We start from the raw sequence: 60,948 nt of genomic DNA on the forward strand, positions 1-60,948 counted from the left end.
GTCTTTGACGTGTTGAATCGGCATCTAAACATCCGCTCTATAAACAACAAAAAGATTTCGTTAACTTTGCTACGTCAAGGACCTTTTTAAGAGAACATATCAACGTCTCTGTAAGAACATAACTGGGAAACTAACATCAGGGACAGACTACACTGATGAATTATGTACTATAGTCAGGATATGCTTAAAGGAGTGTTCAAGAGGGCATTACAAAAAAGTATTTTGATGTCATAACAAATCACTTACCAGTATCAAGAGATGATGGCATGGCAAGCTGGTTTCTCATGACAAAGTGGTCAGAAGGGTCAATTATGTCATAGATGCTGTCTCCTTGAGCAACCAAATCAACCTGAAAAGCATTAGAACAATATATTATGAAATTAAGCATTTTAATATGGATTGAAATGCATACACTGTATAGACACTATCCTTGCTGTTTCCATTTGTTTTAGAACTTAACAAGCAAGGGGCAAACTTTGGACTTTGGACCTACAATTGTGTTGCTATAAGCAGAGATATAATTATTGTTCTAAATCACCAATTCAAAATGGTTTGTTATACACAGCTACAAGCATCGTCAGAGTCTGACTCACCATTGAATGTCCTAAATGGTCAGTCACGTTTTCAGACACATAGATCAGTTTTCCTTCACTAGTATATGTCAGCAGGAATCCAGGGAGAGTGTGAATAAAATCCATTATTTCTTGGCTGGAAAGGAGACCTTCAAGCTCATTCAACTGTTGACCTGTTGATTAGACAAAAATATGAAATCTTGTTAAATATGTTTATTTAATTCTATCCCATTATCAGTATATATTTTGTAAATATTATGCATTCCTTTCTGTGACCGGCTACATCCAGAAAATCCAGATGTAGCCTTCTTGCGAAGCTGAAGACTTTTCAGAACCATGGAAAGCGATCACCACAATTCAATAAGCTTTAGCATTCAGTACCACGGACAGCAACAAGTTTTAGTCATCAAGAGATTTTTTGGCACAAAAAGAGAAATTATGTAGTGCCATCATTACAATATATTTTCAAATGACAATTCTCACTACTGGATGCTTTTATGCTTGTGAATGCATACCAGGTTACTCAGAAAACATTAAATCTAGCAAGAAATATATTGGTATTAGCATCAGGTGAGTCAAGTGCATCATTGGAAAATAGTGCAAGAAATATATAAAATGTACACATCTTTTTGTGAAGCGATGGCAAAGCATGCAGCACTCATCACTATGTACTGTAGATTTTATTACGCATACATTATAGCCATTTCCAAAATTTCCAAATTTTCTTACCTTTGGAGAAGAAAACAGATTTTCTGGTGTATATGCAAGCTAGGGACATGATGTGAAGGTAAGAGAGTCGGACTTTATCACTTTCAGAGATAGGAAGAAGATCTTTCAAATTTCGTATCTCAGCGTTGATCTGGTCTCTTCTGGCTTTGGAGGCACCCTTCGTAGACCTATACATTTTGAATGGGGTCTCTGGGATGCTGAGGAATAGTCAGTCCAGAGATCCCCTTTCTCCTGAATGTGTCTCGTCTTCGTCTTCTGTCTCACTATCTCTATTTTCTTCTTCACCAGTGGGATATCCTTTTTTTCTCTATCCCTGATGCCTGTCTCTCGAATTCTGGTTTAAAGAACCGTAGCTAGTGGTTCTCTTTATATAGTAACCAAGGAGTGTGTGGGCAGGTGAGACGCTAGGGGAGGGGGAAAAGAGTGGAGTTTAGCATCAATGGGTTGCATGGTAAGGGAACTGCCTTTCTCTGCTATTACAGGCAGGCGTCATCAACTCTTACGGATGACGCTGAGCCACGGGAGAGGAAAGGGATGAAAAGGAGGGGGTAATGGAGGGACTGGGGGGGGAGAGGGGGGGTGGGTGGTTGGATAGAGAGACTTGAGCAGAGCCAAATATCACATTCTGTACCCAATTTGGAGAGAATTACAGAGAAAAATCAAAATGATTCATTTTTACAAAAAGAGTATGTGTGCACTTTGAATTTTAACACACAATGTATATACACAAAGGAGCACATTAGAATTCCCAACAAATATACACCTTGTTATAGATGCAAGATCAAAAAACTCAACGTTCAGTCCCAAAGAAGGACTTTTCCTACACATAGATGAATATGTGGGTAACTGCAGAGCCTTGCAAGATTTGATAACGCATTATCTTGGTAGTATACCAACATGCAATAACATTATGGATATACAGACGGATCTTTGGTCACTGAAGCTTGGAGATCTGATGCAGGTCCTGGAAAGATTTCAATAATTGTATTTAAAATGAATGTACATTGCAATAGAATGGGTCTAGAATGCGAGGAAGCACTTGGATATAGAAACTGTTGGCTGAAATCACTGCAGAACAGGGGGAAAAAAACGAAAAAGCCAGGTGAAAATAAAATCTCATTTAAATAAAAATGCAGCTTATTTCCCTGTTATCTAACAGCCCACACAATCCAGATTTGGTTTCAGAAAAGACTATTTTAGTAGGATATGATTAATTTAGCAGCATTTTACCCACTCTCCACACCAGCTGTAAATAGGTATCTGATTCTCATTTTCCTGTCTTTCTATATATTTACGTCTCCATCTCTCTCCCTCTCTTTTTCCTTTTATTGTTGAAGGGAAAATTAGATGTAGGTTGGAGTGACGACACTCTTTTGTGAATGACGGCTGCTTATTTGCATACTCTCTGTGTTTTATCCATATTTGGTAAAGGGCTCGGTATATAGCAGTTAACTCTATGTAGCTCTTCAAATCTCGGTTAGCTGTATTCGGAAATGCTTTACAGCTGAGCTATTTTTATACTCCCCGGTTATGGTGTGCATCTTGTTGATAAACAGCTCACTGCAGCACAGTTCAGGCTTAACATAAAAGTCTGGGTAGGGTTTACTGTCATTGTGATTGATCAACCCCATTCTTTCTGGTATCTTAGAGGTATACATTTTGCAGGCAAAAAGAAACATATTGGTACTATGTGCAAAATCAAACCATACATTTCTTGTAACGGGACCCTCTACATGTCTGCCATGGCTTTCTTGTTAGCTCATCTCTGTATAATGTCTTCTTGCCTCCATTCTTCCCCTTCTTGTTTATCCATATTGCTGCTTTATGATAGAACTATATACAGTGTAGGGTGGATATTGAACACACACTCCCATGAAATGGAGTAGAAGCTAAGACAGTAATAGGAATGTAAACATGCATGGGATCAGCCTAAAGCTTTCCTGAATCTAAAATGAGACCCAAGAGTAGGATTAAGGTCTGAGCTTTACAGCAGCAAAATGAGCTGACTAGATGGGAAGAATGGTTCTTATATGTTGACAGATTCTATGTTTCTATATTTCGAAGAGGACTATTCTTCAACCAGGGGCAATGGCATCATTTAATGACACTTTGGGGTAGTTTTTGGGGGGTCCTAAACTCAATATCTGTTAAGGTGCTGGAACTTAAGGTACAATGTGTCAGTAGTAACATCAACAATGATCATACTGTAACTGCTGGTGTCAAAACTTGTTGCCACTAGAATGCTTACTAATATCACCAAGGTCAAAATCTTTTCTCTATGTTCTAAGCTCGGTAACATGGCTTGTTTCCATATAACTTTGCTGTGTTTTGTATATCACTATCCATGATCAGTTCCATAGTTTGTTAGTTCTTTCTGACATCCCCAGTGTTGTTCTTTATAGCTGCTGGCACATCTATAAGGCAATTATGCAACAAAACTTTCTAAGATAGATAACTTTTTGGACCAGGGCTAGAAATCATTATCAATATTGAAATAAAGGAGAGGTACAATAAAGTTGTTGTTTCCTAAACAATAATCTTCTCCATTGTACTCTTCAATTTCAATGTGAGTCCAGCCAGATGTCAGGGAAACCCCCTACAGAAGAAGAAGGTGTGAGATAACACCCTTCTTCTGACCACCTATGGTCTGAATAAGAATAAATCAGTATATGGTCAATGTGACATTATGTGTGGATTCTGGATTGCTGGTGCTGAAAGGAGCAGCAATACCCAGTGTCTAAACCTCAAAGTTTGGGTTTTGAAACCCAACAAAGTCTAGCTTCCACAGCTGATACTGATTCTATAGTTTCAGAAACAGCTTGAGCTGATAATTTGGCTGATGGTCAAATATAGCATGTACATTTGGGGGTCAGGAAGGGACTGCTACCTGCAGCTTGTGGGTTGAGCCCAAACTTTTTAAAGCAATCAGAAGAAAGTCTGAGTATCAATGTACAACAGAATGCAAAGTGAAACTTATCATGCAATATTAGGGTTGAGACAGACAGTGTTTCTGTTTAAAATAATAGGACAAGGTCAGAGCAATCAGAAGGTTGGATCAAGTAATCTAGATAACAAGCCAAAGTCACGACAAAAAGTTCTCCAGGATCAAGAACACTTAGTTTCAATAAATTGTGCTCTTGATCAAGCAAAGAATCAGTGATACTTTGCTCCTCAATGACCCCGTGCCAAGTCATTGTGCAACACACATTTCACCTTTGCATGTAAAGGAAAAGTACAGCGTTTTAATGTTATAGGATCCAATGTATTTAATTCTGCCACAAAATCTTCGTAAATGGCATAATAACATTTTTTCCAGGTGTAGGTCAGTGCCTTGGGACTTACCTGTGATCCACTCACCAGCAATGGGACAACCAGGGCTGTAATTAGGGATATTGGTGCTTGGGGGCAGCAATATGAAAAGCGCCCCTAAGCCAGCTCCATAAAGTGTGTGACATCAGAGTGGATCGTGTCAAGTCAAAGGTTGCACCCAAAGCTGATGCCATGGCATAAGGAACCATACATAGGAACAGGGCTATTGCCACCTTATGGCGCTCGGGCAGCCCACACTCTTGCCCCATGGAAGTAAGAGCCTTGGGGGTAAAAACTACCTTGTATGCTTATGATATTTTTTTTAAATTAATAAACAAACATTCTCCAGCTGTCATAGAAAATCTGCCAAAACAATTTTATCCGGGTTGACTAAGCTTTCCTGTACATATTGCAGTCAAGATAAAATGGTTTATCTTTTCCAGAGTAGGGGAGGGCAAGAAGGAGGAGAGCCATACATATAGGAACCTTACAGAACAAGATAACAAGAGTCCTTCATAGTTCCACCATCTGCTCTCAGATGAGCATAGAAGCAACTCTTAGTCAAACATTCCGCTATTATGAGTTTCTGAGAATTCTACATGTTCTGGGTTCATTCCCAGAGATGAGTATGTACTCCCACAGACCTTGAATGTTGGATATTTTTAGATAGACAATATGTTCATCTTTACATGGAATTTTTTGTATCTAACAAAGAGGCATCTCAATTAATGAGATGACACATCAAGAAATTTAGCGATGCATTGCTGGACAACATTATCCACAAAGAGGCTAAGAGACAATCCTGGATTTAGAAAAAAATATGCTGCTTTCTAGAGAATGTTTACAATAAGTATAGTAGTTGTATCTGCAGTCTCAGAATACAGTAGGTGTGGATTTACCTGCATTATTTAGGGTTCTCTTGTATAGCAAATTCTACATACAGTATAATGGCACTGGTAAAATGAAAACATTGGGACTCAAATGAGGGTCTGAGTTTAAGTCAGAAAGATGGGGGTAACAGGTAAATTATGGAATAATTATAGAAACAGAAATGAAGGAATATGTATTAATTGATAAAGTCCTACACGCTTAGTTATGGAGGTATCAGTGGCTATGGATCAGTAGCCAAATGGACAGTGTCATAGTGAAAGATATAGAATATAAACTATATTAAAATGATGACTAGTGGCAGCCTGCCATGGGCAACAAAATTTGAAAATATGTTTGAATAAAAGTAATATAATTATATTGACTCTTGAATAGCAAGTACAAATGTGTATACAAAATTGTGGCTTTTTGTGTGCTGAAGAAAAGCGACAATGTAATCATTGCTAGCCACATTGAGCTTGAAGCCAGTAATTGAAAACAAGTCCATTTAGAGACTTTGTGTAAATCACATGTACCTACAACATTCGCTCAATGTCTTAGAGTAGTCCTTCAGTTTGTATGGTTCTGATTGAGGTATGTGAATACATTTAGCATATGACAGGAAAAATAAGCTGTTATCAAGAGAAAAATAGACACCAAACATATTCAACTGCGCAAATCAATAAAGAGGTTTAAACAACACAAGTGTTTCAAGTATCTTATTTTAAACCAAACCAATACGCATTAAGTCATTAAGGATATATCTTCTACAGCTCAGGAAAGTAAATAGCAATCAAGAACAAGAACAAAATAAATAGTATAACAAGGAGATGGAAAAGAAGAGTTGGGGGAAATGTGAATCATATGATGCAAATGGTCCAAAATAAAAAGATAGAGGGTCAGATCTAGGCATCCGACCACAGGCTGTCAGCGGGTCAGCAATAGTCAATGATACTATTTGATGCGGTAGGATAGAATGTATGGTCATTTTTTTAATGTTAGGTAAATGGATGTCTAGACTCTAACCAGAAATAGTTGTTTTTTTCTAATGACCTCTTTCAACACTTGATATTAAGTTATCTTTTTGTCTCTATGTATTAGTGTGCTGTTTTTGTAAATTCCCAGTGTCCCATGATTTCTTCATTTACTAAAGGAGTTTATACACCAAAGTGGCAGTTAACAGGAGAGTGTGCTGGTTTCCCCATGCACAAAGAGCTGAATTGGACCTACATCATACATGGTGAACCTACATCATACATGATGAACCTACATCATACATGATTTAACTATACATTATACAGAGTATGCCAAGCTCTTCTACAGACAGAAGCTTATTGAGGTTTGTGGTTTTAAGTCTCCTGCCAACTCTAAATGTTCAGTTGAGTTTTACAGGAAAATACTTAACATGCAGATGTGTATCAAGTTTCTCTATGTGCTTTGGGACTACTAAGCCAAGTATGTGTGTCATTTTGTGTTACTGACACACTCTGGAGCCATGCAATCAGGTGTACAGTGATGCACAGGTTTTCATTGAATAGCGCTGTTATTCAAAGCCTTTGTAATTAGTATGATTTGAAAGCACAACTCCTGTTTAGGTTTGCTATGTTAGTCTCAGAGGATAGTTACTGCATTGAGGTCCATGAATATCACCCCCTATCACCCTCCTCTTTTCCTCTCCCACCTTTCCTCTGCTTCCCTCTGTCCTCCTGTCCCCAGCAGTGGACTACAATGCTGCCTAAATCGGTTGCTAAAAATACCGTAGGTGACTCAGACTGGCAGGCTGTGACTCAGAGGCATATGGAGACGAGAGAGAGTTGTAGATAAACAAAGAGCACTGGTATAGAATTGAAAATGAAATGCAATGAAAGCGTGAAAGGAGAGCGAGACGAATACAGATCATAACTCAAGATGGGAATACAATACACAGATAAAGATTATTACGATATATACACAATGGTAGATTTTTTTTTAAGTCCGGGTGTCATCCTATTTATCTTTTCCTGATTTATTTAGTCTCTTGCCATTTTATTATGCCATCCACATGTCTTCATTTCACAAACCACCTTGCCATTCAGTCCATCTCTTATCTACTATACTGTTTCGATCTATTTCCATGTATTTTTAAATTCAATGTTCTTTTCACACTATGAGCTCTCATCTTTTTAGAGCAAACTATTTTGTCATTGTACTGACAATTCTGTGTAACTGCCCATTATAATTAATAGACGTGGTTTTGCTCACCAAACTTAGAATTAGAGGGCAGAAAAGAACCATTCGGCCCATTTGGGGCCGAATGGTTCTTTTCTGATGTAGAGACCCAGACCTTAATCAGTACTTGGTCTCGTTTTAGATTCAGGATAACTTTATACCTATCCCATGCATGTTTAAATTCCCTCACTGCATTATCCTCTTCTTTTACTTTGCTGAGTTTAAGTGGACTGTCTTCTTCTGCAAACACACATGCTTTACATGTTTCCCTGTTTCTCTTTTCTTAATGAGGTCCCTTTACCTTGTATACTAATATCTACAAGACGATGTGATAGATTTCAGATCTCTCATCAAGACGACTATTAAAAAGGAATTTATTTTTGTGAAGGAGATTTTTGTGAATAATAAGTGCTGTCTATCGAAAATGGTATAATAAGTTTGTAAATTGTACTAGATATGACTTTTGAGTAACGAGGGCAATTAAAATGTTTTCCTGGAAACTTTCAGAACATGCTTAGAATGAGCCAGTCATCTAGTAAGCAAAGTGGCAAATTGGTTAGTTGAACTTTAGTTTGTTGCCAACCCATGATCATACTGCCTTGAGAGGTTGATCAGTATTTAGGAGCACCAGGGTTTCTGTGCTATGGAGAAATAGAGAATAACAAGCCTGGTTTAAGTATAGGTTGAATCAGTACCATGGACAGCGATTCATGATTTGGATTACAGAAGTAGGTTTGTATCAATCATATGGTAATTGCAAGAAAGGAAAAATGACTGTGAGTCGTAATAGAGATCTATTAGAGATGTGTGGATATAACAAAACGAACATGTTGCAGAGAGTATAAAACAGTATACAATGGTTAGTAAATATAGGCTCTAAAAAGGCACGATAGAATGCAGTACAGGAGATGAATGGCAAACAAGTGGCTGGGACAGACTGACATAGAAAGAGACAACAGGAGGACTAGCCAGAAAAAAAAACAGGGAGCGAAACAACAGAAAGCGAGTGAACTAGAGAGGGAGGGAGAATGAGTGAGCAAGAGAAAGAGGAAAGAGGGGAGAAGGGCGAAGGAGGAATGCAGGGGAGAAACAGAGGAGTTTAATCATCAGAGAAAGTTCTAAATTTAGCCAGTGATGCTATTTATATTACAGGACAAATGTATACAGGGATAAAAAACATGTACATAGTGTACAAGCTATATATAGACACAACAGAATTCCTTTGTACACAATACATTGTATTGTGTTTACAAATATATACACAACCATAACATAATCAGTGCACGTTATCCACGTCATGTACAAACACCAGCACCAATTTAACAGAGAATCTGTCTGTCAGCTCCCGCCCCTTAAACAAATATAATATATAATGCATTTTAATGAACGTTTCCATTCTTAAAAGCTGCTACACAATAGGATTACCAACCCTGGGGTCCAGACAGGCTGGTATTGAGTTGGGCTTTTGAGTGGATATAATGCAGATTTGTAGATGAATGCATACATTGCTTGTATCTCTCTTATGTAGAGAGGCTAATGTCTGCTAGTAGTAGGCTGGTGAGCATACCATGGTGTGGCTTCAAAAGAAGGGGAGACTGGCACCGCTATTGCTTTTGATGTTACTGGTCAGAGAGTTCCTGTCAATGGGTTTGAGATATAGTTTTATGGATAAGAGCATCCCTAGGTACCATTGTGAGAAACTGTCTTCTTTTCTGTGCTGTACCTGTGCATTTGATTTGCATGTATTGATCTACGCATTGTGCGAATTGTATGTAAAAGGGTTGCTGTTTACAGAACACATAAAGGAGCCAATGTAGTTAAAGGTTGGGTAGTATTGAATGCAAAAGTCTAAATGGCTTTCAGTGTTTTCGGGTACCAGTGTGAGAAGGAGGCTGGCACTGCTGTTGCTGCATAAACTGCATCACTATCAAGGAGTTATAAATAGAAGAGCTAAAATAAGGATTTCATTATAAGGAGGGGTGAAAAGAGAGGGAGAGCGTGGGAGAGAGTGCGTGGGCGAAAGGAAAGGAGGGAGAGCAAGGACAGAGAAATGTGTAAGGATCAAGCACCAGAAAGATAAAGGCACAAAGGATAGAAAGTGATGGATGGATAGATTGATGGATGCATGGATTGATAGATAAGTAGATACATAGATAGGTAGATAGATAGACCGATAATTCAACGGGATAATTGACAGACATACAAACTAAAAGCCAGTCAATAAGAATGGATCATATGGTAGATAAAATATATTACCTGCCAGATTACCTGATGGGCGATCAGATTTCCCAGTTTGCCATTGCTCAATAGCCTAATTGGGAGGCTTGTAAACTGTGTATTTACACTATGGCGGCATACCTGGGAACTCTCTGGGTTTCACCCAAAGACTCCTAGTGAAGTACCACTTCTCCCGGTCTCCAGGTAGGTACGGGGAAACTCCAGGTTGCAGGAGCAGAGTTGCAGCACGCTCACCCCCCCTCCCGATTGTCAGTGGGGCCACCCGCAACGTCAGCGAGGCCGCCCACCAACATCAGCAGGACCTTCTACCCGCATCCTGCAAGGGTAGCCTGAGCCAGAAAGTTCCCAGGTATGTATGTATGGCAGCGTTAAACCCCCATTGTATCTCTTCTCCCTGGTGTCCCTTTGAGTGCCTGGATATAACATATTGTCCCAGTGTTTAGTATAGAGGATGCACAGCAGAAGGACAAGACCCTAATCAAGGTGGTTCCATATGGGGTGATGCCCTGGGTCACCATAGATAAATCACTGGATGCATTCATCGATAGACATACTCATAAACAAATAAATCAATTTAATAAATTAAAAAATTATAAAAAGTTCCTTTCTATGCCCTCTTTTTCATGCCACCCACTCTTTCCTGCAATAAACTCCTTCCGTCACATTTCAGTGTAAAAAAATTTCCGCTTCCCACGCTGAAAAGAAAAAACATTGTGACATTGACAGAATAAACACCAGCACTTATCAGTGTAGTACTTTCTGCAATGTTGACATGTTCCTTGTCAGATAAATACTTTGTAGAGACTTTAAATGGGTCTAATGTTGGTTCCTAGGCCAAAGGACTTATTATTAACAGAGAGGTCACTTAGAAAAGGTCTCAAAGCCACCCAATAAAACCAAACTAACCTTAGTTTCTGAAGGCCTTCTCCAGGTATTATTGTGTGTTATTAAACAATGTCCTAAGTGCTGAGACATTGGATTGGATTTTCTAGCATCCAATGAGAAAATTTGACACTTGGTATATTCCTCCAATAAAATATTATCTTTTTTTTGTGACATTTGTGCACATGCACAGGCAGCACCCCCAGCTGTCTCGTCTATGGCTGACGTCCATACTTCTGAGGATATGATGTGTGATGACTGTGAACAGTGAGCTATGGAGTCTGTGCACCACAGTCTAAATGGGCCAGTTGGGGAAATCAAATATATCACTTGGAACTGGCCCATTGAGCAGCTGTGCACTGAGGAACCTGATGGACCAATAGGGCTATCTGCCCTTGTTTGGTGGCAGAGGTGCTGCTTCCCCCTCGTGGACCTGCTCTTCAAGGTCTAGGACAGAATACACAGCTGGACCCATGCATGGCATCCAAAGCCAAATGATATCCCCCTTTTATGTAAAAAAAAGTACTGAATGCAGAGCTGAAACTTAATTCATAGTTTAGTTTATCCATATGCTTTCTCTGTTTCAACTGTTTATTATAGTTTTTAGTATTATTTCTGCTTAATCCCAATATATTTTCTTTTAAACCTGAATTCCTTTAATAGTATACCTTGACTTTTTCTGAATTTTCCCCTCACCTCCTCTCCTTATCTGAAAATATCTTATTTCCGTCACATTTAGGATATTTTCTTCCCATTTTCCCACATTATTATACTGACGGCATAAGCACCGGCATTTAAACACTGAACAATTTCCATTCACATTTAAGTAAAAAAAAACCATATATTATGCCGTACATACATCATTGTACTTTTGTTTTGTACCACATGAATGGTAAGAGTAACCTAACAATTAAGCCGTCTTCTGATGTCGTCTTGTGATATTTGGGATATTTTTACCTACCTTGACCAGGAAATGGCATTTATATATTTAGTAAATATGCTCTGTTTCAAGTGATTATTTGAAAGTATTACAGTGTACTTTAAGAAAACAGAAAACAGAAGTGAAACAGAGGTGCTTCCATTTCAATGCCTTGGTCTGAACTATAATTCTATCTATCTATCTATCTATCTATCTATCTATCTATCTATCTATCTATCTATCTATCTATCTATCTATCACTCTGTGTTAATCAATCTAATCTATATCTATCTATCTATCTATCTATATCTATCCATCTATCTATCCTTCATCTACCTCTGTATCTTTTTTCTTTCTTTTTCTTTCTTTCTTTCTCTAAACTCTTTTAACATGGTTTTCCTCCCACGCAGCCTTAGCAACGGGAACCTGTCTCCCAGCAACAGCATCTTACGTGAAGGCAGCGTGGGGAGGGAGGGCTGAAGGGAGAAGGGAGGGAGGAGAGAGATGCGCCAGACGACAGCCTTATAAGGACATTTTCTCGCTCCAAAAATAAAACAATCAGGGCTTTTTTTTTTCTCCCTCACCTCACCAGGGAAGGAAAGTTTGGAAAGAGGGAAATCCCTATAAACTTTATTTTGATACTGCTAAGGAATAAGGTCAATAAAAGAGGCAATCTCTATCATAAGGGTGACAGTGAACGGGATTATAGGCATACATGTTTCAAAGGCAGTTGACATCAGTAGTGTTAACTACAGAAGGACAGTTTTAGGGCCTCGATGAATTAAATGATTAAATAGCCATACAATGAAGGTCCTTGCCACAGGACTAATCAATAGAACATCACTTGGAATAATTAAAGGAATGTGTGTGTTATCAGACTCAGCTAAAACTGTTAATAAACAATTCAGTTGTTTGGTGTCAGCCATGGACTGGGTTATAAGCTCTGCTATGTACATTTTTGGTAAATATCTGGCATAAGAGGGGTTAATCACATGATATCATAACCGGCTCTGATAGATGAGTAGTGCTTATACAAGAAAAGGATGTTTTGGATGCTACAAAATCCATAACTGGGTTTTTGGTCTTGGCCATAAAAATAATTAAGGGAAAATCAAGTATGTAATAGAAGGAAGGACGATTTTATTCTGGTATAGAATCACCAGATGGGGAAAAACAAAGCAATGCTCTCTCTTTATATCAGAGAATAAAGGTATGTGTTAGAATTATGAAAGGGGGTCATGGTCTTATTATACTTTATCTTTCTTTTCTCTATTTATAATGTCAGCGAAATAAAAAGGAAAGAAAGGGATACAAGAAAAAAAAGATAGAGACAGAGAGAAGACAAGAGAAAGACTGTGACTCTCCATGGTGGCAGCCAGCAGATGAAGTAAGGATTAACCAGGGACACCAGCTCTAGGCCACACTCTCCATAGGTAAATTCACTCTAGGAGTAGAGGTGAGCAGTAGATGCAGTCCTCACATTTTTGGGACACAGCTCCCCGCCATAGTATTGTCATCTATGTTGGCATTCAGTAGTTGCGTTTTGCTAATAACTTTTGCTGAAAGCCCACCAATATAAGCCTTTCTTGTAGTCTAAAGCTTTGAGTCTATTAGAGAAAGCCAGAGTCTCGGCAGTCATGGTATATGGGTGAATACTTGGATTTTGTCCAGAAAGTAAAGCAGTGCGCCAGAAACAACTCTGGGAGACAGGTTTGAAGAGTGCGTCAGAAGTCAAGCAGGTCAGCTGCACCCAACTAGGACCAGACAGGGTATAGCAGAACAGGCAGTGGCCAAATATCCAAGGTGAGAAGGTCGCGCCATGTTTACTGAAAAATCTATTTACATTTTTAAGAAAATAAAAAGCGTTCTTTCCAAAAGATCTCAAAGCATATCTCAAGGTTACGATGGACCTAACCTAGTTGTGCAGTTAAGTTAAAAAATGCTCTGAAGAACGTGCATTTGTTTCATTATGCACCATGATCTTCTGCAAGTCCGGATGTCCCTTCATAATGTATTATGAAGCTGCAGAGGAAAACATCAACTCCTGCAAATTCCCACTCTTGTTTTAACGGGTTTCTTCTGTTTCTGTGTGGTTCAATAAAAAAAACTGTGTTTTTAATTATCTCATATTTCTGAAACACGTTTTACCCCCAAGTATCCCTTAGAAGCAAGGATAGGCCTCAAAGGTCTTGAATATTTTTTGGAATCGACATCTTGCTGTACAAATAGGCAAACCTACTGAATGGTGTCAGACGCTACCAAGTATACTTTCCTTTCTGGCACCGGCATTTTCTGTTATCTGCAACGCAAAATAAAAACAAAGATCTTTGGTGCTACCTACTGGCCAGAATAATGATACAGCAGGTTTTATAGCACAGTGAAAAGCCGCTTTTCTAAAGGGATGGGTTGTTAATGGCATCTGGAATCATCCCAACTGACCACAGTTGTTAGAAATTACTGTATTATGTGATAAGACCTACTTTTGATTGTCACATAATTTTCTTCCAAAATAATAATGGGAACACGATCAGTGACCTGGTTTCCTCCTACTTATGTCACCTTGATTATTCTTTCATTCTTACCTCTTTAGAACCTCAAAAAGACTCCACCAAGCATTATATTTCTGTGTGTTAGTCAATTACATAAATAGATGTTATTTAGTAAAGAAGGGGTTTATAGACAGGAGAGTTGCAGTTGCTACACATTGCAGGTTTTGTCTCACAATAGCAACCAATAAAATACATTTGCTGATCCCTCCATGCCTTGGTTGCTATGGTAACAAATTTGCACCAGAATCACTTTTTATGACTGCATAATCCATGATGAAGAACCCATCCTGGTAAGGTTCCCCTGGAGGGAAAAAGTAAATAAATAATAATATTTAAAAATAATAATCACACATCATAAGGAGTACCATAACATTATGACCACCTGCCTAATATTGTGTATTTCCCCATTTTGCTGCCAAACCAGCCCTGACCCGTCGAGACATGGACTTCACTAGACCTCTGAAGGTGTGCTGTAAGTTGCGAGGTGGGACCTCCATGGATGCATCCTGGTGCCATGTGTTCTCCAGGTAAACACCCAGCCATCCATGTAATGTAAAAGAAAATGTGATTCATCTGACCAGGCCACCTTCTTTCGCTCTGTTGTCCAGTTCTTATGCTCATTGTAGGCGCTTTCGGCTGTGGACAGGGGTCAACATGGGCACCCTGACTAGTCTGAGGCTACGCAGCCTCATACGCAATAAACTGTGATGCACTGTGTGTTCTGACACCTTTCTACAAGAACCAGCATTAACTTTTCTATTGGATTTGACCACATGGCCCAGCCTTCGCCCCCCCCCCCACGTGTATCAATGAGCCTTGGCCACCCATTACCCTGTTGCCAGTTCACATCTTTTTCTTTCTTGGACCACTTTTGATAGGTACTGACCACTGCAGACTGGTAACACCCTACAAGAGCTGCAGTTTTGGAGATATTCTGACCCAGTAGTCTAGCCATTAAAATTTGGTCTTCGTCAAAGTAGCGCAGTTCCTTACGCTTGCCCATTTTCCTACTTCTCATGAACTTTGAGTTCGAAATGTTCACTTGCTGCCTAATATATCCAACCCACTGACTGAAGATTATGTGTTATTCATTTCACCTGTCAGTGCTCATAATGTTATGCAAAAGGGTCCCTTAAAAAAGTTTTTAAAAAACTAAACATGTGGGGCATTATTCTACTCGTTGAACATAAATTGCCGGGGGTTAGCAGTGGAAATCCTAAGTAAAATTGCAAAAATTTGTTTTTAAAAAAATGTTATTCATTATAAATGACAGACTATGAAAACTATGGCATTAGGAGAAACCCTAGCTGTCCTTAATGATATATTATTTGTGTGATTGGAAAATAGGAATCATGGTTAAAAATATGCAAAAAAAATTTGCAAAAAACTCACAATGGAATAAAACCCCTAGTCACAAAGCTGCTTGGTCATTCGCCTAGTCAGCCCGGTTCTGTAATACTCCATTGTGAGGTCTTCCTTAAATGAAACAAGTCCAGAGCTGCAGTTTAAGAGTGGACAAAGGGACAAGGATTTTTAGTTTCTCAAAGCATTGTCTGTTCAATCGTGTGAGCCTATAACAGAAAAAGTCAATTTTAATGTTTATAGCCACTTTTATGTTGAAGACAGGGTTTAATCCAAACATTCAGTTATTGCCAGTAGGCGGCAGCAACATGTTTTACCAGTAGGAAGGTCGACAATAGACATGTTCATAAGAGTCTAAAAGAAGAACTCACAAGCCATTGATTGACATTGCATCTGAAAAAGTAGAACTATTGTTTATAAGGCAACATAAACATGTCATAGATGTGTTTTAGATCTCCTGTCTCCTTATAGTTCAATGACTTAATGTGTAATCATTACATTACACACAATAAAAAAAGGAGTTTACAATCCAGTCAGTGGTTGAGAGGAAGTGAAACAGTAGGAGAGGACTTCTTGGATTAGATGATAGGGTCCAGATGATTAGGATGGTGACAGAGTGTTAGGAGGAAAGGTTATTTTGCTTGCCCAAAAAAGTGGGTTTTCATAGAGCTTTTGAAAGTCATGTACGAGGGAGAAAGTCTGATTGAGCACAGAAGGAAATTCCAGAGAAGGGGTACAGAAAAGGTGAAATCCTGAATATGAGAGGTAAGGACTCAACAGGTCAGGGTCAGAAGTTTGAATTTGACTGATGAGTATGGGGATCCAGTGGAGTGATTGGAACAGTGGAGCAGCAGATGAGAAACGGTGACAGAGAACGATTAATCCAGCTGCAGTGTTAAAGACTTATTGGAGTGGTGAAAGGCAGGAGAGGGGTAGAACAGTTAGTAGGGAGTTGCAATAGTCCAGACTTGGATATCACAAGAGAGTGGATGAATAGTTTTGCTGTTTTTTATTTTTAGACATACATCTTCCCTTAGTACCTGAGGCATAAATGGTAGGGATTCTATAACACTATATGACTATACATTGCTTAGCCCACTACTATATACACTAATTAGCCATAACATTATGACCACCTGCCTAATATTGTGTAGGTCCCCCTTTTGCCACAAAAACAGCCCTGACCCGTCGAGGCATAGACTCCACTAGACCTCTGAAGGGGTGGTATCTGCACCAGGATGTTAGCAAGGTGGGCCTCCGTGGATGCATCCCGGTGCCATGTGTTCTCCAGGTAAGCGTCTATCCACGTGATGTAAGAGAAAACGTCAGGCCACTGCTCTGTTGTCCATTTCTTATGCTCACGTGCCCATTGTAGGCACTTTTGGCTGTACACAGGGGTCAGCATGGGCCTCCTGGCCTCATACCCAAAAAACTGTGATGCACTGTGACACCTTTCAATCAGAACTAGCATTAACTTTTTCAGCAATTTTAGCTACAATACTTTGTCTGCCGGTTCACCTCTTTTCCTTCCTTGGACCACTTTTGATACTGACCACTGCAGACCGGGGACACCCCACAAGATGTCAGACTCATATGATGTCATATCTCAGCTTTACACACAGGAGGACCACTTATGGTAAACACAACCTGACAGTAAACATGGTGTTTTACCATTGATGCGTCACAGATTTTAAGCAGGAAATATGTGATACAAGAAAATAATTTAAGATAGATTTTGTTTATTCACTTCATTTGAAGAGTGGCACAGAATAAGTTATTAACCTGTCTGCTACAGTTTATATATGCAACAGCTACTCAAGGGAGGGAAATCGATGGAATGCATGTAATTACAAACATATGTTTGGAATGGGTTATGGTATATTATTTGGCAACAAGCCATAAAACCTAAATGGGGCCTTTCTGCAATTGCATGAATTATTTTAACATAGAACATGTTACAGACCACTAATATGCTTTATTCACTGTGTTCTCTGCACTGTATGGTGCACCATTATCTACCCCCCCCCCCCCCCCGGTACTTACCTTTCAGCAGTCCTGCGGCGAGTCTCCCTGTTCGGTCTCGGTGCTGGCTTGTAATGCTGAGCGCCGGAAATCTTCCGGCACTCAGCATTACAAGCCGGCACCGAGACCGAACAGGGAGACTCGCTTTAATAAAAAAAAAAAATAGGGCTTGGCGCGACGAAGTGCCGCCCGTTCAAAGGTGCCGCCTGGAGCGATTGCCCCACTCGGCTCCATTGTCGGGCCGGCCCTGCCCTTAGGATGTTTTAGTATGCCTAGTCTTTTTTCTTCTCTCAGTGGCGGTGAGATCTGGACTCTCCCTTCCAGCAGACACAAACTTATTAAAAATAGAAGCACTATAGTCTTATCCATCTTTCTAGTTTTATGACATTTTGTTGCCAAAACAGTGGCCAGCTAAACAACTGCTTAACTCTGTCTTTGAAAGGGTTTTATACTATTTGCATGTCCACAGTTGCCTTTGAATTTTTAATGAAATACGGGGTCAATGTTTACACAATAATTATTATTAATATATTTTTCAAGATGCATTTTCAATAAAGTAAAATATCTGGTGTGGAATTTTTAAAACATTTTGTGGGAGTATGTGGTATTAAGAGCACAATTAGGGGACCATCATGGGTCTATCCTTTATTTTCAGGGTCATCTACCAATATTACTTTATGGACAACTTTTTCATAAAAAAAATAGTTGCCTGGTCACTCATTTTGATCAGAGCTAAAGACAATTGTAATTAAAGACGAATAGTTTGAGTACACATGCAAAAATGTGAATGCAAGGTTAAAGTTCTTTGTGTGATTTTTGTGCCATAGCAATGAGCATGCATGCATGCATAGGGGGATTAATTACATAGCAACCTGTGCCTTGGGCCCCTTACAAAGAAAAATAGGCTCAGAAATCTTTATATTTTATAAAAATAGCACACAAAGGCCTCATGACAAAAAAAAAGACTTTTTCGAAGAAAAAGACACAGAAAGAAAATATCCAGAAGCAAATTTTTACCTAAAATGTTCTCTGCAAAACCCAAAGAACTAACATAAAAAAGTAACTAAGGACCAACTAAAGAAGCATTTGGTTAAGTTTATTCAAAGACAGAACATACATACCATACATGCCACAAAATAAAAGATATTTTGTGGCTGTTTTGTCGCTTACCCAATGGACTAGAGCACCGTCATTAATTCCATTTACCTTATATTTGATGTTTTCCGGTGAATTGTTTCATTTTTATTATGCATACCATGCATAACATGTGACTTAGTGCACAACACAAGCACTGACAGCCTAACCAAGCATATACAGGCATGACGTTTGTGTACAGTCAATAATTGAACGACAACACCTGAGAAAAACGATCAATCATGCATTGACATGAAACATAGAACAAAGAACAAAAAACATTAAACAGTTCCAGGGGCCTAAAAAGCGGTATTGCGGTAGAAATGGCACTCATGTATGTGGTGGTTGGCAGAGTCTTTGAGCAAGCTGAGCAATCTATGAATGATTTAATAAAAAAGGGGATTTATCTGCATTTGCCCAAGAGAACATTAAATCTTTAGTCAAAGTTAATAACTTTTATTGGGCAAACATACATCTTTTCTTATGTTGGCCCAATAACATCTGTTAACTTTAACTGGGGCTCTGTACAAACAAAATTTACATACCTCAAGTAGGGAGTGAACAAAGAATACATAGCAGCACAAAAACAAGCTATACAACTACATACTCAGTAACACAATAACAAGACTCCATCCTCAAAGCAGAAGATTGTCCAAGGGAGCTATCTAGTTCCTCTCTATTTAGGCCAGCCAAAGGGTCGTATTCCCACATAAGTTATGCAGTCTAGATTTCAATAGTCTTCTTCTGTTCCCTTATACTTAGGACTACGTGTATTATTGACTAGCAAATGCCATAACATCCACATCGCCGGTCCAGCGTGTGACCACATGATTGCGCAACATACATGCATGATGTCACCGAGCCCTGGGTGACCTTTTTTTATGACCTGGACTTGCTATTTTAACACGTTGTTCCGCTGATTTTTTTTGCCTCTCTTTAAAATAGGGGTTCCAACCTTCTCTGTCGTTACAGAAACATATAACACAAACACGCTAACAGCATATTTTCACATGCTAACACTATACACTCACACACTAAATCCATAGAGTGCCACACTAACACTGTAAGCTCACATATACACATGCACTCTCTTTCACTCATTTTCTCACTCTCATACGTCTCATCTTCAGTCCAGCTTGTATATCTTACCTCACGTGGAGTGTTCAGCTCACACTTTCTGTGCAAACTGCCATGCCACTACTACTGCGGGATCATTATGGGTTCCCAATGGGTGCCTAGGTTACCGGGACACCTGGTTGCTGGGCACCGACTGCATCTCCCTTGGGAGTCAAAGAACATTGCTGCCCAAAAGTTTTATTTTTTTGGGTGCCTTTTCAGTTGTAAGTAACATTTAAAAAAACAAAAGCATTTCTATATCTCAGCAGATTTTTATTTCTATATCAACCAAAGAACCCACTTTTTTTCCTTTCCCCTATGAACCCATCAAGATTGTTTCCTACATTCCTAAAATTATTCATTCTTTCATGTTTCATACTCTCTCTAGGGAGTACAAATATATTACAGCTTAATAACTGCCAGATGAGGGATATCAGGTAGTTTAAAATGTGGTATGAAGGCAAGCATGTTTTTTCTTCTTAGTTCATCTCTGAAGTCATAACATTGCAAATATCCATACTTTTTAAACTTTTAATAAAACACTTATCTCTATTGCGCACGGACACTTTCATATTTCATGTGTGCCTGTGATTGGCATCTGGAGATTACCTAACTAGATGGAAACTAAAGATGAATAAAGAGCTTTACTGGAACCAACACCATCCTAACCCTAAAGAAGCGCAGTTAATACAATCTCTTGTTTGTGTTGCAGGTCTATGGACCTTCACAAGCCTTGCCACGGACACCGGGGTCCTTGTAAGGACATTTTGCCTATCCCTGGACAAGACAAGGCCTTATACATTTATAAAATAAATCTCTTTACTAGAATGGTGAATATGCATACTTGGGAAAGTCTCAGGGTTGGCTATGCAGAGACCTCCCTCTTATGAGTGTGGGGCTTTAATTATCTGTGGGGCTAGCTCAGGTTAGAATTAAGTAGGTGTTGAGTGGGCAAGAAATGGGTGGGAGGTGGGCAGGGAGTATGTGTGATTGTGATAAAACACTCCCCTGTCCAGAGACTGAATAGACTTTGGGTCAAACACTGCAAGTTCTCACGTATGTGTATATCATAGTTGCCAACATTTGGAAAAACAATTCCACATACATTTTGAAGCACAGCTATCAATTTTTTTTACTTGAAAATTGACCACACCCACTGTCCAAAAGCTCCACCCACTCTGCCCAACCCACATAATCAGCATAATTAGCCATCTGATTATTATGGGAATGTTACAGTCTTACACTTTTGTAGTGTGTGGCCCAGTGAACACAAAGGAGGAAGATCTACTGCACGAGTGGCAATGAAGGCACATTTATGAATACATGCATACCTATATGTAAATTATGAGGCTGCTCCATTGACAAATCAAGTCCTGCAATGTAATTGTGCCAGTGGGATAAGCAGGGCCATAAACTGTTAAGAGTATGAAAAATGTAACATGCTGCAAGGTTGCCAACTTTTACCAAGCCATTTCTTGGAAATCTTTGGATGGTCGCTCTCATGGGTGCGACCAGGGTATGGTCGGGGCATGGTTGGGATGTTATCAAGAGCATCACAGATCTCTGTCACAGCTCCCTTATAGTGCAGCACAGAGTGTGTCCATCCCTAAGAATGGGTCAAAGATTTGAGCTAACATGAGAAGCACGTTACAGTTGTCACCATTGAGTATAATTCTAATTTTATTTTATTATAAAATAACCATATTGCCCACTTAAACAGGAGTGTGTCTGTAGAATATGTCATACAGGACTGTAAGTACTAGGTAGCATCTGCCTTGCAAACCATGTGCATATTTGGAGGACACATCAAATGCGTAGGCATCAATAATAATTCAATAATTTATTACTACCATCTGCTTAAGATCAGACTACACATCATATGCAGAAGATACTTCATGGCGCCTAAATAAATTGCCTGAAAAAATGATAATGCAGTGTGTGTTAAAGGGAAATCAATCATAGTACAAAAATAGAATGGTCATAAGCAACCATATGTATTTATGCTAGGAAACATTTTTATATATATCTTCTGCTAGGATGCTAGCTCAGATTCATGCAAGTTGTAGGTCCAGTACAGCTTTGCAGCTACCAATTTTATGCCCCTGGCTCAAGTAGAACTTGCCCAAACCCCATGTATGATCCAAATTGCCTGCAACCAAAGGAAGCTCTTTGGGTGTTCATAAAGGACTTTGAGGTGACTTGGCTCAGACACATGTTCCGCTTCGGGATCCAGATCCGAGCCAAAGGTTGGACTGGAGCCCAACTTAAGACAAAGGGAAATGCAGGCTCACTGATACACCATACAAAAAAGTGAAACTGGTACCTAATAACACAAAAGGTTTTACCCGTAAAGAAACTATTTCCTAAAACCTTGCCTTCGCCTACATGGGCTAAAGGCGAGGATGTAAGTGGGATATAAAAATATTTTATTTTATTTTTTTTATTAATAAGGAAGAATTTGGTCCCAGTCGCTTTTATTTCAGCATAGGAAATTATATATATAACTACTTGATTTTAGGAACGTGGATTTTCCAAAAATGGAAAAAACTGGTTGGTGAGATTTTGAGGGTCTGGACATCTTTAGATGGAGTCCAGGAGAGATGGAGCTATGTAAGAGATATCCTGCAGCAGGACATTGATAAAGGCAGCAGAACATTGCATTAAACGTATTAGCAAGAATAAAAGAAAAAGGAAGTTACTTTGGTACTCCGCAGATGTGGCAAATATATTGAATGAGAAGAAGTGAGCTTTTAAGAAATATAAAGAGACTAAAAATGAGGAAGATGGGGCTAAATTTGCTCTTTGAACAGACACCACTATGCAGAATAGCTTGGCTTCCCTTCAACAAGTCATATTTTTAATGTTTATGCAAGCATAAGTTACCATATTTCTTGTTTTGCCAAATCTAATCATTAATCTAATCTAACAAACGTCCAATATGTAAGAATATGACATTCTCTTCAGTGTGTCCAAATGGTACTATACGGATATACATTAGCTGCAATCCTTTCCATTTTTTAAAATGCTCCATGCCATGTTAAAACCTTAACTGCCTAGGCTTACAGCCTAATGTACTACCTTTTAATTACTCAAAACTAAAAATTTTACACATTACTGTGAGTAGGGTGTTAGCCGCACTTTGATTTATTTGCTAGCCAGCTTTAACAACAACACATAAGTAAGCAGCGTCCTTCGCACTATTAAGCCATGAGTCCTAGTCCAGAGGGTTCAATGAGCCATGTCGCTTCAAGTTTGAATGTAGATAATATTATAGTAGACCTAGCATACACTTTATTGATTTAGGAAACATATATAAATAAATATAACGAAAATCTACAGAGTTATGTCATGTCAAGAACACAGTAAAATCCAATTACTTAAATAGACCCTATACATCAGGGGCGTCCAACGTGCGGCCCTCCAGCTGCTGCAGGACTACATCTCCCATAATGCTCTTTCAGCTAAGGGGCTGGTTGAGGAGTATGGGAGATGTAGTCCTGCAGCAGCTGGAGGGCCGCACGTTGGACGCCCCTGCTATACATGATTGTAACTATTTAGTCAAGGTCCATCAGGACAGTATGTAGATGGAGTTAAATTGTGGGTCACGTTCTGTGTTGGCAACCAAGTGTGTTAATTTGTAAATTGTTTTAGGGTCATGTTTGCCAAAAATGTTAATTTATATGGTATTTCTACAGTGACTGATTTCTAAGAATGCCTAAAACATTTAGTGACTTTCCATCACAGTGTAGATTTTCACTCTTCAAGGCCAGTGAAGATCATATATCAATCTTTTTAAAGCATGAGTTATAGTAACTCTAAAGAGCCAAAGTCACAGCCAGGCATCTCTGAAGTCCAATGCAAAAAAGTTTGGACTTAAAAGACTCCTTTAGTCTAATTCTGTTCATGGGCTCATGCCCGTTGGAGCATTTTACAATGCGGTGCATGAATCAGGGAACACTCATACATTGTATACAAGCACTGGTTCACGAAACCAGCACCGGGGCTAACATAACTGTTTCTCTGTGTACCAAAAATCAATAAGGACCTTGTCATAAAATTTAGAAAAAGAAGGTTAATGGAAAGTCTCCTGGTAATTCACCACCGGTAACTATCTCCTCTTAACTAAATATATCCTTTATTCTTTTGTCAAGGTTTCTACAGAGAGGGTTAAAAAATAATGTGGTTGACCTGCACTTGGGTCATAGTTCTGAAATATGGTCTGACTGATCTGAGATCTGAGATATGCACAAAATGCATTGTTTATTATGTGAGGCAAATAGTTGTTTTCTTTACATTACCACAGGTGAGTGGACTATGTTCTTGTGTCTTCCTATACTGGACAGTTACAGCTCTGAACACATAATTATGGCTGTTTAGTCTGCCAGCCAGAAAAGTAGAAAAGTGAAAAGGTGAAAAAAGGCTTCCCCACATAACATAAAACCTAGGCTAGCGGCGTAAATATTTGCTATATTTGTCTTTTCTTTTTTGTACATTTCTAAATTAAGTTTTTGTATTACTGTGAATATGTGAAGATTAGTGTTACCATTCCAAGCAGCCTTATAGTGGTAGCCGTTTGAAATAAGTCAATCCTAAATGGACTACTTGATCTGAAAAATCTAAGATTTACAAGTGCTTTACTGTTTGGCTGTGTATACTAACCCTAACTCATCAAGAGCTAGTAGCAACAGAGGCCGTCTTCAACTCGGGCAAAAGAGGCAGCTGTCGTGGGATCAGGCTTTTATAAGGGGCTTACAGCAGCTGTCTCTTGAGCCTCCTTGAAAGCTGGCACAGACCTCCATTAACCCCTTAATGACAAAGCCCACCAAGAGGCAGCAACTGACTGTAGAGAAGGCCAGGTCAGATTAGCATTCTAGGGAACTCTCCGGGTTTCTCCTGCTTCTCTGGTTCTCCGGGTTGACACTTCAATCCTCCTGGTCGCAAGAGTGGGATCCTGACACATCCCACTACCCACCATTTCTCCCTTAAATGTGAGTGTGCCACCGTCAGCAGGTAGCCCTCTGGGCTCTGGGCATTTTCAATGAATTAGAATGGGTATGTGCCTATAATGTTCTTTTTTGGCCCACTTGAGCGGCCCCCTGGCAATGTCCCTGTGTCCCCTCTCGCTTTCAGAACGGGATGGGATTTGAGCACAGGCCCCTAGCTAAGGCGCCACAAATCAGCATCTTCTCTGAAGAATAATGTGATATTCCAATTAGGCAAAACACTAATTTAAATTCTTAGCATGTTATGCAAATAAGCCTTTGCAGATCTGTTATTTTATTCTTTGCTCTACAGGTTTAGTCACATATAAATAGCATAGGTTTCTATGACAATATCCTATCACTCCCTGGTTTTGTGTCACATGACGTATGATTAAATAAATTACGGTACTTCTAGGAAGGGTTTGGGCTTTCAACATTCCTATGACAGATGTTTACTTATAGAATCAGCAGTGCAAATGGAACAATATCCTTTTACAGTGAGAAAATCTCTCTTTTGGCTATTTTTGCCTAAGGAAATTAAGTAAACCGATTTATTTTCGGATATAGACTCTATGGCCCGTTATCACTCCCATCACTCCTGTGTTCCAATGACACGTTGTGTTTGCTAATCCAGATTTAAGTTTAAAAGGCTAATTGATGGAAAACCGTTTGCAGTTATGTTACAGCTAGAAATATTATTGTTTTCCTTGAAAACAGCTAAGTGACCCCAAACTTTAATTTATCTTAGCTAGGTATGGAAGCTCTCCAACTTCCCACGACCATATGCAACTCTCCATGTATTTTATTTCTTTGTTGTTACTGATATAATCAGGGAGTCATTGTACACAGGTCCGTCTTTAATGCAGGGCAAAAGTGGCAGCTGTTTTAGGCCCCCCCTAGGAATGACTGGACCCGGGCCAGCTGCCACTTTTTCCCTGCGTTAAAGACAGCGCTTGAGATGCATCAATACCTGAAAGGATCCCAACTCGCATGTCTGTTTCTGGTCACTCGCCAGACCCACACCATTCATTTATTCTGAGCATTGTATGCTGTCCTGCGAGTGTGGCGTGGAGATGTCTCCCATAGAGTCACGTTGAGGTCAGAAGGAGGGAAGACCACATTGACTCTGACAGTTTCCTCTTAACCTTCAGTCAGTGGGGCAAGTACATGTGACCTCTAGATTGAGCTCCCCCCAGCCACATATACAGTGCCCCCGGCCACATGTTTTTTATATTATATAAATAAATACTTGGGGGTTGGACACGTGGCACACACTTAGCTGACCGGTCACCCACCAGCAAGCAAGCCTGGTCCATCCTATTGTGTTGATTTGCACTTAAAGTACGGTAATTAAGATATTAACATGCTTGTTCTGCAAACAACATATAACTTAATAAAAACACAGTATATGGTGGCAAGTAGGTACTGTTTAAGGTCAAGCTAAGGACTTATTTGTGAACCAGTTCTTAATGATTGCATAATTGATTGCATGCCGATAGGGTGCGCGGGGGGTTTGGGGGGTCACACACAAATAGCCAGAGTCCAAACAATATTTAAGATAGCCCTGATTGTACAGCAGGACTTATTGCTGCTGCATTCCGTAGACCTTACATTCAACGCTCATTTATATTAAAATGCAAACCAACCAGCACAAATAACTGAAACTATTCACATAATTGCTTTTTTTTGTACAGTAGACGGCCAAAGGCAAAATAATTATTTAAGCCATCAAGGTCAAGGTAGTTTTAATAAAAAAGTTAAGTACATAAACAAGCCAAGGTCAGCGACAGGAAAAAGCCATGACACTTGGTTTACCCTGGGCAGTGGTTGGGTGGGCAATTTGCAAAGGATCGAGGTATGTGTTACGTAATCTTCACAATTAACCAAGATCACAGTATATATAAAATGTTATCACAACGGCAGCTCATTTGTTTGTTTTTTAAAACAACAAACAAATAAAGGGTCCTGATTAGATACCCGATGGCGGGTATGGGAAAGCAGTGTCGGTACAAGGACACCGGTGTCCATGTCAAGGCCTTTGGAATCCTATGGTGGATATGGGACATCTAATGAAATGCCCATCACAGCCTATTCTTGCCTATCCCTGGTTGTAACCTTCACTGCTGTCTAACGTGACAACCCATAATGTTCATTTATAGACAGCCTCAGACAATTATATCTAAGATGTCAGATTTCTGCTCAGGGAAACAATAAATATGAGGCTCTCATGTCGAAAGTTGCTAGTAAGCCTTGGGGCAAGCATTTTTGTGTTATGGAAAGAGCTCCTGAGAATGTTGCTTTGCTGAAAGCTCGTAGTTGGCTGCGCGCGGTCTGCAGTGTTTAGCATTTCTGCAGGCAGCAGCGGCCATAGATCACACTTTGAAATGTCTAAAAGTAGAATTTCCTCTCAGATGATCTGGTGAAGGTTACATATGTAGCATTCAGTTCCTACAACATATTCCCAGAATATATTTTTAAAATAAAAAACGATACTAATTGTATTGTACAATAAAATCACAACATGGGAGAGGGCAGGTTATACCGCTGTGGGACACACAAAAAAACACTTGTGTGTCAAATTTCTTTTGATAAAGTGTTTTTCTTTGTCTTAAGGTAAAAAGAATTTTATGAACAATTATATCTTATCTTAGAAAGAGGCTAATATTTATTATCCATACTATGAATGCCATTTTACTTATTACTCTTTGCTTTTCTCTAATGTAGTCATTTACAAGTAACAACAGAACGATGAAAAATACATCATAGTTCCATTGATTGGTACAGAGGGGCAGAACAGAGGAATTGTATGTCCTGCTTCTCCAGGATTGTGTACAATCATTATAAGAGTTGAACACACATAGAACAAGTTAATCATCAACATCCAAAGTGGTATATCTGGGAGATTATAGACTGTGAAGGAATGTATCGTTATCAACACTTTAGCAGGGATTACTATTGTCAGTCCTCAATATATCCCCCCTCATTCCCTCCCTGGTCTAAACCTAGGGAGGCCCAGATCTTCTAGCCCCCACACCAACACTCACAGACCCACTCAAATTACGCATGTTACTCTTTAAGTGCCCAGGCAAGTGATGTGAAGAAGTTCTCCTGCATAGTCACTATACGTGCTAAGCGCCCTGGAGGACCAAAATAGAGGGACTCCAAAGTGTATCTCAGGCTTCATAAAGCCTGCTTGGCCTTAAGGCCAGAGGACCAAGCTTTCCTTCTCTTACAGATACTCACTTGATCTTAGCTAAAAGGGTGTGCATACCAGGGAACTCTCATGGTTTTATCTCAGAGTCTCAGAGTTTTTGCCCCTATGACAGGGTGAAGGGGTAGATTTTCAGGACACACAGGCTGAAGCTGACTCATTCCTATTCTACACTGCTACGATCATATCTAAGGATCAAATTTAATGCTATTTGCTGCCAGTATGTTATGGTTGATATCCCTACTTGAATGCTGGTGACCAGGGGAGGACTGGCACCTTCAGGCTTGAAGAGCAGAGAAAGATAAGTGGTCCCATTGGCCTTGTGCCCCCTTGCCAGGAACTCATGTATGCAGTGGCATACATATGTACACACAGTCTCACGCTAACACATATACACACTCATGCATACACATGCACTAACACACTTACACATTCATGCGCACACACACATGTGCATACACTCATACATACATACTGTACATACTTTATCCCTTACCCTTTCACTCACCCCCTTTCCTCACACACAGCTTTCTTTCCAGCGCTCGCTCACTGTGTGTGAAGCCTCGTTTGGAGTCATTTAACATCACCTTACATGACCCTGCTGTGTTCCTGCCTCTCCGTGCTAGTCCAAAATTGTTCACAAAGGAACAGGGTTACATTTTGGGGGTTAGCTTGGAGATTTGGGGATGTTTAGCTGGCTTAATGATAGACTAAAACAATTGAAACAAGTTATAGTCCTATGCAAAGTAGGTGCCCCGGGGGGGATTGTCTTCATACAAAATGTCACATGTGCAAATTGTTTATGCTTTAATCCATACTAAAATTATTAAATATGTATATGGATATAGCCTGAAAAGGAAGCCTCATTGGGAAAACTAGGGATGAACAAAACAATGCTAAAATAGCCCCTTTCTTTGAGGTTCAGAATATTCTTGGTTATGAAGGGTTAATACCACGCATAACGGGGATGTCATTTCTTTTTAGGTCATAGTATAAACCTTGAGGGTCACTGAAAGGATAGTATGTATGCGGTACAGCTCCCCAGCAGAAGTGGTAGAGTTTAATGCGGTGAGGGAATTTAAACATGCATGGGATAGCCATAAAGCTTTCCTGAATCTAAGACGAGACCAAGGCTTTAGTGTTTATGGTAGGCAAAATGGGCACACTAAATGGGCACCCAGTGAGTTCACGCAACGCGTGTTACATGGCCCAGCGGTAGTCAGAGAGCACTAGAGTGAAAGCTGCAGTGAGGACAGGGCTCTGTGCAGGGAAGGAGGGAGGGGAGGAAGAATACGTACAAGTGTATGTAAAGAGCGCATGCTGTTAGCGTGTGTGAGCGTACATGTTAGCATTGGTGTGTGTGTATGCTGTTAGCTGTGTGGGGTGAGCCCATGGTTACTGGCGCGTACCTATGTACGGGTGCACGAGGGAGAGTTAGGGCGAGTGTGCATGTTAGGATGGGCGTACTGCATATAGGTGCCTCTAATCCAAGTTCTGCATTTCCATTTTAATCTTGGGTGACCCGCTCCTTTAATGGCTGTCATTATACCTCAGAGGTATTACATGTTTACACTGTGACTTGTGTGGGGTGTTTCTTCCTATGCAAATCCTACGCCATGCCTAGCTGTGTGCATGCGGTGTGACTCAGGCTGCTGAGTGTATTTCACGAAACTCTCCTCCCTCTGACGCGGAAACCCGGAGCGCGAGAAGACCGAATACACACGTGCGAGCCGGTAAAGTGAGAGCTTTTCTTTATTTATTAATACGGAGCTCGCTTTTAATTCATTTCGTGCGACTAGGATACAGCTGGGTGCTTTTTCCTGACGTTTTATTCACTAATCCTTTTTTCCCGGTAAAACATAACTCGTCTTACGTCGCCTCGTCTACCCGTTCAGTAAAGAGGGCATCACCAAACCCGTCTTTGCGTTAACCCCCTGCTAACCAAAAAATAATAGCCACGGCTCAGACCTGCTCTACGGTACCCGTAGTGTTAATAGTTTAACCCCCTCGTTATCCTCCGTTCACTTCTTGTATGGGATGCGAGGAGGCGATAGAGACGCGTTTTCTCTCTAATGAAATGTTCTTTAGTGTTTATCGTTCCTACGGCGCTCTCCTTTGTTTATTATCTGCGAGGAACGTGACCTGCTCATTCTCCCGCCTCCTTATATCACCAGTTAACGCAATTGACCGTGAATGGGCTGGTCTGAGTTATGAAGGACGGTTGCTGTCCATGGTCAGGCTGAAAACAGTAATTTCGCACCAGAATATGGGCACCAAGCAGAGTTCGGTGTTCCCGCTCTTTTGACATCACGAAGCGCGCCGATTTTGCTGCTGAGGGAAATGAAGTGAGATGCGGCCACGGGCCAGGAAATCCTGGGCCCTGAGCCCTGGCTGCTAGAAATAACTTTTACAAATGTTTCATAGAGTTATTAAAACGTCTCCTAGCAGTACATGTGGGGGCTTCATACGGGAAGGATACTAAGTGATTAAAACAATCACAAAATGTGTGGAACCCCAAACCAAAGGAGACAATCAGTGACAGGAAAGCCCCCACAAATTAATAGGAGCGCTCTCTGTGCATAGGGGTCTGAATAGACTGCCGGGGGGCAGCCTTCGTCGGGCTGGAGCGGCCTGGCGGCAGGTATATCGCGTGTGCGATCTCTCCACTCTCATGTGTTAAAGTGCATATGATGGCAGGAGTGTCCCTTTCAACCCTTAAATATCTCTTCTGGGCATCAGCCTCTGAATAAGTGCGTTATTACACTGTTATTACACTCTAACATTGGTCTTAGGCTTTTAGGGTCTAGAATAGCGTAACGGGTTCACCAAGAGAGCTGTAGTAACAGAGATCACCCACATGTATCCTCCTGTTGTCCCCAGAATCACTTCCAGCACCAGCCAGCATGCGCACCTTGGAGCCCTGCTATGTGTTCCCAATAAGTAGACACAACTACCTTGAGCTGAGTACAGCAGGAATGAACAGTTTATTGTAGTAAAACATAGACTCATATAGCCACAGAACCTCATTAACATAAATTAACAGATACATGTATTCAACCCAACCTTTAATCCCCAGTCAGCAATCCTAGTGATGGGATTAATTAAACAATGGAGTTCCTGCCTGTTTGGCAGCCATGCTGGAGCCATCTCTGAGTACCTTGGGGCCCTGTATGACAGCTCATTCTGTCACAAATAGTATGCAGTATACATTGCCAAGGTTGAGCTTTGATGATGACCCTGCTCATGATGACACCGAAGTACTTGTGACTAAGGTGGAGGCTGCTTTCTTGTCTAGCACTTGGGTGAGATATATACGGGCACTCGGGCCCCCCCCCCCCCCCAAAAAGCCTGCAAACACATAATGCAAGCGACTGATAACCGTTAAGAGCCATGGCTCGAATCCCCTGGTAGAAAAAGGATTAAAGAGTTTAGATGTCGGGGTTCAGCGATTGTCATGGGCTGTTCCAGAAATCCCTGTGAACGGAGGATCGAGACGGAGTATGTTCCCAGAATAGGCAGAGAACACAGTCTGAGACATGACGCTATGCCTGGAAGGACAATTCTGAGGTTCCTCAGTCCTGACATGGATGTGATCAGCTTCCCTTTGTCATATCAGGGATTGCACTCATCCTGAGTAATGTCTGTTGACCTCTGGCTCTTCCTTGCACTAATTGTGATTACTTCAGTTATGACCTTTGAACTACGATATCCCAGACAAATATCGGCCAAGTGGATTTGAAGGCCATAAAATGTGTGCACAGGTTTCGTGCAGCCCAGTGACGACTTGTGTATGTGTCCTTGTGTAGGACGTTTTTATCTTCAGGAGACATGCAGATGTTGTCCGTCACTTTATTCTCTTCCATTTCCTCCTTATGGATGATTTTGGCTTTTGTCAGGTCCAGTTGGCCTCTGTCACCTCTGACTGTAATAAGCGATGCTGCATCCCTGTGGGCACTCGACCAAGGTGGTTTCATTCCCCCTGCAGACATGTCTTGTGCAGCTGACTGGACCTACATGCCAGCTATAATATATATTTTCATTTAATTTATGAATGGATGACATTGCTTACCCACAGTGTTAAGTTCTACATGATCTGTGTACCTCTGCTAACCATCTTTTCTGCATCATGTCCGTCACCTCGGACTGCACGTGGTGATCATCCTATTTTGTGCTGGTGGTTTATGGATGCTTGGGTAGAATGAAGTTTGGCGCAGGTCGTGTTGCACCGAGGTGTTTACGGATAAGGAGGTGTTATGTGTGTCCCAATAGGTACAGGTGCTCTTTAAGAGTTGGGACATGTCATTATGGTTTGAGAAGGGTGATGTAAGGGTAACTAAGATAATAGACTAGAGAGGAGCTGATCTAGATTTTAGCGAGGTGTTCCAACAATGTCCTTCATAGAAGACAAACTGCAGTCTTTGGGGTTGAATGCCAGAAGAGTTGAATGGATAAGGCAGTGGTTGAGTGATAGGAAGCGGAAGGTTGTAGTAAATGTTGTATATTCTGAGGAAGAACTTGTCACTAGTACGGTACCTCAGGGATCAGTATTGGGACCTGTACTTTTTAATATTTTTTTAGTAATATATAGAAGGTCTTAACAGTATGGTATGTCTTTTTGCAGATGATACAAAAGTCTGGAACAGGGTAGACATTCCAGCTGGAACAAGTCAAATAGCGAATGAATTAAGTAAATTAGAAGAATGGTTGAGAGAGTGGCAGCTGCAGTTTAATATTGATAAATGTAAAATAATGCACTTGGGATGTAAAAATCCCAAGAAAGAATTTAGCATTGGTGACTGTTCTGTCAGTAACAACGGAAGAGAGAGACTTCTCTCTGATTTCTGATGACTTAAAAGCAAGCAGATAATGCAATAAAGCATCTCATAAAGCAAGCAGGGTGCTGGGTTGTATAGGGAGAGGCATTACTAGCAGGAAAGAGGTAGTTCTGCCACTTTACAGATCCCTAGTCAGCTCTCACCTAGAGAATTGCATAACGTTCTGGAGACCCCAGAAGGATATTGACCATTGGAGAGAGGACTGAAATTATCGGGAAAGGTTAAAGGCTCTTAATATGTACAGCTTGGAGGGGGATGCAATAGAAACATTTAAATGATTTAGCAGAGTACAGTAAGCAAGCTTATTTGAAAGGAGGAGCAATGTTAGAACAAGAGGTCATGGTCTAAAACTCAGAGGGTAGTAGATAAATAGAACAGTCTCCCAGCTGTAGTGGTGGAGGTTTACAATGAGGGGGTTTAAACAGGCATAGGATAGACATAAAGCTTTTGTCATCATCGTGTATTTGAATGGCAAAAGCCGAAGACTGTTTCAGGTGTCAGGCGGTCCCCTGTACAGGGAACAGTCGGGTAGCGGTGTGCCATGGCATCATGTTAGGTTTATTGGGCACTTGTTTTCACAATGTCACGGAACCTCATGAAAGCTGTAAGAGGAGTTAAGAATACTAAATTTTAAAAAAAGCGTCATAGTAAAATTGGGATAGACCCACAATTATTTTTATTTTGTTTTATTATTCGTCATAAATCATTACAAAAACGTAACTTTTCTTGATACATCTCTAAATATCTCCAGCTGGGGAAAATGTGAGTGTAGAAATGTCACTGTAACTTATCACCCAGAGAAATGGCGACTAATTCTCAGCTGCTGTCAGGCGGAGGCACGAGGGGCCGGATTTCCCATTGCTGAGCTGGCGTTTGCAGATCAGCTCAGTAGTTCTAGCCGTGGCCGTTCTAAAAACACAGTGCGTTAAAGCGTTTCAGCTGTTTGTAAGCATACCACAGTGACGGAAACGGATGGATTATTGATCTTGCGTTCCATCTGGTCCCATTTAAATACACATTTCTTTCCTTCCCAGAGGGTTCTGAATCTATTCCGTGTTGCTGCCACATGGAGGTAGCCCGCACCGCGTGTGCCTTTTTCGCTGTGACTGGGCTCATTCATTTCTTCACTACGTTTGTCGCTGTGAATAACACAAAGAGCAGGAAACGTGTTAATTTACTGTGTATAATTTATAACAGCGGGTCCTTTGTGTGCTGATTAATCTGTTTACACAACAAGGCAAGCTTTATTTGTCCGATTCCTTTAAGTGTTTCTATCTATAACCTCATTCCACTCGTGTTTATTTTTATGGGTTGTGAATTGGGTCAGGAATTCCCTTTTAGAAATAGGGATTTCTGGGGACTTTCATCTTTCCCAGCATCACTGGTTCAAGGGGACATTTTTGCAAGATAAGTGTTTCTATTGTTTTTTGATTATTCCTGTATCAACAAGCTGTAATACATCACTCAGGAATACCTTGTACGTTTTTAACAATAACAACAGGGATAAAAGTAGCGAGGGAAGGGCTGCAAGAAAGAGAAATGGTTGAGATGGGGGAGGCGGTTGGTTACTGAACATTTGAGAAAGGGGGGGGGGGCAGGATAAGGAGTAGCGAAGATAAAAGGGCTCTGGATGAGTTTGATAGGAAGGTTGCTGTAAGATGGGTGAGTGCCAGAGTTTGTGTAAAGGGTTAAAAGGGAGTTTGGAGGGGAAGAGCTTGAGGACTCATTGGGCAGCTCAGAGAGGAACTGCACATAGGGAGGAGCTGGGTTACGCTCAGCCTATTTCTGAGTTACTCTGGATTTTGGAGATATCCACGTGACACTCTCTCCTCATCTCCTGACAGTCTCCGCAGGATTTTAGTTCGGGATCCAGAGCTCCCTCGGACAGTTTGCAGGATGTCTCGTAAAGATGAGCCTAATGACAAGTGAGTAATCCACTGTTTTATATTTCCTCCTCCATCTCGCTGCCTTCTCTGCTCCGGTACCACCTTCTCCAGATCCTTCGGTAATCCTTATTCCCTTGTGCTTTCCTCACTCACCTCGCATTTTTCTGTTTCCTTCTCACTGCTTGTCCCCGGTGTTATCTCTGCCTATGTAATCCTCTTCTCTGTGCTGCTTTCCTTTTTAGCACCCTCCTCCCCTCTCCTGTTTCATTAGTCTTTCTCTCTCCCTCTGTAGCCAAGGGCGTTTATTACTAAAGGACAGGTTACTGCTTCCGGAGAAACAAGTTCTTTATGTTGCTCTGAAATAGAAGACCTTTCCTGATCTCCTCACTCTTCTGTAAAAAGTGACAATCAGCCATATTTAATGTCAGCTTGTATTACCCAGGTTTCCTATTTTGTTCAATGTGTTGATGTACAAATAATGCAGTTCCCTTATAACCACACATCTGTGTTGGCATTTAACGTTCCCATGGCCACACTGTGTTAGTGCTTGTGATGTTATTTTGGGGAATCTCTCTCTTAAGTGTCTGAACCTATATTATGCTCCATCCATAGGTGCAACAGCTAGTTTCAACCGGTTATTAAATCTTTATGAACTTGTTGTCTACTTTGTGTTATAGGTACTGTATGGTCGCAGTGATATTCTTCATCTTGGGCCTGGGAACTCTTTTGCCCTGGAATTTCTTCATCACTGCTATTCCTGTAAGTGGCACGCTTATAGACATGTTTAATATGGGTAATTGTATGTGCAGGTGTATGGGGAATATGTAACCTTAGCTCTTTTCCTATGCTCTGCACTACCACATTTCTTGTACAATGTTTGCTTAATATGGTAAATCCTGGTTCAGCTGGCCTGTGACAGGAGCTTAGTGGAATTCTGGCAACAAGTTGCAAGGCTACCATTTGAATAAACACATCCTTTTCTTATCCTGAAGGGAACTTAAGTAAGATAGTTTAACCCCTTCAGTTCCATATAGACGTACCTGTGCGTCCTAAAAATGCATCTAGTAAAGGTCTTTAGGACTTACAGGTACTTCCTGACTTTCTTGCAGGGACGCATCCCTGTCGCTACACAGGGGATCAGGCTGTTGTTGGCTTTCTGCTGCCCGATCTCCTGTAACAGCTGCTGACGCACGCGCCAGAAAACCATTACAGTTAAAAAGCCCAATTGCGCGATCAGGCATTCCCTTCAGGGCACGTCACTGCTGATGTCACCCGGAAGGTCTTTGGTGGACAGGATATCCCTTGCAAGGTCCATCTAGACGCACTGATCATGGACACTGTGATCCCCAATGCAAGTCTATGGAGATCACAGTGTGATCGGTGCACGGAGGAGAGTGAGAAGCTCTCTAGAAAAAGGAGAAAAAAAAACGAAGGATGTGGGATATTTCCGTAAACAGGAGATGCAGCTAAACAATTTTGGTCGGGTTTCTCTGCCGTAACACATACCCTGTGCAAAAAAAAAGTGTTGGTGAAAAAAAGTGCAGGAAATAATTTCTATGGCCACCTGTGACTGATTGGTGGCCAAATAGCTGCATGAAAAATGCCCAAATACCACTGATAAGATAGTCTTAGCTGCAATCCCATCATACCTAATGGAAATTCTATATAAATGAGGTATTTCTGAAATCTAGTCACCTGAATTGATACATTTGGAGAGGATTTTAGGGTTGTTTTTTTCTAATTTTTGCTAGTTCTTACTATATTTCTCATCTTAAATTTTCTGCTAATTATCTAACTATGGTATAAAAAAGACCCCTCTCTCCTTGAAAAAACAAACAATCTATAGTTTACATGGATACACTATTTGCAGAAAAGGGGAACCGATATACCGCAAAAATAGCAAAATTGCTCTGGGGCTTGAGCTACCAAAAACTCCTGGGACTGAAGGGGTTAAGTATGGTTATACAGTTTATTGGCTTTCAATGGACAGTTAAATCAAACCCATCAAAACACAACTACTGCAGAATAAATGCCATATTTACTTTTTACCTGCACTGTAATTCGTACATTTTTTGTGTTTTCATGTTTCAGTATTTCCAGTACCGCCTGCAGCCAGAGAATACGTTTGTGAACTCCTCTGATTTGTCTGAGAATGGTACTTCGTCCGAGGGAGCGCGTTCTTCAGGGGACGAATTTAACTTCAGTAATTGGATGACACTTCTGGCCCAGCTTCCTTTGCTGCTCTGTACGCTCCTTAACTCTTTCCTTTATCCATGGTAAGGCACATGCATTATTCGGGAAGCCCCGCAGTCACTTTTCCCCCTAGTAAGCTAGTATGGGTCCATGCCCTTTTCAGAGGGCTTTAGTCATTTAATAGGAGAGTTGCAGGTTGTACACATTTATGTGATTATGCAGTACGGGGACACACTCTGCTATGTTTAACCTGCAAGAGCATTTAAGTAGACATATACTAGCCTAGATCACAGGTCCCGAGGTGGGGGTTCGACAGCAGCCCTTCTGCTGCAAAACTCTGGCAGATTACCCTTTTCGTTCCTGATGTGCCTCTACTCAATTAATACTTTACAATGGTAATCTCTGATTTCTCCCACCTACCTGAGTATATTACTGTGAGCAGGGCCTGCTGAAAAATCACTCATTTATGCATTATACAGGGCTGACCAAGCTCTTCTTGCAAAAACTCACTTCAACCCCCCCCCCCCATAATTGATGTTGGTGAATTGTAAGTGCCGTTCACCACCAAAAAATCTAATGCTGTTTAACTTTATTTTAGTATACAACTATGATCTCATTATATTGTAATTAATGCTTCCATCCTGCTAAGAAGAGCTGATACAGTCCTGTCTGGCTATATTTCTGTACACGATTAGCAAGTGTTTATAATCAGCGAGGTGTGTACACAAATCCACTATAGACTTAATGACATATTTATAAAAAGCTTTGCTGATATTAAGCCATAATATGAGATCATTTTGGATTATTTTACCAGAAGGGAGCTAGACAGTTCTTGTGTTGCGCATCAGGAGTCACGTTTTTTGTAATACGTTCGTCTTATACCCTCCCTGTCTTTTTCAGTATACCAGAACGGGTCCGAATTGCAGGCAGCATGCTGGCCATCCTTTTTCTCTTCATTGTTACTGCTGTCCTTGTTACGGTTCAGATGAGCCCTCAGAGCTTCTTTGACGTCACAATGGCCACCATTTGGTTTATCAATGGTAAATATTCCTGTCCTAATTCGGTTTGCTGTATGTTTTTGTGTCCATTCTCCACAATAAGTTTGCAACTTAAGAGAGGAGTAGAAAACAACGTTTTCTTTCTTTGTTTGTTTTTCTTTATTTGGTTACAATGTAATTTTCAATTATGCAGCTGGGTACACACAGTGGCCAGAAACCTAAGTGAACCTTTTGGAATTAGCTGCAGTAATGCATAAATTTGTCTTAAATATGATACGATCTTCATCTAAGTTACAATAATGAACAAACACAATCTGTTTTAACTAATAGCACACAAATTATTCATGGCCATACATCATTCAAACATCCACAGTGTGGGTTGGGAAAACTGTGAACCCCCTAGGCTAATCACTTCAACAAAAGCTAACTAAGTCGGGAGTCCAATCAGCAAAACAGGATTGAAGGTCTGCTTTAGAGCTACCTTAACATTAAAACACAAAATAAAGCGTGGTGTTACTCTCCATCGAGTCAGGACTTACAGATATCATACAGGATGGTGTCAGAAGTGGCTGTGCCCGGCAGGACAATGACCCTAAACATCAAAGTAAATCTACAGAATGGTTTTAAAAAAAACAGAAAATCCACCTTTTGGAGTCCAGACCTTAACCTATTCGACATGCTGTGGAATGACCTCAAGAGAGCCGTTCACACCTGACGTCCTAGGAATATGGCTGAGCTTAAGCATTTCTGTAACGGAAAATGATCCAAAGTTCCCCCCTAATGTTGTGCTGGTCTCATCCGCGGCTACCGAAAGCACTTGTTTGAGGTTATTGCTGCCAAAGAGGTTTGACTAGTTATTAAATTCAGGGGTTCACTTACCCCCCCCCCCAGCACTGGGAAGGTTTAAGGGTTCGTTTATTTTTTCTGATCGCTGTAGATACTAAGCACTGTTTTGACATTTTGTATTTAGTATTTCTAGTGTTGTAAAAATCAGCAACTAGCTTTTCACAGTAATTGCCAGATGGGCTCTCTGGCTGCCTGAACAAACACCCCTTAGCTGAGCAATGCCACTACAGATGACTACTCAGAAGCCCCTGTGTTGGAATCCTTGTCTATGGTGCCAATGAATATCGAAGATCCTGAAGTAGCGTTGTAATATGAAGTACATACAATGCAGTATTGCTGAACTTACCGTCTAATTATTACTTTTGTCTCCTCCCCTCCCTCCATTTCTCTAAATGTTGTTCTCCCCCCTTTGTTCACCCCTTGCTCCGTCTGTCCGTTCCCAGCGTTCTGTGCGATCTTGCAGGGCAGCCTGTTTGGTCTGCTGGCCCTTTTCCCCCAGAAGTACAGCAGTATGTTACTAAGTGGTCAGGGAATGGCTGGGACATTGGCTCCTTTGGCTATGCTGCTGTCCATGTCAAGTAAGTATACCATTCAGAATCTCTATACTCCATAATTATCTAAAGGTCTCTTTACTGTTGACCTACTTTTTACTTCTATGCAGCCTTTCCGGTTCGTTATCTAAATTCCAGATACGCTGAACATTAACATACTGGTATCTTCCATCTTATAATGACTCTCTCTGGCTTCTATGTTTTGTCCAACCATGCATGTGTCAATTGTTTTATGACTTTCTCTGCCCGTCTTGGCACCTCGTTTCTGATCCCGTTTGTATACCTCATTATTAGCAAGCCTCTGTGAGTCACTTAGTAGCACAAACTTGGCACGTTGGTCGGTAAGCTGTCTGCATGCAAAAATGTTGGCTTATTTTCCCTGCGCCTCCCTCTGTCTATATATAGATAAGCTGGCTTGTTTCTTTTGCCTTCTGCAGTTCTCTTCTCATTCCCTATTTATATTTATAACCTAACCGCTCAGTGGCTGCCTAGCCATTTTCTCCTTTGTAATAACTTTGTGTGAATTGTTGAAGAAAGGAGCAGATAGCAGGCATTGTGTTGCCGCTCATTTATTTAGCACAGCAGTTCTTCCAATCATTCCGTAGAGGAATGAGGAGGATGAGGTATCCGAATGAACAAAAATAACTACTTTGCAGCTCTTAAAAAAAATGGATATTGCGGCACGACAAATCCCTCTGCATAGAATACAGATAATTACGATTATTTAAGGTAATACAAGCATTAGTTACTTTAAACTGAAAGATTTCTACTGCCCTGGATTGTTCAAGCCTGCTTTAATAAATGATACTTTCTACCGCTGAAGTATGATGAAAATGTTTATTATAAGGGAGCTAGAAATGGCAAATCATTAGATGCTGTTATCGTGAGTCATTTGCTATATTTGGCTGTAATTATGTGCTTTGGTACACGCTGGGCAGGCATTGAAACTGTCCGTAATGCCATCCTGGTGCCCAAATGAAAGCTTTGTATGAAATACGTCATCCTACCTCCTTTTATTTTAAAATACCAAAATGTATAGAGCAAAGGGGGCTCTCTGTTTTAGCTGCAATTAATGAAATGTGTTTACATGAGACTTTGTTGCTACTTGATTGTCCTACTTGCAAAAAAAACCCATATTGGAGTAAAATTACACAAAACGTATTCTACAGTTAGGAAAAAAAATCAGAAACCATAATGATCAGTCTAGCGCTAGAGATATATATTCAAATGATCTTGCATAAAGGAGAATTGCCTTTCCAAACATAATAATGCACTTTCCGGGATATAAGGGATTTCTTTTTTCAATTTCCCTCCCTTCCTTTTTTACTCCAATGCCCTATTTTTGCATCAGTTGGGAGATTTGTTTCAGGAAACGTCGGTATAACCAGGGTCTGCTTGAAACTGATTTTAATATTATATTTGCCACCGTGTCCCGCAGTCAAACATTCATTCTAACGTATTAAGTAACGAACATCGGATCATTAAAAATAAACGCAAAAACCTTTAAAAATAATAGCACGGCAATATTACTGTTGGCTACACTCAAGAAAAATAAGAATAGAAACAGGTCAAAGTATGTTCTATTTAGCCGTATTATTTCTTGGCACAGTCTGGCCGTTGAAACTTCTGCTCTAAGTTGGCAGGATAGTGGCAGGACGACGCTGCTCCTCACCGGCTGTGCCATCAATCAACAGGCACTGCGGCGTCCACATATCCTCAATAAATTGGTATTTTATCGATATACAATAATAAGAATGTGTATTCACGTTATTTCTTGCCTATTTTGTTTTTTTTTCTCGCGCGATAACATTTCATTCCCTGCACTCTCGAGTAATTGTTTCTCTTATTTCTCTGTCTTGCGGTTCGTTTGCTCCGTTTCCCGCGGCACGCTTTCTTCCTCGATCTTCACAGCTCTCTCTTTCACCCCCTCAGGTGGGACAGATGTGCAGACCACGGCCCTCGGGTACTTTATCGCTCCATGTTTTGGCACTTTCGTTTCTATCGCGTGTTACCTCCTGCTGTCTCGTTTGGTAAATATGTTTGTATATATATCATATTTTGCTATGTCATGTTCTCAAGTCTTGAAAAATAAACAAACATGTTGCCAGTGCTGTGTACACAAAGCATACTAGTTCTTCTGTTTTAATAAACTGGCAATTTTATATTTTTGTTGATTATAACAAAGTATTATTTACATTAATTATACATTTTTCCAGATATTTTTTAATTCTCCCAAGTGGGTAAATGTGTAAAATAAATAATAATAATAAAAATGCTAAATAGTCTTTGCAAGAAATATTCTCATGCTAGGTTGTTTTCATCTCTGTAAGCTTCTTAAATATTGATTTCTTTAGTTTGAAATTATTTGAGAAAGCGGTTTTCATCTTATTTGAGTGATTTGGATTGAAGCCTATAGTGAGCCCCAGAGTTCAGTGACTGGCAATCCTTATCTATAAATAATAATTATAAATATAATTTCATCTCTGTGCTTCTTAGCAATTTAGGTAACAGCATGAGGCACAAGCAGTGTAATGCAGGCAGTCTATTGTTTGCCACTGGGCAGCAAGATATGGCCATGTTTAGTCTTTTCAGTCGGACTGAGAGAAGATAAATACAGCTAAATAAAAGAAGGTAGAAACTAGTAACTAAAAATATGCAACAGTGTTACATATGAAAGTAAGATTGTGCCCCCCCCCCTTGTTAAAGCGACAGTTTACTGTCCCTGACAGACACACTATAATATGTATAATAAGAACGCCTATTAAGGTACTCGGCATTATTTCCACACGAGGGACCCCGACCATTACCATGTGCCGAGCCACGGTTAGCGCTGACTGTTGGTAAAGTATATCTCGTGTAAATAGATTTCCTCGAACACATCTCATTCGCAGAAGATAGCTGGAGGGCCGGCGAATGCATATGTGAGGATTCAGGAGACTCCCCCCATGCATTTGCAAGGTGGGCGCCATGAAATATATACAGTAAACCCTGCGGCTGTCGTATGCATTGAAGTGTGTATGAGGGCTGGAGGGTCATTTGGGTAACACATGGTTGTATGGGCCTTGCATCATCACTTTCTGTAACTAACCTGAAATCAAACGTTTTGCACATGGCAAGAAATATGCCGTATTGTGTCCTGAAACCTTTACTTCTGCAGCCTTCAAAGGTTTAGATAAGCCTGATGTGCGCACTATTCCATTTTTGAGTGTTTGTTTGACTTATATGTTATCATTGAGTATCCACGCGGTATGATTGTACCGTTCAGCATGCTTATCATCAATGCGGAGATGTGTAGCAAAGGCATGTGTTACAGTGGATAGATAAGGTCCCTGTCAGCGTGTAGATTACATGGAATGTCCTTAAAATGTTTAATGCGCTGATAATCTTAGCCGTATAGGAATCTAATTACTTATAAGGCTAGGAGGGCATGCACATGTACCATCTGCCTTACACTGACCGCTCGCTCACATCGGACTTCAGCCGCGTGATCACGGGTAACGCTGCAGACGCTGCCCTCTTTTAGTTATCTCAGAATGGAAGGATTAGTGGAAAAGTGATGCTTTGCGAATATTAAGAAAGTTCATTGCTGACCCCTGGCACATGCAAAGATATATACAATATATATATTTATATACAATGGTCCCGTCCAGCTACCTTTTAGGATTCAATAATGACCAAAACAAACACCAGGGCACACGCCAGCCCAAGCCTTCATCTATGTCACGGTCCTGGGCATCTCTGTACCCCCATGCCTTGACACTTTTACGTTTGAACGAAGGTGATCTTGCGTTTCGTCTTACTTGATGTTTATTGATGCAGGAATTTGCTCAGTATCACATCTCTAAATCCAACGCGAAGAGTTCCCAGAATTACGAGGTGGACACAGACGCTGAACTGTTACAGAAAGGTACAGAGAAAGGTAACTAATACATTCTAGGGTTACTGTGTAATATGTGGGACTGTGGACAGTATTTCAGCTTAACCTTGTTTATTCATAGAGGTAAATGGAGATGCTGAAGGTCAGAAGAAAGCAGTACTGTTGCTGAAGGAGGCTGAATCTGGTGTGGCCGGGGAGGAAAAACCGAAAGTTTCCATCTGTGTTGTTTTGAAGAAGGTACGGATTTCCCTTTCTGCAAATAAATAATATAAACTCAGAAACAGATTTATAGTTCCTGCTTCTGTTTCCCCATGAAAAAGCCCCTGTCCCCTTAGCTATCTATCCTTAATGTATATGGGATTTTTAGAATTGTCAGTTGTCCGTACCATGTATGCGGCTCTAGCGATTGCCTCCTTGTTCTTTTACTTTATTGTTTCTTTTATCATCTCTCTCCAGATCTGGGTAATGGCTTTGACGCTGGTGATTGGGTTTACTGTAACGCTCTCGGTGTACCCTGCGATTACAGCAAATGTTGAGAGTAACACAGAAAACAAGACCTGGCGTAAGTGTGTCTCTTGCTTTTTTTTCTCTCAACCTCAACAGATAAACCAGAGAGAAAAAAAAAAGTCCTTAAAATACATAAAAACAGCCTCCTCTTGCCTGTGTGCACCGGGACAAGCAGCCGATATACCGAGTGCCGTGTCCGTAACTCCCTGGGCTTTAGTGAATAGGCTTGTATGTATCATCAGACTCCTTCCTCTGTGACTTTTTTTTTTTTTTTTCTCCAGGCAAGTTTTTTAACCCCGTCTGCTGCTTTCTTATATTTAACATTATGGATTGGATCGGTCGCAGCATTACCTCTTACACGCTGTGGGTTAGTATGATTATCATCCGCTGCTGGTTCTTAATATTTTGTGTCATGTGCCGTTAATTAACCTGATGGCTGTATTACTTGCTGAGTCCTAAATCAAAACAAAAAGCCTTGCTCTCGTGAGCACTAACTAATACAGGGTTCTCCAACCTAACTGCAGTTGGGCGGCTTATCCGTTCCAACAAACAAAATAAATTGTATGCAATAATAGCAGTACTCAGTATTTTGGCAGCTCTCGCTCTCTCCCTCTCCCTCTCCCTCTCCCTCTCCCTCTCCCTCTCCCTCTCCCTCTCTCAGCCAAATGATCTCTCTTGCACTGAGATCAGGAGGCTATATAACTGCCTCTCCCATTAATTAGTGGAACCAGGTGAGTTCTAGGAGAGTAACCGTGAATCTTCGGACTGGATTCTCACCTGCTGGTCTTCGGCTGCTCACAAAACGTGGAGTGGAGCACCGGCCCGCCCTACTCTCCAAGTGCTCCACCCCAGGGACCCAAAATACACAAATAATAGACATCCAACAATTCCATTATTAACAACTCATCTCCCTGGGGCTGGTAAAAACTATTGAGGGTAACCACCCTGCAAAATATAAGGGGATAAGTACACTCCCTCCATTATCATCCCCTGCTTTCTGTCACAATACATGCATTCATTCATTCATTTACTCCCCCACCTTACCTGAACTGCAGATCTTCTGCTGCCGCTCGCCGACTTCTGTGGGGGGCCACTGTTTCCTCTCTGCCTTGCTTGAGCAGGAACAGGAACTGAGCGGAGTCATGTGATGCGATGTGCATTCACATGACTCCACCGGGTTCCTGTGCAGCCGTTAGTGAAGATGCTGTTGTGTAGCTGAGGATGGTGGGAGTCGTGCCCCCAGCAGCCTCTCCTCTCACACTGGTTACGAATACATTAGCGAAATGGAAAGCTTAAAGGCCGGGCTCTTCTGGAGCAGCGATAAGTTGCCCTTATGTACAGAGATTCATACTCAGAGTAGGCAAGTGAGTTTTCACCTCAACTAGTGATATTAGTGATAACTAGGGATATATATATATATATAGATAAATACGGCTTATGTGTATACCACTTTTATTACATTCTCCAACCGCGTGTGAGGCAACGAGCCCATGTTAATCTAGGCTGCGCACTTCAGGCCAGTTTGACCCAATGATTTGTCAAAGCGTCCTGTCTTACCGCCTTGGTTTCCAAAGTAAATATGCAGTGTTCACTTGGGTGTTCTTAACCATATTCTGTTCTTCTCCCACAGCCTGGCCCTGACTGTAAATACCTCCCTCTGCTGGCGTGCTGCCGTGTTATATTCATTCCTCTCTTCATGCTGTGTAACATTACCGACCGTAACTACCTCACTACCATCTTCTCACACGACGCCTGGTTTGTCATCTTCATGATCTTGTTTTCGGTCAGCAATGGATACTGCATTTCTCTGCCGATGTGCCTGGCCCCCAAGTAAGTACCGGCAATATCTGCCTACAAGTAAAGTAGAGGCTCCGCTGCTACATTTTCTTATGAGTTACTAGAAGAATGCGAAAAATGTCTTCGCTTGAAATATTTACACATGAAAAAGGGAGTCCTTGTCATATTTGGCCAAATTGTAGGCCGTGCATTTTTTCTGTTTTCACAAAGATGTTTCCTAAGATAAGAATTAATTTTTTTTCTAAACATAGAGGCACAATGAATATTTCTTCTCTCAGGTTACTTTGATCATGTTATATATGAATGACATTTAGGAGTGTGTATGTGTATGTATATATGTGTGTGTATATATATAATATGTGATTTTCTGTTGGCTGCGGTGGAGTTAAGCCCACGTCTCAAACTTTGCTCCTGAATATTTTTTTTTCTTCTACATAACCCTTGGAAAAATTACAAAATTGGGGAGGGGGGGTTAAAAGGTACCATGAACTTGGATATTAATGGACTGATTTTAGAGTTTTAACCATCTGCCTATTTTGAGACTTTTCCCCATTCTCCATCAAGGAGAGGTGTATTTCTGAATGTGTGTCCTCTGTCTCTTCACGCTCTTTATTATTTCCCCAGGAAAGTGGAGCAGCATGAGGGTGAGATAACAGGTGCCATCATGACCTTCTTCCTGGCTTTGGGTCTCTCTCTTGGAGCAGCGCTATCTTTCGTCTTCAAAGCTCTGTTATAAGCAGGAAGACTGGTGGAGCGAGTTCAATGTCACCGACCAACAATCACGCAGTCTTCCGGGATCCCGATCTGCTTCCCTTCCTTCAACAACAAAATGTACCGGGAAGCATCGCCACCCCCTGAGATCTGTTGCCATTACCATCCCGCTCACTCGCTCGTTTACCGCTCCACTAGTTGTGGAAATGATAGACATCGGAAGGATTTTGTTTTATTTTAATATCTCACAAAACTAATAACCTCGGCAGTGGGGTGGGTTGCTATAGGATTACTTAGAAATGTATTTTCTAATTACACGTTTTATTTATCCAACAAATCACCAAACTGATTTATTTGTAAAGACGCTTAAAAAGAAAACCATGAAAACTAGGGATGTTTTACCTAAACCATCCCCATAAATACCCTAGTCATTCAGTGCTGCACAACCATGTTTATCTTAGTTTTTATAAACGGTAGGAATTACTATTATAGGACTTTTAAGGGATTTTTTTTTTTTTTTGCATGCAATTTGTAAACTATTGTGTTCCGGGACAAGTAGGAATGTTTTTGTAAGGAAGACATGCCATATTGTCAAATGTTTTAGGAACATACTCCAGACTTTTTATTGTTTTTTTTAAAATGTGTTATTTTAAACTTATTTTGCTAGTTTTAAAAGAATTATATTTTGTATTTGACTTAAGCCATAAAATCTCCTTCCGTGGATAAAGGAAAGGCAGATCCAGGTAGCCATTTTTCATCCCGTAATGACGTAGAGCGTCTACGCCTTCGGGTAGATTGGGGACGTCACTACTGTTTTAGTTTTAACCCCCCTAGTCCTTATAAAGGCCGTCTGAACCAATCACCTGCTGCTAAACAGAAGTAGGAACCTGACGGAAAGAGAAGGAAAAAAACTTACTGCAAAGGAATCATTGTAAAAATATCAAAAAAAGAATAAAATGATAATATACCTTATACACACAAAGTGGGTTTCTAACACATATGTATTTTTATTGTGTAAAAAAAACTACCTAGATTTATTTAGTGAATTAAAGTGTAAAATAAAGGATTTGGGAAAGAACAAGAGACCCTCTTTAGAAGCTATTAGTGAGCGCAGTAATATGAAGTAATTGGAAGTGTAAACGTGACATCAACGTGTAATCATTTTGATAAATCGCATTGGAAAGTATTACTATAGGAACGGCAATGTTATTTTCATTTCATGAGGAGTTATATACAAATATTGAATATTTATTTAGTCATTTCTGTACCTTTTGTGTTTCCAATGACTGGGAAAAACTGGAACTGTTCTGTATTTTTCTTTTATTGACTTATTTTTATATGAATAAAACATTTTTTTTAAAAGAACGTCCTGTGAATTAATAATCATGACTTCTCATTATTTACACAATGATACATACAACACTTACATTATTTATCAAACATACAGGTCCCCTACACACTATTATTATTCTCTTTAATGTATACACACAATAAAATCATTGCATACTTGTAAGTTTTCTTAAGATAAAGGTCCGTGGTGAGTGATGGTGAACATTTCCTACACTTTCTCAAACCACTGGGTTTATTTCCCGAAGAGGGAATTTTCAGAACCGGGATGTCGCAATTTCATCTCCATGTCTTCACTTTATATAATGAAGGGTAACAAGATAGCTTGGCCTCGTAGTAACGCCTGCTTTATAACAAGCACTGACTTACTCAGCTATGTATCAAAGAGGGTCGACTCAACTTTTCTTTAAGAAATGTGCCCTTTATAATGCATGAAGAAATGTGTTGTGGTTGGCAGCGGTAGAGGCAACGAAACCCCTGCCAACGCTGGCTCGAGGACTATATTAGCAGGCCGGTCATGGCGCTTATTCTAGACTTTTGGCTCTTTACCGTCTCTCTGTTGCTCAGTCAGGGGGAAATCACCCTATTGGGTACACTGCTGAGAAATGGCTCAGTTTCTAAGCAAGATCTCCCTTACCAGCCCATTTACACCATGGAGGACTGGGCCGAAGCTGTACCCCGGCACCATGAAGGTATGTCTAGGTGGGTGGCAGGAGTGCTCCTCTAAGGCTACCCTGGGGATAAAGACATTGATGCTTGGACGTGTCTGTTAAATAATTCCAGGTTGCCTAAGACACACCAAGGAGGGTCACACCAGGCCAGACACAGGATTCAGGAACCGCTGGTGGGCTCAAGGACTGCATTCACCATGTGGTACCTGGGCCACCTGCCAAACTCATTACGCTTAAAAAGGTTTAGAGGGATATGGGTACTCTCTACCTAACATTTAGGAGTTATGATGTGTATCTAGATATTCAGATATAATCTGTCAATTTTAAAACGTGTGTTTAGGTTTCTATATTGGATGTGTTAAGATAAAAATGAAGCACGGAAATAATGTACAGCAGGATCTGCGCGATTGGTGCTCGAAATAAATCAAATACACAAAAACACACGATCTCCGACGAGGATGGGATTCGAACCCACGCGTGCAGAGCACAATGGATTAGCAGTCCATCGCCTTAACCACTCGGCCACCTCGTCAGATACGTAAGCCCTGGATTGACTCATTCTATATACATTAAACGGACATCGGCGAATCGTTACTCTTTGATGTATATAAAATAAATCGCCCATCTATACATTAATACTTTTCCCCAGCGTACGAGTGCTGTGAGACGGCCATAAACCGAAGTTCCATAACCCGACTTGTAATTCCCCCTCCAAACCGCTGGATGGCGCTGGAGATATGAAGGGACGATCAGCAGGGTATTTGCAGTAAACCCGTGCGCACTGGTACGCATCGAATGAATGCTGGGTAACGGAGCTGCTTCAATCGGGTGCTTAGTGTTGTTGGTGGGTTTGTATTCGCGGGCTCTTGGTTCGTGAATGGTGTTCAGGCTGTTAGGATGGAAGATCAGTTGATTGGGTTGCGTATATAACACATCGGGCAGGTTCGGGTTCGTGATTAGTAATGAATGGTGCGCACTTTACTGCTGCATTACATGTATTATAAGTATATTTTCAGCTATGAAAACAAATCCGGAGGCTTAATAGATCTGTTCGGTTTTTAGTGGATCTCTGGTTTTGGGAATATAATTTAATGTGAGAAACACCTTTTTTGTGTCTGGTGGTCGGTAAATAAATATTTTGGGGATATGTGAATCCATTTAGGAAATGTTACAGCCTCTGATTTTCTTGTAATCAGAGAAATTAAAATAATGGGCATTGAAATGTGCCCCCCGTGCTCTGGGATATAGGCGTACTGTTTAGAGTCGGAGCTGCAGACTGGGAAATGCCCCCTACTGTACGCTGCTCGTTTTTCCGGGTGGCCCTTGTGGCCCTTCTGCTGGTTGCCCTTCTCCAGCTTCTTTACCTATCCCTCCTGTCCAATCTACATGGACAGCAGCAGCAAAGATTTGCTCACCCGGCCCATGGGGTCACGGTTCACACGGAGTCACGATGGCAAAAGGAGCACAAAGAGCACCTCAAGTCAGTCTTGGCTGGTGGCGGAGTGCTTGATGCCAGCGGGCAGTACCGGATCTACCGAAATCTGGTCACGCACGAAGAAGGCCGTTGGGGAAACGTAGATGTTGCCCTGGCATCCCATGCAAGCCTTAGCAACTTAGGGCATTTGGAAGAGCTGGTACAGCGGTGGGATGGTAGGATTTCACTGGCTGTCTTTGCTTCTAGTTCTGCCCAAGCAAAGCTGGCCACAGTCCTAGCGTATGCCTTGGCTCAACTGTGTCCCCCTGTGAGGCAAAGGGTATCCTTCCACCTGGTCTGCCAGTCTGGAGACATGGCAGCCATTCCAGAGTTGGAAGACCAGGCAGAGTTTGCCCGTCTTCGTACATGTCAGTCGGTGTTTGCCAAGGCGTCAGGCTTGGGCACTAATGTGATAAACTATTCTGGAAATGCCTCATACCCCAACAACTTATTGAGAAATGTTGCTAGGGCTGGTGTTAAAAGTGCTCCGTTCACCCTTGTGGTAGACATTGATATGGTGCCCAGTGAAGGACTGAGGGCAGGATTTTTGGCTCTCATAGCTGGGGGGGTAGATCCCCGTACGGTGTTCGTGGTGCCTGCCTTTGAGATCCGTCATACTCGGCGTCTTCCTGGTACCAAAGAGGAACTCCTGCGACTCTACCAAGTAGGCGAAGTGCGGGCATTCTATGAAGAGCTGTGTGCCAAGTGCCAGGCACCTACAAATTATTCTCACTGGCTAAACCTGCCGGATAAGGAAAGCACTTCCAAGCTGAGTGTTGCGTACCTTGTGGACTGGAAGGACCCATGGGAGCCATTTTACATTGGAGGTGCTGAAGTGCCACCCTACGATGAGAGGTTCAAGCAGTATGGCTTTAACAGAATTAGCCAGGTAAGGACATGAGATTAGAGAAGGGCTTGTGGCCGATGAATGACAAAAAGATATCTGTACATATACTAATGGGGTGCAATAACCTGCATATGGTATATGCTTTAGAGTATACTTTCAGTTGATACTGTGACCTTTCTCTTTTTGCCTTAGGCTTGTGAATTGAACATGGCTGGCTTCTCTTTTGCTGTGCTGGACTCTGCCTTCTTGCTTCACAAAGGCCACAAGTCACCTGGGGACTTTCACAGCCAGAAAGAGGCAGAGAACCGGAGGAACCGTCAGCTGTATAGAGGCTTTAAGGAAGAACTAAAGAATAAATACCCCGACTCAAGCCGACGTTGCTAATATGATTTAATCCCGTAGGACTGGCTGGACTTGGTGTTTGTGCTTTATATTTTTCCTTATCGTGTCCTGAGTGTAAAAGGGAAAAAAAAATTTATATTTTCTATTTAGGAATCTGAACTTCACGCCTGACCCCGAGACCTGAGCATCCCTTCTGTAACTATTTATTGATTGTATCTCCTCGGTATCTTTGTATAGAATGTGACCTTTCCCTTTTAAACAAGTACGGACTCTAATCAATGTATTAAGCTGTTGCTATACTGTTAAGTATTACACTGGATCTATAGTATTATATTATGAATATATTTGGAATAAGAATGTAAGAAATAATCCTTTGTTAGCCAGTTCATGGGGAAAAAATGCAAATGTCCCTCAGGAAGTAATAGTTGTTTTATTTGACTTCATTGTTTCACACTCCATAAGTGAAGTGTTTTATTTGTCATTTGCTAATATTAGTTTAATAAAATGTGAAATATTTTGTACAAAGCATCTCTTCGGTCCAGTAATAAACTTAAAGGGACACCGCCTGTAAAAATGAAGTACTTTAATAATCATTATTCCAAAACACAGAAGACTCCCTCCTACTCCTCCTCCACTGTCTGAATGTTCTTGCCACCCGTTGGCTGCTTGAAGCAGTCAGTTAGTGGCAGGAAAGCGCTCCCATTGAAATTAGCGGCAGCACTTTTTACAGGTGTGTGGTGGTCTGAACAGACCCGCGTTCCCCGAGCAAAGAGGGGAGATGGAGATGTTTGCCCATCCCAACTAAATGCTGTGCAGGAGTTCTGTTCGGCCGAAGAGCGGATATATGATGGTTGAAATGTCCCTTTAGTTATCTCTAAGGAAGGGGATTGTATTCTCCGGTTAAACGTAGAGTTCGACGTTTCATCTCCTTGACTTCACTATGCATTATACATTATACAGGGTCAAGAAATGCACTGCTGGGTCAAAAGTATCCTGAGTGTCACAGTCAAGACAAAAAGTAGGTCTGTGAATGAAAAGAGATTATTCTGCTTCCTCGCTATAATCTCTCAGGGCAAAATGTCCACACTATGTGATCTGTTGAACTGTCCCTCGTTTACCGTGTCCTGTCCTAATACTCCTTAACTCCATATAGTTCTGTGGTAGGTGTGTGGGGTTAGTGGACGTCTCCGTTTGGTCGCGTGTAATCTCTTGTTTTGTATGTGAAAAGCCAATAGTTATTGGAAGAATGTGGCTCACAAGCCATAAAAGTTGTGTATTCACTAAGCGGAGAGTTCTGGTTTTAAATCCTTCACTTCTTTATGAATGGCCAACAACTAGCAAGTTTCTCAAGGAAGACCTCTGCTGGCCCTGCGTAATGCATAATTGAAAAGGTGAGGAAACGTTAAAGAAAGCTCATTGATTTAACTATACGTTATTTACATTATTCTTGCAGCCGAAGTCTATTGAGACTAATCCTGTTTCTATGTATTGTTCAGCACTGTTGTTATCATGCACTTATACGCATACATGGGAACCTCTGGGCTCCGGCTACCCTTGCGAGATGCAGCCAGGACTGCACACTGACAGTGACATCAGGGGGTGTTCCATTTGGAAACACCCCCATTTAAAGGGGAAATGGGCGGGCAGTGGGGAGCGTCAGGACCCCACTCCCGCCACCCAGAGGATTCAGGGAGCTGGAGCTTTCCGGGCCAAATGTTAGGAGTTCCCAGGGAACTCTCTGGGTTTTGCCCGGAGACTCCATGAGCAGCGCTGCTTCTCGGGGTCTCCAATGGAAAACTCTGGGTTGTGGGGTTATGACAAGCCCCCCACTCCCCACCCTTTTCCGTGACATCAGGGGGACTTCCTGTTCGCATCCCCCAAGCGGAGGGGACTCCAGGTATCCGGAGCCATAAAGTTCCCAGGAATGTTTATATGCATCACCCCCATTGTGACAGTAATAGAATCATTTAGTCTAGGGCAAGGTACAGCGCTTCAAATGTGTGTAAAAAAAACTTGATTCATTTATGTTAAAATATACAATTTTATAAAGAAATCACTGGCAAATATACACAGTATATATACGGTATAAGAAGTACACAGCTATTGTAAACTTGCGAGCAGAGCCCCCTATCGGTTATATCACATTTAATCCCGGTGCACTCAAATAGTTAAATGTCGAGCCCACATTTTACTTTAAACGTCCCACAATGCCTTGCAGCAGGCGACTTTGCGTGTACTTTCCTGCCGCTACCTCACACTCTATTGTCAGCTGCGCTATAATTGGCCAATAGGTTGTCTTAACGACAAAGCTGCAGCCGGGCGTTGTCTCCGCCTTGGTGAAGTATGATTGGCCACTTTCCCTGGTCCTTTGCATCTGATTTGCTCAATGACTGTCTGTCTTAGAAAATTCATGCGACACGTTAATCGTGACGTCACTAGAAATAGAGGAAGACGGGAGACGCAAAGAAAAGTAAATGAAAGGGGATACAAGAGGGGAGGCGGGTCTGATACCTAATTAAAGGTATTTGTATATATGTTTATATCTCGTGCCGATAGGTTAACGTGGGGTGGGGGGGGTAGAGTGCTGTGTTAATGCTGAGTGCCTGCAATGATGTAATGGGAAATAATTGTGCACGTCACGATCCAGAACGGATAACTTACTCTCGTGTGACATAAAAGTATTAAGTTCAAGAAACTACTCCATCGAAACATGTGCTATAAGTTCTGTGTGTAATAAAGCGTTACATAGTATTTGTCGTAGGGGGCCGGGTGAAGTGACTTGGGATGACAGGGAACTGGAAATATACTGACAATGAACATAACGTCATGACTTCCTCATTCTCTCACAACCCTAAATAATGACTTTCATAGGATCCTGGAGCTTGTTGTATGAACAGCAGGTAAAACCATCAGGGACACACACTGAGTGTATACTATGGAGAAGTACCTAACTAGGACTGTATATGGCTATGTGTATATATATATATATATATATATATATATATATATATACACACATACCTGTATATATATAAAACAGTATATGATATATATAACTGCACCATTATGTATTATATATATATATATATATATATATATATATATATACACACACACACACACACACACACCAGTATGTATATAAAACAGTATATGACACATCAAAGCATGCAGAAGTGTGTTTTCTGGGGGGGGGGGTAAGTTTCCTTTTTTTCTAAAAACAAACAAAATTGTGTGCAGTAATATATACAAGAATCCATGCAAAATGCACTCCTGTATGTGTAGTGCTTGCTAAGGTTTCCCTGTTCATTTATTGTGTCTGATGGGGTTTAACTTTTGAAAACATTCAGAAAATGACACAAATTAATACAAAAATCATGTAAGTTATCAAACTGGATTAACCATATCTGCCAATGTACATTTTGTGCCCAGGAGGGTCATCATCAGAGTAGTAAAAAAAAGTTTTTAGTGCGTGGAACTGCCGACAATCCCATCTGGGGATGGAAACGTAAATTGGCATATCTGATTATTACATATTGATCATTTATAACAGCGTGCAAGGATTATTGCATTCTTTCCTGTTATTTTCTAAAGGTTTTAATGGGTAACCCCTGTCTTTTGGGCACCCCTTTATATGGTATACCTGGGTACTATAATTCACACTCCGAGCAGGCGAGTTTTCATTTCTGTGATGTCCGAGTCTTATAACCTCATGTCTCCCCAACAGAATCTCTGCTTCCAGAATGGAGGCCGAGGCAGACTCTGCAGAAGAGATGAATGGGCAAGAAGAGGCTGACAGTGATGGGGAGGACAGTGCGAGTCAGTCCGACTCCGAGGAGGAGAGTTCTGGTGCGTATTTCAGTCGGGTCTTCTTATTAGCTGATTATAATCAGCTATTGCCCTATATGCAGAAATATGGATGCATTGCTCCCCGAGAAGATAGTCTAAAGAATTTAGTGATACATTATAAAGGCCCACTATTTTTAGCTTTCAGGGCTTCAATGACCCTTCTTCGGATGTAACCTCTAGACCGGTGCTTGACAAGCTCGGTCCTCGTGCAGGATCTGACAGACAGCTTCAGATGACCCCACTGAACGTCTCTTGCCAGCAGTGCATAAGAAAAAGCTGGCTCTGTGTATCGCTGGTTGCTGATCACATGAATCAGTTGTGTATGGAGCTGGGTCATGTGTCCAGAAGGTGAAACCCGCAGGCACCGCTATATATCATGGTGGCCTCCATTCTGGGTTTTTGGACAAGCCCTGCTCTGGACTTAACATATACAGAGCCAATATTCAACATGATCCAAAAGAAGGCAAAAAAACCCCTAATTAAGCTACTTCCAATTCTGCCATTTGGAGGAAAAATTCCTTCTTGACTCCAAAAGGCAATTGGATCTCTCCTTGGATCAAGAAGCACTAAAATATTAATGTTATTCTATTTATAGCCCTGTATGTCAGTAGTAGTAGGAAGCAGCTTTAATAGGGTTTTTTTTTTTTTTTTCTAGAAAACAATATCCAGACCCCTTTTGAAGGCATCTAATATATTTGATAACACCACCTCCCTTGGCAGTGAATTCCATACCTTTACTGCCCTTACTGTAAAGAATCCCTTCCTTTGCCATCTATGAAATCTCCGCTCTTCCAGTCTCAGAGGGGGACCTCCTGTTGTACTTAACTGGAAAGCGAAGCCCCACTTATTGATGACATCACATATTTTGTTTTCCAGGGAGCGAAATCCCATTACACTGATCTGTGAATGTGCTTTCTGAGTTAAAAATTCTAACTTCCTGCATTATAAAGGAGCTACCACACTGAGCTTCTCAGAAAAGGGCTGAGTCAGCATTATGCTGTTCCACTTAGTCCGCTGAATAAAACACAGTACTCAATGCAGCATCAGCAACGCCATTCCTAGTGATGCTAAATGTCCCAATCCCAGAAATAAGTCTTTACACAAGTACAAAACCTCCTTATTCTTCATTTTTTTTTGTGGGAACACTTAATTGTAATGTGTCACAAATGCAGGCACAAAGATTGTTACCATGGAAACGTAAAAAAGCTTTTTTAATGTTATTCTTAGTCGATAAGAGGAAACTGTTATATCACCGATCCGCGAAGTGCTGTGTGATTAAGGATATCGCCTTTAAAATGAGGAGGTTGCCGGAGTCATCTCACCGGTCCAGCTATAATGATTCAGGGGTTCCAAAGTCCGACTTGAAGGAGAAGCGCATTGGGTTAGCCCTTCAAATAGATGAGGCAAGATGAGATGTTTATACCATCGTAACCTGGTCACAACTGTCTCTCTCTTTAGACAATGTCTTACTTCTTATCTCTCAGAAGAGCTAAAAGGTGGCAGCTCTCAGTTGAGATGTCATCAAGTTGCAGCTAATGAGACTTCCCCTATAACTTCTAAATTCCTTATGCTGCAAGGTGGTCTGTGTATACGTGGTCATTACGGAAGATCTATACTTCTGCTGTAGTAGACGTAGCGGTGTTGGCTGGGCTTTAACTCGGTAGTAACTTGGGTCTGGTTCAATACAACCTGTGCGACATCTATCATTGCCTCTTGCTGTTTTCCGACAGATATGGATGATCTTGATTGCGAGCGTCGCAGAAATGAATGTCTGGATGAGATGTGCCACTTGGAAAAACAGTTCTCTGAACTGAAAGAGAAGTGAGTTGCTGTGCGCTAGGGAGGGGGACTGCTTAGCCTTTTAGATCTATTTCTTGGCACGATCCTGCATCCTTATTGTTTATAATTCACAGACTTTGTTCTTTGTCGCTCCTTCGCATTTTATCTATCCTAAAGGTTATTTAAGGAAAGACTGAACCAATTGAAAGCCAAGTTAGAGGAGGTTACCTCTGGGAGAGCTATGGAGTATATTAACCCTTTAGCAGACCTGCAGAAGAATATGAAGATCAGGATTGAAGTTGCAGGTAACACTTATTAAGTAAACAATTAAATTATTAATTACATATTTTATATATATTATATATTATATATATATATATATATTTACACACAAAACATTAAGATGTAATTTGTTACAAAATAAAATTGTTTCTTTTCTTTGGTTGGTTTTGAATCTAACTTTTTGCAATTTTAGACATAGACTGGTTTAATATGGTACGATAGCCAGTGTAGGTAGCGGGTGAAATGTAATCATGAGGCCAGATCTCTGCCAGATCATCGAGATGTCTAACACTTGCTGCCAACACAGCTTCCGGTATTTACAGAGGCAACATATTACGTCTTTCATTCATGCACATTCTGTATTAAAGGTCAGGTCATGTTGTAATTGGCGGGAACCCAGAATGTGTAGCTGTGTAAGTGAATGTGTTTCCTTTTGTTTTCAATATTTGTTTAATGGCCAGTCATCACTTATCTTTTAATTCATAATATTAATGTTTAAGCAGGACTCTTTTTTTTATAGGTGCAGAGTTTCTTCTTGGGAATGACTTGTACCTTGTACTTTGTAGGTATCTACAAGGGGTTTTGTCTGGATGTTATCAATAATCGCCATGAATGTGAGCTGCAGGGAGCAAAGCAACATCTGGAAGTGAGTGGACTCTTCACATCTCATTTCATTAAGAATCCTAAAACATATCTTTGTACTTTTTGCCAAAGGAGACAAATCTAAATAATACATAAAAAAACAAAACACAGAAGTGATTGGTTCTTGGTTGAAAGAGAAAATCATCATCAATATTTATTCCTCATATGTTATAATAACCACAATAATCCTGTTTGTTTTAGAGGTTATTTTCTAGTTTAGAATTTAACAAGCAATGGCATTGGCGATGCAAGTAGAGTGAATTGGAGTCACTTGGAGTTATAGGTAGACTGCCCTAAGAGCTGAATTCCAGGCCAGACTGGGGACAAAAACCTGCAATTAATGTCACTGACACCCCCGCTAAATAAGAATGTATACTAAAGTACGCCGAGTAATTTAATATATATATATATATACTTCCAAAATTAACAAGAAATACAGACGTAGAAGTTGCAGCACTGCTGCTGCAGCTGCTTTCCTCTCCTCTGATCATTTGTTGCCACTGATTGGCTGCTGGTGCGTCCCCTTAAAGGCTAGCAGCCAATAAACTTTGCACATGCAGCCAGTGGCCTGATACTTTTACATTAAAGAACAGTATGTGCTGCGCAAGCATCAATGAAGGTATGTACGAGCGAGGTCCCAATCTCCTGTGTGGGTTGGGTTGAAACAATTTCCTGCCCCAGACCTCCAGTGCTTTTGGTAATTCTCCTTTTATGAGTGCAGGACATGTATGCACCTACTGGACTCGTGGCTGGCCATTGCAAGTTGTGGCTGTTTGTATTTAGTTAGCCCACCCCTCTTTTTGCAGAGTGAAAAGGTCCTTCTGTTTGATAATATGCAATGTGAGCTGCTGGAGCGTATCCAGAGACTGGAGGAGGACCGTCAAAGTATAGATATCTCTTCAGGTGTGTCCGTGTTACATATTGGTGCTCTTTGCAAAGATAGTTTTTCAATTCTGCGTTACTTTATAAAACACCACTCTTTGCACTATTTTACTGTTCGTTAGAATGGTGGGATGAAGAATTAAGATCCAAAAGAAGCCGCAAGAAGTGGGATCCCTTCCGATCTGAGAAGAAGCGGAGAGTCCCTCTTGTGTCTGGTATCCTATTTCTTTTTTTGGTTAAAGTGTTGCACCAACAAATAATATGCCCTTACTCAAAACTGCACTGCCATAGTGTTACGTTGTATAAATGTATAATTTTTTTTATCATGACTTTCCCATGGGATTGGCAGATTTCTTACCGTACACTCGTTTTCACGCATTTTGTCTTTAATAGATATGGCTAGTAAGAAAACTCTTATATCGTGGCAATTAATTTATGTTGGCAACCCATTAGTTCTTGATGGAAAAGTAATACTTACTGTCCCTGGTCTGTCTACATTTCTTTATCTGTATAATACCTCCCTGACTATAAGAAATAAGCAATGTTGCCAAGTGAAAAAGAGCAGTATTTGTCTGCAGAGATCCATTGTGTGAGAATTTCCATGTCCACCGTTATGATCCCCTTTCACCTCTGTTACTAACCCATCTTTAACACAACTTGCAGGTCCATACATTGTGTACATGCTGCGGGATCTGGACATATTAGAAGACTGGACTGCTATCAAAAAGGTATATATATATGTATATATATCCAGAAGTTTGGGTTCACTTTTTTTTTTTTTTTTTTTTTTTAAAGAAAATCAGATTTTGTTCATCAGATCAGAAATCCAGCCAGTTGTTAATATTGAAAATGACTGTTGTAGCTGGAAATGTCTGATTTTTAATAGAATATTTTCATAGGCGTAACAGTGGTCCTCCTAGAACCTTTTTAACAGACAATTATATGAAAGCTAGAAAAGTCCTTGCTTTCTGTGAAAACAGCTTAGTGACCCCACATTTTTGAACAGTAGTGTGTGTGTAATATATATATATATATATATATATATATTATATATATGTATATATGTGTGTGTGTGTTTAGATCAGTATATAAGTATTACTTAGCCCATAGATTTTAGTCTGTGAGATGGATTTAGTACAATTCTTGTTGATTTGTATGGATGTCTTTTGTTGCCTTATACACTGAAGGGAACATTTTGAGAGAAGTGTAATGCATGCTGTGAGTCGAGCCTTCTTGTCAAATTCATGTGTTCATTATTTAAGGTCCGTATACCATGCAGTTTTTCCCTTTTGTTTTATTTCAGGCAAAGGCTGCAGTTTCGCCTCAAAAAAGGAAATCTGACAGTAAGTTTTTTTTTTTAGGTGGAAGCTCGTTGCCATTTTTCTCTACTTTTTTCTTTGTTTTACCTAGTTAGCTCCCTCTCTTTCCCCCGTAGATATAAAGGCTGAGAAGCAGCATTTTAGCGCTCGCTGTGAAGATGGCTGTCTGTATTATGAGGGAGAGAGCTTTACCAAAGGAGAAGCCATTATATTAGATATGAAGGATGAGCCTCCATCACAGTAAGAGAAATCCATTCCTGCCCATTTCACACGAAACAACCTCATCTTTCAATACACTCTGTATCCCTTCTAGATGTATTATTAATAGCTGTCCACGTTTGGGGTTTATTCACTAAGTGGCGAGTTGAAAATGTTTATCCCTCCCACGCTATGTATTATGTTGGGTCAATCTGGTGTTTTTTCTTTCTTCTTCTTCTTCCTTTCTGTCCTGGAACCTGTTTTGATTGTTTCAGAGTCCCATTAACAGTTTATCCCTTTTTTTCCCAGGGCTGTTATAACAGCAGTGAGCACAGGGGAGGTTTGGCTGAGACGTGGAGACAGCAGCAAGACGAAAATTTATGTGTCGCAACTACAGAAGGGCAAATACTCCGTCAGGAGGGCGGGGAAATAAAGTTTGCTGGTCCTCTTTAACCCCTTTCACGACAAAGCCCGTACATGAACGGCCTCACAATGCATTGTCATCAATGGGTTTAAGGACAACACGTTGTCATTAAGGGGTTAATATGCCTAGATATCTGCGGATGAGGATCTAGTTTGGGTTTCTGTATATTTAGAGAGGAATCTGGAATATTTTGGTGTGTTTGTGTACTGGGTGCTAACAGGTGGGTTTAGTATGTATTTGTGCGCATGTTGTACTGGATGCTTTGTGTGGATGGTGGAAACATTTAGAGAGCTGGGACTTCTACACAACTCTTTAGTTAGAATAGAATATTGGGTGTGAAAACTAAAAATGTGGGGATTAGAATAGGATATTGCACTGCTTTACAGATGTAGGATATAGCTATTTTCCTATGAACTTTTTTATGCACAATTAATTGATATATGTATTTTTCTAACCAGCCGAATTATTATCCATTAAAGAGCTGCATTTTAAACTAGGTTTTGCGATTGCATTGGTATTTGGAATGCGACCGAAGTACATTTGTCCTATGTTAGAGATGCCAAACTGCATAAAAAATATCATAATCAGGCA

The 60,948-nt window shown here is 40.7% G+C and overlaps 4 protein-coding genes and 1 non-coding gene across 6 annotated transcripts in view; 3 read left to right on the forward strand and 2 right to left on the reverse strand.

The window, feature by feature from the left end:
• The window catches only part of LOC149298534 (neuronal PAS domain-containing protein 4-like), a 4,157-nt gene extending 2,681 nt beyond the window's left edge, over window positions 1–1,476 (reverse strand). Inside the window, exons 1-4 of the mRNA XM_089487421.1 lie at window positions 1,302–1,476; window positions 594–745; window positions 247–349; window positions 1–37 (exon numbers count right to left, since the gene is read on the reverse strand). The exon at window positions 1–37 is cut by the window's left edge and continues 213 nt beyond it. Coding sequence (XP_089343547.1) covers window positions 1–37; window positions 247–349; window positions 594–745; window positions 1,302–1,476 — 467 coding nt within the window. The remainder of the gene's footprint in view (window positions 38–246; window positions 350–593; window positions 746–1,301) is intronic.
• Window positions 1,477–34,831: 33,355 nt separating this feature from the next.
• Window positions 34,832–46,326, forward strand: LOC149298535 (equilibrative nucleoside transporter 2-like). Its single transcript, XM_089487369.1, has 12 exons — window positions 34,832–34,860; window positions 35,499–35,580; window positions 36,913–37,097; window positions 37,915–38,054; window positions 39,302–39,436; window positions 41,342–41,439; window positions 43,229–43,316; window positions 43,408–43,523; window positions 43,743–43,848; window positions 44,075–44,160; window positions 45,424–45,623; window positions 46,215–46,326. Exons 1-12 carry the CDS (start codon window positions 34,832–34,834, stop codon window positions 46,324–46,326), a joined length of 1,377 nt encoding a protein of 458 aa, XP_089343495.1.
• Window positions 46,327–48,769: 2,443 nt separating this feature from the next.
• TRNAS-GCU (transfer RNA serine (anticodon GCU)) lies at window positions 48,770–48,851 on the reverse strand. The gene has a single exon. It is a non-coding gene; the product is annotated as a tRNA-Ser (tRNA).
• Window positions 48,852–49,602: 751 nt separating this feature from the next.
• Window positions 49,603–51,024, forward strand: LOC149298537 (beta-1,4-glucuronyltransferase 1-like). Of its 2 annotated transcripts, XM_089487399.1 has the most exons (3): window positions 49,603–49,746; window positions 49,783–50,682; window positions 50,833–51,024. In XM_089487399.1, the coding sequence occupies exons 1-3, from the start codon at window positions 49,603–49,605 to the stop codon at window positions 51,022–51,024; spliced, it is 1,236 nt and encodes a 411-aa protein (XP_089343525.1). The 2 variants fall into 2 exon arrangements, with proteins under 2 accessions (XP_089343525.1, XP_089343524.1); XM_089487398.1 differs by having other exon boundaries at window positions 49,603–50,682.
• A 2,450-nt stretch (window positions 51,025–53,474) lies between these two features.
• LOC149298538 (breast cancer metastasis-suppressor 1 homolog) lies at window positions 53,475–60,366 on the forward strand. Its single transcript, XM_089487370.1, has 11 exons — window positions 53,475–53,503; window positions 54,710–54,831; window positions 56,562–56,652; window positions 56,788–56,915; window positions 57,459–57,538; window positions 58,341–58,437; window positions 58,539–58,631; window positions 59,080–59,144; window positions 59,720–59,759; window positions 59,852–59,975; window positions 60,243–60,366. Exons 2-11 carry the CDS (start codon window positions 54,726–54,728, stop codon window positions 60,364–60,366), a joined length of 948 nt encoding a protein of 315 aa, XP_089343496.1. The 5' UTR covers window positions 53,475–53,503; window positions 54,710–54,725.
• Window positions 60,367–60,948: the final 582 nt, after the last annotated feature.

This window comes from Sceloporus occidentalis, unplaced genomic scaffold (genome assembly GCF_023333645.1).
Source record: "Sceloporus occidentalis isolate IW3139 unplaced genomic scaffold, rSceOcc1.0.p SCAF_32, whole genome shotgun sequence".
Classification (NCBI taxonomy): Eukaryota; Metazoa; Chordata; class Lepidosauria; order Squamata; family Phrynosomatidae; genus Sceloporus; species Sceloporus occidentalis.

Excerpts from the sequence above, each read along its gene's own strand:
- LOC149298535 (XM_089487369.1), top strand. The coding sequence starts at position 34,832 with ATGTCTCGTAAAGATGAGCCTAATGACAA. Across the intron at positions 43,524-43,742 it reads TCTGTGTTGTTTTGAAGAAG|ATCTGGGTAATGGCTTTGAC; the intron begins GTACGGATTTCC and ends ATCTCTCTCCAG. Across the intron at positions 45,624-46,214 it reads CCGATGTGCCTGGCCCCCAA|GAAAGTGGAGCAGCATGAGG; the intron begins GTAAGTACCGGC and ends TTATTTCCCCAG.
- LOC149298537 (XM_089487398.1), top strand. The coding sequence starts at position 49,603 with ATGCCCCCTACTGTACGCTGCTCGTTTTTCCGGGTGGCCCTTGTGGCC. Across the intron at positions 50,683-50,832 it reads GCTTTAACAGAATTAGCCAG|GCTTGTGAATTGAACATGGC; the intron begins GTAAGGACATGA and ends TTTTTGCCTTAG.
- LOC149298538 (XM_089487370.1), top strand. The coding sequence starts at position 54,726 with ATGGAGGCCGAGGCAGACTCTGCAGAAGAGATGAATGGGCAAGAAGAG. Across the intron at positions 56,653-56,787 it reads TTCTCTGAACTGAAAGAGAA|GTTATTTAAGGAAAGACTGA; the intron begins GTGAGTTGCTGT and ends TCTATCCTAAAG. Across the intron at positions 56,916-57,458 it reads GATCAGGATTGAAGTTGCAG|GTATCTACAAGGGGTTTTGT; the intron begins GTAACACTTATT and ends TGTACTTTGTAG.